Consider the following 72,089-nt stretch of genomic DNA (forward strand, 5'->3'; position numbering starts at 1 on the left):
TTATTTCATCACCTCGTATCATCAAGAAAAATTGGTCTCTCATTGCAATTTTGATCTAGCACCTCTACGCAAATAAAATTCAAAAACGTGAAAAATGTTCTAATGTTTCTGAAAATTTTGTTTTTAAGCGTTCCCATACTAGACATAATACCCGAAAAAACTCTTGTAGTTTTTTAGACAAATGCCCAGTCATTTATAAAACAATTTAAACATTTAAATTTTTTTCTTATTTACATTTGGTATATATTACTTACATTTATTCTTCCTAAAAGCGAAATTGTTTTAAAATTGGGGAAAACAAAGGAAACAGACTGCGAAGAAGGAGCGCAAGGGAAAATAAGTTTAACAAAAGGGAAAAGGAAGCAATTGTTCCTGGACTAGAAGCTAAAATGGGTTTGGTCAACAGAGTTATTGGAATAGGGAAAGCGTTCGAAAGTAACGAAGACGTAGGTAAGGCGTGGGAAGAGATTGCAAAGGAAGTGTCAGCCGTTGGTATGGGGACAATTAGAACTGGTCCAAAAGTTAGAACAAAATGGTCTGATAACAAAAGCATAGAAAAAGGGCCAAGATATCATAAAGATAAGAAAAGTCATTTACGCTGAATTTACACCACTTGAGGTTACGGTGGTGAGACTAATTGGCGAAACTGCGATTCGTGGTATCGCAGTTGTTGACAATCGCAACAATGAAGAAACAGGTACATGCTAATCAAACTGTACTTCATTTACTTAAAATATCTAATTTGAATTGTTAAATATACATATTTTGAAACAATAGAAACAAAACCCCATACCATCTACAAGTGCAAGCATTCACCGCCAGTCAGGACAAATGCGGGGCGTTTTCACGCTACTCCTATGAGTACTCCAACGAGCATGGGTGCTAGTGATCCCCTTATTTGGCATTGAAGAGACTTGGTTAGTATTTATATAATTAAAAGTAGACGGTATAATAATTTAATTGAAATTTAATTTAACTTCCCATATTGATAACAACCTAATGGCAAAAAAAACAAGATTGCCGAAGTAAATAATCCAGAAAGATTGAATGGACTTTTGGAAATGATTCTAAACGAAATGGTAGCCCAAATAGAGCAAAATGCGTAAGTGTATCTCGCCATTTCGATTCATTTGGACAATTCCTATTCTGGTGACCATACACAACTCTCTTGTTCCAGCTGAATAGGAAATTGAAAATTTTATTTCTGTGATCTCGCCTTTATCAACGAATAATTAAAATCCCTGAAAAATAAGAACGTTTACTTCTTTTAAAAAAATGTAATGAATATTACTAAATAACTTTTATCTAGCTTTTAGATGTAAAAACGTCCCACAACAGAGACACTATTTCTTTATTATTGACAGCTGACCAAAGTTTTTGTTATTTTTGAACGGAGCTGTCTCCATCTTCATGCTTGTTTTTCTCTTAATATCAGTTTGGCGGTAGATGTGAATTTAATTTTTATATATTTCTGAGGTGGTTAGCATCTTCCTGTAATGTTTACCCATTAAAGCCGTTTGGGTTTCAATAAACATTTCATTAGGTATATTTGGGAGTTTCTTATCCTTGGGTATCTGGTCAAAAAGAAAATATGTCCGCCTTTTTCTTTTAAATGTAGGTAATACAATAAATAAATACTTGTAATCTAGGAATTGAAATATTTTTTTTTATAGTGGAGCAAATGTAAAAAATTAAGGTGTAACGCGTGTGAAAACACTAGACTTTTTGTATCGTTAAAATGTCTCTGGAATCCGTTTTTGAAAATTAATCCTATTAAGTGAGAAACGCCCCCTTTAGGAGGTTTTTTCGTCTCGATAAAGTTTTTGGAATTCAAAGTCCACTTGTGAAACACGCGTGCCAATAAAGTACTAAAAATCTTAAGCTCGTAAGGCAGATTGTTTTATTTTAAGAAAAAACTATTTTATGGTCGATGGAGGTAAGTGTGATCACCCCTTAATTTTTCCCCAAATGTTACTATAATAAAATATTTGATAAATGGATATTTAAATATTTTAATTATACACATTTTCAATATTTTCATTGCGATTGGTCAAGGGTTTCACGTGATCACAATTACCCCACCCCCTATCACACTTTCCCTGCATTTTGTGGGTAAGTGTGTTCAGTAACAGATTTAAATTAAATAATTAATATTTAAATAACTATTTATTTGATATTAAATTTGATTGCGTAGTTGTGTAGGATAAACTGGCCATATTAATTCTACCAATTCTCAAGAGGGTGCTATTTTTAGTTTAGGAGGAATTTCAAGTAAACTCCCAAAAAAATGGATCACACTTACCTCCTTTGGCCCTACTTACTTGGAATTAACAAATTGAGGTATCGAGGTCACAATTTATAAATGTTCAGTGTGTTTCAAAGACGTTTCATCTCAAAACAATTGTTATAGCGCTTTATGTGTCACAGGAATACTTACAAAAGAACATTTGCTTGTGTTGCAAAAGAGACTGTAAAAGAAACGTTAAAGTCATACCTTGTCTAACCACTCATAATAGTAGAGATTGCATGTCATAAAACGTCTGTACCGTTATTTTTAGTTATCAATAAGCACATGTTTAAGGGCTCCTTTTACCTATGTAAGTTAAGACCTTATTTACACCTAAGGAGCTTAGGGACCATATGAGATTTCATTTGAAAGATAGGTTTCCATAATTATTTAGAAAGGTTGTTAAAGATGCACATAACGTTCTTTAAACACCAAAAGAAAAAATTATCGGCAACAGAAAAAGAAAATAAAACCAGATCTTTTTTCCTTCACGGTTAAATATTTCAAAGATCAAAGCGACAGATTTCTTCATAAGTCCAGTAAGTATAAAGTAAAGTTTTGGTTTTCTGTCATAATGAAAATAAATCCTTAAATGAGATTCAAAACCATTTAATTTTTGCAATTCAGATTCAATTCGTATACCATAAAATAATATATTCTATTGCCAATTTAATAACCTATTTTCAATGTTTCCGACCATCACTTAAGTATGGATTTTGCGCAATAAATGAGGGGTTTGACTTTGATATGGCATACTAAATTTGAATTTTTTAAAGATTTTTTGATAAATTTAAATTTTTATAAAATTTTATAGTTTATCTTACTTAAAGATTAATTGTGTAGTTTGTAATAATTATCTGAAATAGTGACAGCAATTAATATCAGAATAAAACTATTAGTATTTTTCATGTAATTTGAAGCTCTCAATCAGTAAGACAATTTTTGTGGACACTTGTATTTTCTGTGAAGGCTATCGAAACATTCGCTGAAATAGAAGCTACATTGGGATGAACGATACATCCATGCATTGTTGGTTTTGCTGTTTATATTAAGTTGCTTTTATACTTCTTTTGGTTACCACAAGATTTTAGAATTTTTAGTAGCAATCGATGGCAAAGTAGTTATACAATGTGTAACCAGTTTTCTATCTGCCCTGGCCACAATGTTCGGGTCGTATTACGTTTTCAACATTTAATATCTAGAATAACGTCGTAAGTGGCACAACTTTGGCAAATATATACAGAGGCTCAAGATGCTTCCTTAAAGGGACTTTAACCCCTCTTGTTGGTAGGGCGCGCTAAGACTCTACCGAGTAGCTTCCACAGGCCTACCTAGCGAGGGGCGGCAAGGAGTTTGATCTTGTTTTACCCCCAAATTCCAAAATTAGTTATTCACCCTAACTAAACTAACTCCTTGCCGCCCATCGCTAGGAAGGAAAGCTACTTGATATAGTCTAAGCGCACCCTACCGGACAAGAGGGGTTAAACTCCCTTTAATTCACCAAATGTTCTTTAGTCATTGCTGTTTTCCTCCATGATCTAAACACACGGGGCGAAAAAGGTTCAACCCTATTTTGACCTTGCGATATCAATTATTCACATTGCGACGTTTTTGTAAAATATTTTGACAGGTGGCTTATGTTTATTGATCTTGTTAGTGGCTGAAAAGGAAAGAAAAGTGTTATCAGTCACAAATTTTAACCAAGGCTTATGACCCGCATGAAGTTTAAGAAGCTTCTCCAGATATTTCAAGATGAATAAAAATACTACTTCTTATTACATATTTTTCATGTTTATATGTGTAATGATATTGGCATTAAAAAGTTTTTAAGGACACCCAAGTTTGAAAAAATTTAACACTCCCCACGAAAATACATTTTATTTTCACGTGCAAAATCAACGTATTCTGCACAATTTATTGTATTGATTATGAATTGTAAAATCAACCATTTCTTTCTTTTCGCAAGCTCCTAATTTAATGTGTTAATGCCATTTTATATAGGATATTGTCACTGCTATTTAAGCGACAGCAGCATAGTGGAATCTGCTATTACGAGACTAATAATAATAATAATAATAATAAGTTTTACTTATTTTTATTTGACAATTTTATCCAACGAATTTCTACTTCAATTTTATCGTTAGTTTTGCTATTATTTAGCATTAAAATTGACAAATTAATATGAGCGTAAAAATTACGGAGATTTAAAGCTACTGTTGTCTCAGCTTTTCAAAATGAAAACCTTATGTTAGTTTCAGTTTCATTTCAGCCCTCGATAACCTATTAATAGATGACACCCCATAGTGAGCGCCACAAAGTCCGAGAGTTGGTTAAACCAAAACGTAATTAACAAAACAAAATTTGAGAGAGGACCACGCTTGGCGTCTACAGATAAAAACAAATGTGCAAGAGAAATCGCGGCTAGAAAAGGGCATTGCAGTTTTATTAAATAGAATTTTAGATACTAGACAGCTTCACTCCGCGACGCACTACGTTCATCTCTCGGGCTGTAAAAACAATTCTTAATTTTTTTATGCTTGAAGTTCCAAAAATAACAGCGGTAAGAGTTTCGTAATCGCGAGATCGAAGCTCCATTAGTTTTGCTAACATTTTTTTAAAATTAATTCGGTCATCTCTTATGCTGACACCGCCGTATGAAAACGACTAACTACTTCTATACTACTAGATTCCGATCAGAACAATAGTCAACAATAGCGTGTGATTTTTCGTTTTTATCAAAATTTGGGATTTATTTTTAGTTTTGGCTATTCCATAACAGCATATAACTAAATTGTTTTTTTTTTCAAATAGCCTTTTTTCAGAACAATATCTGAAATGAGCAGTAGGTTTTTCATATTTTCTTATGTCAAGTCTCAAAATGAGCCTCAATTTTTAATAAAGCGTATTTTATAGGATAATTTAAAAGGCAAAATAAAACCCACTCAACCTGTCTTTTTTGTTGCCTTTATACTAGGCTTTGATGTATTTGTGGATTTACTTACATTACCGGAGATATTGTTAATCTAAATGTTGATGATTGAAACATGCTTTCCAAGCGTACTGCCGTCAAAGAAAATTAAGTTTATCGTAAATAATCGACACAGCAATCACGAGGTACAAAAGAAGATAATCTTTATGGATTTATCAGCCAGACTTTTCAAAGGACGTGATGCGGCCTTTGAATACCAAAAAAAAATTCAAAAAACACTTCTGCGAAAGTATTATTTAAAACCATTTATTAATATTGGGATATGATATCTTTCAAATTTTTGGTTTCCGTTGCAACATTACACGGTTGAACGATTTTAAATAGAAGCAAAATGTTTAACATTTATCAGATATCAACAGAAATTCTCGCATCACTTTCACAATATTCAAAATTACACTCGGAACCTTTTTCGAATAAATCTTGCAATAAATACTTTTTGATTAAATAAAATTAACAAAGATTTTTAAATATTCAGTAAGTAAATTAATACGACTAATCAACAGTTAAAATTAGGAAAGCTTATATAAATATTGAATAGCTAACTCACTTTCCAGAACAAAATGTTCTCTTTCGGAAATCCGTTAAATTGATTTACCGATATAAATTGAGCAGGTTTTTAATTCTGTTGTTTTAGACGAGAGCATTTTAATAAGGAAACGTAATTAACTTAGAATACAATAGTCAAAATATGTAACATGTATACGGAACATAAAATTATACATTTTGTTTATATCATTCGAAATTAAAGGACTGGTATACTTTGTATGCACTCCAACTCAGTAACAGCTGCTTCTATATTCTGACACGAACTTTAATTATTAAGTTTGTTTTTCAAAATGAACAAATGTCAGGGATACACAAATTACAAAAGAAAAATATTATGTTAACAAAGGTATCAAATGTGCAGAGATTTTCAGGAGATAGCCTAACGTTATAAAGGAACCTAATGTGTACACTACATTTCAGTCTCACAGTGAAACTAGCGCGTATTTACATGAATTATATGTAGAAATTGAACACCGTATCAAACCAACCAGTTTGCTTCTAAGCGCCAAAATTAGGTTTTACCAAAAGAGAAAATTGCAAATGTACGTGCAAGTACTGGTCATTTTAATACCTAATAAAGAAACTTACGCCGCGAATGAGAAGAGCGATGAAAGCGTTCAGAGAAATTTAATATATGTTAAAAAGTTTTTTTAACGTCGTCAACTTCGAACAGAGAAACTTGAAGAACTTTTTATACGTCACAACAATTAATGTCTGAGCCGAACTGAGATTTTTCAAAATGTACCTTCTATCCTTTCCAAAGGCAGTTGGTCTTTAATAGTCTGAAAAGTGGAAAAGACGTGATTTATCTTTAATATTGTACTTTAGTGTCTTGGTCAGTATTATGAATCTTTTACCAGGTACGATAATTCACACGAAATTACTTGTTAGCAGAGAATTTGTGAGCGGGGGTATTGATAATGGAGAAAGCTCTGGGGCGATACTTCAATAAGTTAAACATCTTATTGGATGGGATCATACAATGGTGTTTATCGAAGTGTTTTCCCCTGCTTTAGGAAAATACTACTACTAATAATAGTTTTTATATGAAATACGTTTGAAAGACTAACGTTAAGAACATTTTTATAAGCTTTTTTTAAAACAGTATTATTCCGTTAAAGAAATCGCATGGGGAATCGTGTACCCGAAATCATAATCTGCCAAGACTGTTGGCACCCAACGTTTTGCTTATTTCTATTTGTATCGTAGGCGGAAGCTGAACAATAAAACAATAGAACCGTTCTTGGGCTCCTGGTCAAATTAATTCCGTGAGTAAGATTATAGCAGTTATATTATCTAAAAATACGATGCTTTTTGAATTACAATTAAACTAAGAATATTTGAAAGGTAATGAAATAGACTAATTAAATTTCAATACCTTTGTGAACAGTGTCAACCTTAACGCCATAAAGAAACTAATTATTTAGAGGTCATATTTTTTAACTATCACCATTAAGCAAAATAAGCACGTGGAACAAAGGAAAAATAGAATAGACCATATGGTTCTCAATTTGGTGCCAATAGAAAATGGTACAGCTGCATTATATTTTTAAGAAAAGGCTAGGTGCACTTTTTGCAGTTTGGCACTATACGATTCATTGCAAATCCAACAATGGAAAATTTTCATATAATGAAAATGGAGATACCAAAGGTGCTTATGTGCTTATTGCCACTATAGGTTTGATTATAGGCCCCTAACACAACAACAAACAATGTGAATTACCGTACGGCTTAAAAACTGATATAAAACACCGAAACATAATGAAAAGCAAACCCAAAATGCAATACAATTTTGTTTATGAAAAATAAGTTCGAAATCAAATCCACGTAATATGAAATATATCATTGGTACAGTTATAAATGTGTTTGGAACTTAAAATAGGACTCCAAACTAAGCAACAGTATTATCATTAATTTATGCATTCTAACCATGAATATAGAACCATATCGAACCTGGTACATACATTAGGGCTAAATTTACTAGACATTGACGTTATGATGTAAAACCTATTCCCATATTAGTAAATTGGAAGTTAAAAAAAAATGATATTTAGTGTGATAGCGTTTTTAAAACCTTTCACTTCCGTTACCTCCCATCAGAGACACTTTGGAAGAGTGAGTCATACTGTCGTTTTTATTAAACGCATCCTTTAAACGGATTTAAATTGGGTTTTAAATTTTAGTATTATCTTGGATTAAGAGCCTAAACTATTTTCGTCTAGGATATCTTAAGTGGTTCTATATTCATAAATAAAATCATGTTAGAAAAGCAAAAACAAATTAATGCATTATAGAACTATTTCGACAAACATTAGAGACAGTTTTTAAGGATAAAATAATATTAATATATTCATATATAATAACATAACAATACGTTTGACAAAAGTGAAAAACCAATAAAAATGTAGGGATCTAAAACCGAAACCGCTGTGTTTGTTTAGCACCGAAAAGTAGTTATTATACGCACCTAATATCGGAGTTGTTATTCTTTATCGCCCTAACGGTACTATTCACCACTTTAATTTGTAAGCTCCAAACCAACTTTCGATGGTAAATATTTCGACAACTTTGGATTAACTAGAAGTTGGATTAAAAGTCTATTTACCCCCCAAACTGGGGCGAAATAATAACGGCCCTCGAGGGATTATTAAACATTTATTCAAGATGTAATAGTCGTAATTTTAATTTTTAAACAGTACAAACCATGCTTGCAATTTATTTTACTAACTAGGGAGTGGGGTTGTTGGTTTTATATTTAAACTTCTTACTATAAATCAGCGAAAGTTGCGAATTAATTAAAGCGTGGAGTCCTAAATTAAGGAACAAACCTCGATCAAACGCTGCCTGTACTCTTCTTCGTTCTCGGTGATTTCATATTCCGGAACCGGTTTTTGTCCTCTTTGTAGAACCATTTGCAAATCGTGGACGTCCATAATCGGAAGCGGATCGACCATGTTCGTATTTATCGTTATTACCAAAAACTCGATGTAGTGCAGTCTTGGGTTCGATTTTGGTTTTGGTTTCACAATCACGAACATAAATGCATAAAATAGAGAAAAAAAAGTTAGCCACCTGTAACAGTAATTCTCTGTATTTTTTGGCTGTTGTTCCGTAAGGCCTCCATGGCAGTTTGAGAGTGGCTCTTTTCAAGCACAACTCCAGTTCGTCCTCATTAAACGTGTTAATTGGGTCGAGATTACTCTTTTTTATCAGTCCACTCAAATACTCAATGTAATGAACTCTATTTTATAAACCGCATGGTTTTAAAAATGAGTAAAATAATATGTTTGATAAGTGATATTTATAAGCCTAAGTTAACACTTATAAAACTTAGTAGAATTTTAAATGGTACGTAAGGAATTTTCTTAAAGGAAATAGATTCAAATCTTAAACTTTCTTTATAAGTGTGACACCAAAATCAATAATTAATACAGAAATTCCAACGAAAGACCGCATTTGCCCTTTTACGGTAAAGTAATTCACGCATATCTCAAATTGTTGGGGATTTTAGTAAAGCACAAGACCCCCAGCCCTGTACCTTTGAAGGCAGCTCTTTAGGTACAAAACTTAACCACTACCAAAATAGGTAACTCTTCTAAACGTTTTGACTTAGAAGATCGAACCAAAACTCTAATTGCATTGGAAGGTCATATCGGGCTGAACAGCCAGTTGCGGAACTAGGTGGTAATCTATGTAAGCTTCACCCTACCCGTAATTTTGGGCTGAACCCCAAATTATATACTTGTATGACTTTTTTTGAGAATTGCCTTAATTGAAAAAAAATCATGGTTTCGCCACTGAAATTTTTTTGAACTTGTACAAAAATAACCGTGATAGACGAAAATTTATGTGTGTTTGAAAAAAACCGAAGATACTATAATAGGTTACATTTTCCAATAAGGAAGATTATTTCGGTATAAATAATACAAATTGTTAAATACCATCTTTTTAAAAATTCATGCCTAACCTGCATAGTCCCGCGTATCCTTCCATGACGTTTTTACCACAAATTTCGTCTTTGAGACCCTCTGGAACTTCTTTTTGTTCATTTACTTGACATAAAACTTTCACTTCCATCCCCTCCGGTGGTTCCGTATTGTAGGCTACGCTGAATTGCTGTTAAAAAAAGAAAGAACTTTTTACCTTTTCATATGTTACTAAATTTACATGTTTCATAAGTGTGAGCATTACTGATACTGAGTGCTATGTGTTGACTTAGAACTGACGTTATACTGAAAAACTTAAATGCCTCTAGCGACACAAATTCGCAAGTAAAATTTATCATGCGCTGGTCCTATGCCTCGGCAAATCTCCCTGCAGGCAAAGAGCACGAAATAGGCCTAATAATTAATTCCTTCAAAATGGTTTCTCGTAATTGAAATGACATTCAGTTAGTTTAAAATTCCGAAGATGGAAAACACTCAAATGAAACTTAATTAAATTAAGCTACAACAGCCTATGAATAATTACTTATAAGACTTACGTCTAATAGTTTTTGAAGTTCTGCTGGCTCCTTGTCCCGCAAGTAGAACAAGCAGTTTCTAGGATGATGTGCATGCAAACCGAGTTTGCTGCAAAATTCTGATACTCCGCATTTCTGTAATTCGAAAAAATATATTAATTGTAAAATTCAAATAGGGCTTACCCCGGGTTTTAAGAGTGATAACACATTTTAGTAATAAGGCAGAATAATAGTTTATTTCAAATTGTTGATTTTTTAATATTAGGTATCTATATTTTATTACTTTTTTGTTAGCATTGTTAACTATTAACATTAACATTAGCTTATGGCAAATCTATTGATTGAAAATTGAGAAAAGAGTAAGATATTTCAGTACCCGGATTTTGTTGAAGGCGATAGGTAGAAAATTTAAGTTACATTTTCTCCGCAACATTCTAAAGCTCTGTACAAATAATTCAGAAACTTAATATTTACCTGTCCCATTTTAAAGGGTTTTCCACATCCGCTGCAGAAGTCGAACTGACACTGGACGCATCGAAAGTGCATGCATCCTCCTTTCGCAAGAGAATAGCGAAAGTGGCAGTTTGGACAATCTGCATAAACAAACGCAATAAGTATATTTCACAATATAGGTTATGGCTTGTTTGGACCTACCAATTCCATTTTCTGCAAGATGCTGAGCAAGTCCAGCAGCCTGAACTTCAGGATCATTGGCTTCTTTCCAAGCCAAGTATTTGTCACACGTCAGTCCTTCATGTTGTTTTTCCCACTGAAAATAAATAAAACAGTTTTTTACATAAATGTTTGGCAAAGACAAAATCCACACATTCATTGGCAAAATTAAGTTAAACATTTTACGACTTTTTTAACAATACATTTTTCGACAAAAAAGTTATTCTGGAATATTTTTAAGGAAAAAAAAACAAATTTGTACCCTTTTCCTACATGACGCGCACGTGACGGCTTTACAGTCTGGACAAAGTAGCCTTTTCTGATTAGGATTCGTTATTATGAAACCCGATGAGCACTAAAAAAATAAACCCCACATTAATTTATGTGTTTTTTTGGTTTTTACGAGAGTTGAATCAAAGTACCTGGGAACACCACCTGAAGAGAGGATCTTTCATTAAAACACGATCTCGAAGTTTTCGATGGAATAGTTCGTGAATGTCTTGGTCAAGTAAATTTTTCAGCTAAGCACAGAGTAACAAATTATAAAAAAAGACTTTATTTAGCTATAGCATAAACCGATTCACGCAAAGAATAACTTCGAACCAGCCCAGTTTTCATTTCTATGCGCGTCTACTAATTTTTTTCTTAAACTCAGATGTGTCCATCTAGTGAGCGAAATAGACAGTATTAATAAAGTAAATTTTAAGAAATACGAAATATTTCTGTTTTTAAATACTTTTTAACATAATTTTGAAAAAAAATGTAACGATAAAATCAAATCAATGCTAATAATAAATAATTACTGTAATAAGGTTTAATATTCCGTTAAAGAGATGGCGCTCGAGGTCTTAAATAAACTGGAGTATGAAATTGACCAGGGTGTCGGCATAACAGCGTAACAACGAAGCTATAATCTGCTTTTACATGTTATTTGTTGCGTAAATCAGTTGTTGGTTATTGAAATGTAGAATCTATTACTTACTAGTAAATCCATGTGATTGAAATAATCTGATGCAATATCGTCGTTGGTAAGGTCTGGCTCATTGCAGAAAGGACAAATAAGTTCCATGATGTTTCTATCTCTTATTTGAAGGGTAAAATACGCTTTCAAACAATCTCGACAAGCCCTGTGCGTGCAGTTTACCATTGATACCATCTATGGGGAAATATTTTCAAGATATAAAGTGGGTTTGTGAAAATTATAAACCAGTAGGATGAGCGGTGTCTTAATTAAACTTACGTCTGCAACTGGAAATTTTCCAGCACACAATTCGCAGTCCTGTGATAAATAACTAATAGCTTGGTATAGTGTTCCACATTCTTTGGACGCTTCCAAAGCTTCTTCTTCGTCGAAATTCATTTCAATTAGCCTCGCTGCTGTTTCCGCTTGTTCGTAAGTTCTGCACTTTCCCTCCGACATTAGATCCTTTATTTTGTTCTGACAAATGATGAAACATTCTTTTTTAGGGATTTTGGTTCGGGAGGTTATAAGGGAGTAGCGCATAACGCTTTACGTCTTGAAGACAATGATTCCGTTGAGATCAGTAGTACGAAGTCTGAAGCACCACATTTAATGTCACAATCATACACACCCCTCTTCATCCATTTTACATTTTATATTTTCCAATTTCTTTTTAGCTTATCCCAATTTTAATATCTTGAATACATATCCCTGGTACTGCTGATCTCAGCTCATTTTAAATCTTGTCTCCAGGACATATTTTACGTTATGGCACAGGTACCACACACTTTCGGTTAAACGTATGCGCCTTGAGCAATAATTGCAAGCACCACAATGATCAGCAACGCGATACTTACATCGAGGACCAGTCTTTTTGAACTCATAACAGGCGCCGAGGTGTCGATAGGTTTCAAAGCTTCTTTGACTTTCTTTTCGGATTTAGGACTCGTGTTCAAGGGACTAAGCTGCCTCACTGACACGCTAGGAGTTCTTGATCTTTCTTTGCTATCGGTGCCTTCGACGGTCTTGGGGCTTTTACCGATTGAAGTTGAGGCGAATCGTCCTTTATTTATGTCAAAACTCATCGACCGCCTTCTTTCACGGAGACTGTCCTGTCTACCCAGTGCTTCTGGCTTAGCCTTCTTCAAAATATCACTCGTCGAAGCAATAAGTCCTTCTTTGCCGCTATCAGTTGCAGAAGGTGTTCTGGAAAGTCTGTCTCTCGAGATACTTCTTTGTCTTCTGACACGTGGTGCCGCGAACTTCGAATCCGTTTCGGATTTAATCGCTTCGTTCGAATCTTCATTCGATTTGTCGTCGTTTTTAAGAGCCATCTCTAGTTCGGAATCTAGTAGTAAGTCTATGTCATCTACAGCTATTGACTCGGTTTTTCTTTCCCGAGTTCGGTAAATTGTGTTTGAAGGTCGATCGGTAGACATGCTTCTCCTTCTTCTAGGGAAAGTGGACTGTTGTGGTGCCTGCGATGAGCTTTCCTCCACGTCGGACATTCTGCGACGTCGACGCAGTGGCTTTTGGTCTTCGGCATCTGTGCTACTGCAAGGCTCATTTTCCGGAGGATTATTACCCTTTTCGGGTACTTGTGGGGACACAGTAGCGCCTGAGCTACTTGGCTGAGATTTCGGCCTACTTGATGAAGTATCAATTTCATCAGCCGTGGTGCTTTTAATGGAAGAAGAGGGGTATTTCGATTGAGCGTCGGGCCGCGGAATTGTGTGGTCATTTTTTACACCAGAGTTTAGTTCTGTTATTTCATTATCTTCCTTTGGGGAAATGGACTTCACAAAAGCAGAGGTAGGTTCATTTCTCGAGGCACTTAAAGGAGATGGAGGTTGTTTAATTTTGGAAGACTTATCGTTATCTTCGTTTGTGGGGCTCGATTTTTCGTTGATGTTGATTGGTCTGTCATTTGTTTGCGCGACTAGTTCGTCACCCTTGTAGGAATGTGTTTGGGATATATCGTCTTGTGCGATTTCATTATTGGTATCAGACTCCGTTGTTGGTGCTTCTACTGCCGTATGATCTATTGGTTTCAACTCAGTGACAGATGTCTTCTTTAAAATTGATTTTAATGGTAGTCCCGTCGTTGGGGATGTGGGAGGACTAGAGAAAAATTCTCTTCGTTTTTCTGCTGTAGATTTTTCGATTTCTACAATACTTTCGGTTTGTGAAGAAGGTATTTCAGAAATCTCACTTTCTTTGGCCAATTGAGATTTTTGGTCAGTTTTGAATGAAAACAGAGGGTCTCTGGGTTTAGCGAACCTTGATACTGGGTAAGAAATATCTTCTGACTTCTTTGTGATAGGCGAGGATGTATTGGACACTGATGGCTGGTCACGTGGTGACTCCTTTACCAATTCTTTACTTTCCTTCAAATTTGTGGATTTCGTCAGTTCTTCGGGGTCTTTCTTGACTGCTGAGAATATTTCTTTGGGTGGCGAAACGATTTTGCCAGCTCTGAATTTTCCCTTTTCTTCACGTGGTTTTATTATTTCTACAATGGTTTCTACTATCTCAAGCTTGGTTTGAACGATCTCGGCTTTGGGCTTATGGCCATCGGCAGAAGGCTTCTTGGTCTGACCTTTCGCTCCAACTGTATCATCGTTTGATTTCTCTCTTTCCTCAATAAGCTCCTCTTTTACTTCTCTTCGAATAACACGTTCTTCTTTGGGGCTTCTCTGTCCATCAGAAGAAAGTTTCGGTTTAGCTAACGAAGAAACTACTTTCGACTGAGTCAACGAATCTTGTTTAGATTCTTGTCGTTTTGATTTTGGAGTAGCAACTCCAGCTTTATTCTCCATTTTGCGTTCTTGTAGCTTCGGTGCAAGCTTATCTGATGACGTTTCGGTCGAAGATATTGCTTGAGTTTTTACACCCAACTTCGAAACTTCATCTTCCTTTTTTCCTCTTTGGAGTTCTTTAATAACTTTTTTATCCGATGAACTTTCATTGCTGATACTTGACAAGGTTGTTTTCTCTGGAGAAACTGTATTCGGTTTGATGTCAGGTTTTTTCTCAGGTTCTTTCTCAACTTCTTTCTGCGTTTTTGACGAATCGGTTTCAGTTGTATCGGCCCTAAGTGATTCCATTAGTGTTTCCAATTTAATGTTTTCGAGAGGAACTGAAGACGGTTCATTTTCTTTGGTTAATGACTTTGCAGTTTTGCCTACAGCTTGAGCATTTTCGTTGTTCTCTTCATTTTTCTCATTGTCAGGAGTTATGCCGAAAAACCTGGATTTGGCGGTGGCTATACTCTCAACTTTGGGTGTCTTCTCCGACTGGTTATCGGGGGCTGAACCTGGAGTTAATTCGACAGCCACAGGCTCATTGCTACTTTCTGGCAAATTGTTTAGGGCGTCGTTGCTGATGACAATAGGAGCTGAAATTGTCTTGGACGCTAGCGTGTCTTCTAGAATACTATAAAATGTGGAAGACGCTGCTGTAACTTTTGTTTCAGATGCTACTACTAAAGACTCTTTAGACTCATTTGGCGACAAGTTTTTGTCGGTGCTTGAAATGGGACTGGACGTGGACCCTTCCCTATCCTTCTTTGTTGACTTCAGTCCTAGCCTTTGTAATATACCCATTTTGGGTTCCGGTTTCGGAGCTGTGTCTTCTGGCATTTTTTCGAGAAAGGCTTGCACTTTCTCAATAGAACTCACTTCGTGCTTATCTTGCAGATTATGAGAATTCAGGGTCTGAATACTATTTTCTAAATTTCCCTTGTCATCATTTTGCATTTCGACTTTTCCTTTGTCTACATCTTGGCTACTTTGCTTAGCGTTTGTCACATCAGGTGAGTTTCCTCGCATCATCCTTTGCAGGAAAGAACGCCTTTGGGGTTTCTCTTCCCTGCCGTTTCTGTTAAGTTGTTGTACGCTAGCGCTTTTTCCCTGACGTTTCAAACGAGTTTCCGGTTCACTGTAGTCCGATTCTGGTTCCGTTTTAACTCCACTTTGAGTCTCTATTTGAGGTTTCGGTTTGTTCTTTCTCAAAGAGGCCAACTTATTCAAGAACGTCGTCGACCTACTAACCTTCTTATGGCGGTTACCTCTGCTAGTTTCTCTCGGGGTTCTTTCTTTAACTATGTCTTTCTTAGACGGTGTGTCCATGAATTCTAAATCCTCCGACGTCATGGACATCGAATCGCTAGCGTCGTAGCTGGTTTTCGTTTGATTCATTCTTCCAAAATTTGGAGAAAATCCCGCGAAATCATTCGTCCGTCCTGAAGTGAACGAGAATCGTCGTGTCAGTCTCGGAGACGCTGCAGGGACGTTGAGAGGACGAAAGTCGTCTTCCAAGCCAATCATGTTTAGGTTCAACATAGATCTGTGAATGTTTGAACTATCCCCTAAATGTTGCTTTCGGTGTTGTAGAATTGAGGACCTCGCTGACTCCAACGGGTCGAATCTGTCAATCAATCCTTTTCCTTGAACATCACCCGGAACCATCCTGGCACTTTCGTAATTTTCAACTCCCGACCCAGGACCCCAAACATTCAAAGAGAATGGTTTGTGCAGGGATCTGGTTAATTCCGAATAAGCCAATTCGAGATTTCCTTGATTAGCCGTTAATGCGGCCACAATTTCCCTTCTTGAGAAATTTCCTCGGGCTCTTAATTCATGGTACTAAAATCAGATTGAAGTATTAAATGAAATACATATTCTTAGAACTGTTCTTGAACTATAGCATTGAATACCTTTCTCTGGCGTGACTCTACGCATTCAGTTACAGAAGCCCAGATGTTGCCACGATGAAGTCTCAAAGCTTCCTTAGCTTCACCCGCTGATATGATTCCGACGTCGTTATCAGGCTTATCGTGTCCGTAATTAGTAGCCAGAGTAACAACAGTCTCTATCATGTTGATCCAATTTTCTTCCAGCCAATCTATCGGGTCCTGATCAGGTCCGCAATGGTTGAGGGCGACTTGAAGGTCGTCGGGAAGAAATCCGCTTTGTTCCGCTTTCTGATAATGGAAATAAGAATGAGTCATATAAATTTGGTTCTTTTAACTGGATGAAAAATTATACGTACTCTAATTAGTCGGACCATTTCTAATCCTTGAACTCTCATGGTTTCTTGCCGCCTACGTTCGAGTAAGTCTTCCCTCGAATCTCTGCTGGAAAACGCATTGCGTTCTCTTCCGTACCATGATCCCTTGTTTGGATTTAAAAATTATACATAAATAAATCTTGATTTTTTCCACACCTTCAAATTACATTGATCTTAGGCAAAATCAGCTAAAATATTCACGTACGCTTATAAGAAAAAAATGTCACGTTATCCGAAAAAGCGCAATATTTATTATTTTTTACTTAATAATTACGTTGAAGAATAGCAAGCCTTAACAGAAGAAGAACGGAAATATATTTTTCTTCTAGGAACAATCTAGCGGTTTCGGCTAACCAAAATGTTTTATAGACGGATTAAAAATTTTTATGATATAGCTCTTTGACTGCGGGTGTTAAGCCGGATGCACATTTAAAGCTCGCAAGTGAATTTTGAGCGTGCACGCATGAGTCGTTTCAAAAACCAGTTCACGCACGAGCAAGCGAAGCGTGTGCGAAATAAGGATTTTTTTTAATTTCGCATCGCTTCCCTTCCCTCGCTAAGCGTCTCATGTGTGCAGCCGGATTTACCCCCTCGTTGTCTCGCCCTAACTACGCTCACCGACTATTACGAGTGTCGTAAACTCGTTTCTATTCAAACAAATTTCATTTGCGGTACAGGAAAAATAGAACAAAAAGGCATCTACCTGCATTTGAGGCTGTGGAATATAATCTCGAATGGCCAAGTCGGACGGTCTTCTTCTGTTCCAATCAGAACCCAAATTTTTCCTTTGAATGAACGGACTATCCGGCGCTCTGTTAAGCTGGTCGGCTAATCCGTACATTCCAGGTTCGCTGGCCAACGACGTTCTACTGAGACTTCTGAGTAATTGTCCGCGGTTGAAGTCTTCCCGGCGCTCGTTTGGGAACTGCCGACTGGGATACAGAAGGTCGTCCCTCAAAGAAGACTGCGACATCGAACGTTGTAGGTTCGAAAAGTGACCGGATCTATCGAACATATTCTGTGACAAATCTTCGACTAAATTAGGCGGTGAAGTTCCCATTTCTACTTTGTTGGGTGGACCGTTTAAACTATCTTCGTGGCTAATGTCCGATACATTATCAGTTCCTAACGCTACAGAGTGTACTTGAAGTTGGGAAGTGTCGTTGCTGTTTTCCACGTTCGTTTGACACGAGGAGTCTGTTTTTGTCGCTTTTTCCGTCGGAGATTTGACCTTGTTATTATTGATTTCAGTTTCTTTCTCTACTAATCTATCATTTACTAAAGCGGAAAGCGCGTCTGTCAAGGTGTCTTTAGTTGCTGGCGGTTTTGGCGATGAAGCGGGAATAGGAGAGGTGCCAGTTTCGGCTACTGTTACTGATTTGGAGTTTGGCGGCGGTGATGCGGGTGATTTTGATAATGGTTCTGCTGTAAATGTTGCGGGACTAAAGCTTGCTTCATCGGACTCAGTGTTTTCCGGTTCTGGAGGTAACACTGTTGTTTCCGTAACCGAGTTTCTCCGAGATGTCGGCTCCCCAGGAAATCCTTCGCTTAACCTTCGATTTCTCTCGAGGCGCTTCCTAATTTCCTGATCGAGAAAAGGTTAAGTTTATGCTCTAACATAGACATATGAGCCATGCGTTTGTGCCACAATCGCTTAAAGCCACGTCGTTAAGTGCTTTTATAAATTGGGTTAGATGTTATTAATAAGGTTTTTGCCACAAATTGGGAATAATTACCAATTTTGTTATAAAAAATTAGCAATTTTTTATAAAAAAATTCCAATTTTGTTATAAACAATTACCAATTTTGTTATAAAAAATTTAATAATACCCAAGGCACCACCTTAGGCTTAAGTCATCGAGGGACTTTTGAAGACATTAATTCAGGTGGACGGGTTACAATGCGTAGGAGGGTGGTGGCAAGCCCTGCATGCCACGTGTTCGAGCCAACAGCTCCCTACACTAACTATTACCGTTAACCTCAACAAGTTTTTATGAACACGAACAGAATATTTGAATTATAGTGAAATAATTAAATTAATAATGTTATGTCATTTTCTGAAAGTCTAAATTATGTCTTATCAAAATGTTTAAAACATTACTTCGTTTTTCATATTTGAATTCGTGGCGGACCTTCCTATTTAAAACTCAAAATGTTTTTAAAAATTGAGCGTAGAGATGAATATTGGATAAAAGCAATAACATAGGAATTAAATCAATGATACATTGTGGCAATAAAACATTGATTATGTAACTGTATCTATTCAAAATGTTATTATTAACGTTTAAAAAAATGTCGTTATTTACCCTTTGCATTTAACTTAATGTTTTTCCCCTAATGAATTCAGTAAACAGTGGAATACACATTTAGCACTTGACTCCAATAGCTTATATAACATTTTATGAAGGAGCGAAATGTATCATTTTTTTATTAATTTATCATGCGGCTTAGGAAAAAAATTGTGTTATAGCTTTTTTCAAAGCAATCACCTCTTCTAATTGTTGCTGTTCTTTGATAAAATCTGGACTGAAGTTTAAGAACTGTTCTTTGGCCTTCTTTTTCTTTTCTTTGAGCTCATTGAGGTCATTTCTGCTGCCTTTTGAATCCGGCGTTGCGCTTCCCTTCTCCTCCTCTTTCGCGTCACTTGGTTCCTGTTCCGACGATATGGTCTTGCAGCAGACGTTGCAAACACGACCACCAGGAGGATTGATAAACGTACAAAAGTTGCACTCCCATTGTTCCGTCGGAATGGGTGGGGGCGGAGCTGGTGGCTTATCTGTAATGGATTATAAAACTCAATTTAAAAAAAAATTATAATTATTTTTCAAATAATATCGTAGTAGTATTTTAGAAATCGGTATTTTTAACTACAGTTAATATGAGCTCTAATATATGAAGCAAATTTGAATTAACATTGATAAAAATAATTGATAGTTAAGCATTTTCACTAATTATATTTAGTTTAAAAAACATCTTAGAATATAATTAAATGTAGCGTGCACGATAATGAAGACACCCAGGCGCCCTCTAGCTGGAATTTTTCGCATCTGGAACAAACATTGTAGGGCTTGGCTTTCACTTACAAAAGCAGTTTTTGAAGTGTCGAAATATTGAAACTTATAACGTTTCAACCATTTTCTTCTTAAAAATATTATTACATGCGAAAGTAAAATATTCATTTGTTATTACCAAGAACCCATAGACGTACCAAGAACAGAGGAAAGGAAATTTTTCTGGATCGCCTCCTAATTTTTTTTTAAATAGGCGGAGCTATTGAGTCTTCTTCCACTATTGTTACATATACTGAAAATTACATATTATTTTTAAGTTGGTTTCCAGTTGGCTTTAAGTTGTCGTTATTAAGTTTCAAGTTGGCTCTAAGTTGGCTTTAAGTGTCCTCCATTAAGCGAAATTAGAGTTGGTTTTAAGTGGTTTTAAAGTAGGTTTTTAGTTAGTTTAAGTAGTTTTTAGAACGCTAATTTTTTTGGTTACTTAAATGACTACAGGCGGAAAATATAAAAAGGCGGGGCTTATTTGGAAAATATAGATTAGGAGGCTCCACGACGGGCTAAAGCTATGATTACGTGTTCTTAGTGCGTCTATGGGATCTTGTTATTACCAGTTAACTGTACAAACGTCTTTATAATAAAGACGCGCTTAAGTTTTGAAAACTACTCCTTTTAATGAATGTAAAATATCAATTTTTATTAAACTGACAATTTAAGTCGAATTTCCTGGTAGTGGAATGGGGCTGAACTCGTTACTCTTTTCTTTTACAAAATCTTTTCCAATTGACCAATGAAAAGTTTTCGAAACGACTTAATGGGCGGTTAATGACGATTGGCTAAGCAGAAACGTTACTATTGTTCTAACAGGCACAGCTTTTAGGTAGGAATTTTAAACTCTGTAACTACCGTCTCATTAGGTTGTATTAAAATATTCCTTCCTATTACATACCTCGCTATAGCATATCCATCTAATCCAAGTGTGAAAAGTTATAAGTAGTGCCAGATATAAGTGTTCTGCAGCGGAGGGTCTATTCCGCCTCATGCTCAAGAAGGGGGCCCTCTTGCCCAATATTTTTCAAAACATATTAATTAATTGCGATATTTCTGTACGAGATTTTGAATCACAAAGTTATTTTAGAGTATGATTTTGTTGGTTTTAGGCCTTTTCTAAAATAAGTGTACAGGATTTGGACGATCATTCAAACCCAAAGAAATTCCAACAATATTTTGTGACCCATTTACGCTTATGATAGTTAAAACATTGTCAAACCTTCCAGAATTTCAGGAATAGGAAAATCTTCTTTTGCGTCCTCAGATTTGTTTGGCTCTTCTTCTGCCGTTTGCTTCCTAGTACGCCGTTTGTCCGACAGAGTAGCTTCGCCTTCGTCTTCGGAGCTTTGCGGGAGGTCCGAGGATTCGGATCTATGATGCTGGGCTTTGCTACCTCTTCTGGAACCTCCTCGACTTCGGTCTGAGCTGAATGTCTCGTCGTCTGTGAGGTGTTTCCTACTCTTACCCCTGGTTTTCCTTGTAAGTGACCTAGAGGACGTGGACGGAGAAGGTGGTGTGGACAGTCTTTGACCAGGCTGCTGTTGTGACCAGTATGGTGGAAAACCAGGAGGAAAGAAGCTTCCTGGAGGGTAACCAGGTGGCACCGCGCCGAACGGAAAGAATGCCCCTGCAATTAGATGAAGAGTTGAGCACTCAGTGGGAAAAGTTTCCATCTTTCTTAGATCCCTTTCAATTAATTTCAATGGTAACGATTCTTCCTATATTTTTGGCTTTTATTTACTTTTTCTAACACGAATTTATTTAATACGGGTATAATGGGACGTTTCATTTATATCGGAATAAATGAAATGTAATATCTATTTATATCTTTCACAAATGTCACACCCTTGGAGATCCAGATATACCTTTCTAGAAAGTGAAATCTAAATGGAAATATGGTTATTTTCAAGTTGTTTTAGGAATAGACGCGTAGTCTTGCGTTGAGTTTGGAAGTTCTCTCCCCACTCCCCACTAGTTAGAGGTTTTCGTCCAAGTTCATTGGTTTCCCGGCCATAAAAACTTGTAGACTGACGGTAATAGTAAACGTTTGGCTCGCGTGGCCAGAAGGGCTGGTCACGACTCCTACGCAGCATAACCCGGCAACATAAATTAAAGGCATTATAAGTCTATTAATAAGACTATTATTTTTAAATTTAAACTTTATATTTTGGCCGGGGAAACCTGCAATGGTTTTGGCCAAATATTTTATACAATTTTGGGGCTTATCGTTTTTCCTGGACTTTAATGGAGATTTTATTATGTGTATTTTATATTACAGGCGCGATGCTTAATGACATACTTTATGAATGAAAAAAATTAAGTCTATTCTGAAAATATACCCGAATCTTGAAGGCTGATAATGGGGAGGTCCGACACTTGTAAATTTTGGGATATTAAGATTTGGGAATTTTCAAGTGGATTTCTAAATTTCTAAAATCATTTTTCTCTAACGTTTACGGGATTTTTACGGAAGTCGGACCCCTTGCTGTTATTTCGAGACAGATATATCCAGATTTCTAATGCTGTGTCAAACAATATATGTATACCCGAATCTCGAAGGGTTTCACATTCGACAAAAATACATACGGCTAAACAATATATATAAATTTGATTACCGGCTGGTGCCATCATCGGATCATACATGACGCTTTGACTTCTCTTCATGTGCGACTTATTCGCTTTGGTGAGGGTACCACTGTCGATGTCCTGACCCGATGGATCTTCTTCCTCATCTCCGTCTAGCTCCTCTTCATCCTCTCCCCTGTTTTGAAGGTGACTCCACGATCCTCGGGGGAACTGTCCGACGAAATTGGGATACGGACCAGGGAAGCCTTGTCCAGGTACTGCTCCCTGACCATAGAAATGAGGATATGGGGAGGGATAAAAACCCTGACCGGCCATTTGCTGGTTAGGATATCCCGATTGAAGATTGCCCATACTTGTGCTGTGGGTCATTCTATAAAGGTTGTTAGGAATAAAACATAATAATAAGTTTGAAAAATTAAGTGTTATCCCAAGCAGCTTATATTTGTACAACGAAACTTATGCAATTACTATAGAAATGTAATTCTATATTTTAAATACACTTTAAATGTATTTTTTCGAAAAATATAATTAAATTATTAAATATTTTTTACATTAGGTTTAAATATGTTTGAATATACGGAAAATTATACTTGTCATAATAAAACACGACTCTACTTATACTTAGTCTAGGCCTAGCTTGAGCCCTGTCATAAAAGATCACACATTTTGCTAAACTTCAGACTAATACTTTAGATCTTATACGTGGTAGCCAAAATGCACTACTAGAAAATTTATGTCGCATAACAAACTAAAGTAATTGGTATTACCTCTCTTGTGGTGTTAGTCCGCGTTGCATTTGTCCCCTTCTTAAAGTACCAATCCCTTGCCATTCTTGTATATTTTGATTAGGCATTTCATCGTTGTTATTCCTTAAAGTTGGAGGTGCTCCTGATTTCGGTAAAGGGGTCACGTCCTGACCCCATCCGATATCGTCACCTACGCTGCTTCCTCTGGTGCTGCCGGAAGTGGAAACGGACGGTTCATCTTCCCACTCGTCGGCAGAATTTTGAGCAACTTTTGTCTGAAGGGTTTACAAAGAAATTAAAAATGGTATTGTGGATAATGTGCAATTTTTAAATCTAATTTACCAAATGAGCCAAAATATTTTGATATTCCGGTGAACCCTGTCGCTCTGTTGTTCTTGAATGTTTCACTTGATTATTTAAGATAACTTGATTGTTCGCTAAAAATTAATTTTTTTTAAGAATTGATTGAAGAGCAACAAACGCTTCAATGACACCTCTCATTCTCTCTTAGCTTCCCTTAATTCACTAGACCAAATATTTTTGGTTGCTCGGTGGCAAGACTGAGCCAACTGGCTAAATAAACAAATTATAATTCATACTCAAGCCAACTAGGTTCAACCTTCATTTTATGGACGCACTTTTTTTAATGGGAGTATAACTCTACCAGGGAAAGTAAAGCACTCGTCAATACTAAGTCTTGGCGCGACGGACTAGAAAATTTAGTGAATAAAAGCACTTTCAAATTTGTACCTGCTGTGAAATATTTTGAATAACTCAGAAAAATTGTACCACATTTTAGAAGATGATACTTTATTGGTGACATTGTTCAACTTTTCAATTTGAAAGTAATACTGACATCAATCTACTTTTGTTAAAATAAATAGCAAAGGATTATTATTTCTACTAAGTTTTGAACTGTTGCTTCGCGAGCGGTTTAAGATGGAAGCCTAACCTTTCCTGCTAGAGTGATACTCCCCTGACGGGATTTTTTAATGACCGAGCGTCGACACAAAGATTTTATTTAAATAAACCTTTTGTTAAGTTTTAAATTTTTTTCCATGGTAGTTTATAACAGTAAAAGGTTTAAAAAAAGAACTGCTACTTCATGTAGTTTTAAAAATTGTTTTTATTTCAGAAGCTTTCGGACCGCGGTCTTTCCGCAGCTAGTCATTTGTAAATTTAATATCTATAACATATAAAAATACTACGCAATGTTACCCATGGTGTCAACCAATTTAATTTTTTTAAATGCTAATCCATTTTTTATCCCCTTTCTTAACACTTTATTCAGGTTCGTTTCATCGTAAAAGTAGAAAAATATGCTGAAACAATTAGCAGACGGTAGATCATAATGTTCAAAGGATAATTTATGAAGCGGTAAAAACTGGGCAGTTAGATGGGACAAGAAAATATCATTTTTATCCACTGATATTGAAAGTACGACACATATGTGGTTTAGTAAAAATCCACAAGGAAGAAAACCCACTTAGAGTAATTTTTTTGTGAATAAACAATCCGACTTATATATACAAATGCGAAGATATTAGTAAATATAACTTCTCCATTAGTAGGAAATAAAGAATACTCTTTAAAAATTCGTATGAATTTGGTAGCGTGTTTAAAAAGAGGTAGTCAGTTTATATGGTAATATACCAATCCACCCGGTGTTACACATACTAATATCTGATAAAAATTTAATTGATAGGACAACATTAAGTTTTGAATCTATTTTAAAATTAGCAGAAATTTGATTAATGGAGACTTATTTTGTGTTTAGGGAAGCTTTTATGCGCAACGAAAACGCCTTGCGATGGGAATCATTTATCGGCCCCAATCGCCAACCTGGTCATGGATCACGAAGAAAACTTAAATTATGAATCTTATAAATTTATGGAGAAGATTTATGGACGATGTTTTTATTAATCAAAAGTTAATTATTGGAGGAAAGTTATTTACTAAGTTTAGTAAACAAAACGTTGAAAGACATTCAATTTGCTTTTGAAAGGGAGAAAGGTAAAAGTTTGCCCTTTTTAGACGTATCATTAAAACCCAATAGAACTGTGACGTACGCAATTTATCAAGAGACTCATGCCAAAATATTCTTTAAGTTTCAATATTCCCATAGCAGAAATATAAAAAAGGTATACTTAAATTATTTAAAAATAAAATTGAAACTGTCCGAAGACCCCATAAAATATAAGATTAAATTGAAGGCGCAAATGCATGAATGGTGGCTACCCGGAATCTGTGATATGATTTGTAAATAGTGTTAAAAAGAAAACCCGGACCATGTTGTATCATTACCCTCTATGAAAGGAATTTCTGAAAAATAATGACTCAAATTAAAATAATTAAGGGGACACTAGTCAACCAGAATCTTAAAACATCAACACCAGAGTTAATTAAAGATAAGCCTAATAGTAGGGGTGATACACGAAAAAATGTATATGTGAAGACAAACAAAAGACCCGTTAAAAATCGAAGAAACGAGCATAAATACAGTGTTAAGAAAGGGGATACAAATGGTTAAGCAGTATTTACAAATAATAAAAAAAACGTTAAATAGTTTGGGATTCAACAAAGGTCAGGAGCGGAGTTGGTATAGGAGTTGTTTTAAAGATGCGGTTTATATTAGGGATAGGGGGAAGCTAATTTCTGATAAGGGGTCGATGAACATTGACGGGTGGGACGGTTTTTAAATTGAAATAGTGAAAATAGTTGACACCAGGGGTAACATTGCGTAATCTTGTTAAACATTTTGTAGAAATTAAAAATAAAAATGATTAGCTGAGAAAAGAACGTGGACCAAAATCTTCTGAAATGAAAAAGATTCTAAAACTCCTTGAAGTAGCAGTTCTTTTTAAACACTTTCTACTATTTTAAATTACCGTTGAACAAAATTTAAAAATTTATAATTAAAAGGTTTACTCAAGTAAAATCTACGTAGAGTTGGCAATTTCTCTCCTCACGTGTGAAAGGGTTTTTTTTTTAGTTCTTCGGTTTCCCGTCCATAAAAACTTGTAGAGGCTGACGGCCATAGTGAGTGAGGGAGCTGTTGGCTCGCGTTGCATGAAGGGCTTGTCACCACCCCCCTTCGCGGCCACCCGAATTTAAAAGGCAATACAAGTCGCTAGATGACTTGGGCCTAGCTTATTATTATTAAAGAGTAGCTTTGGCGTGCAGGTCCTGCGAAGAAAATCCTCCTAACGAATAACCGAGTATGTTTAAATGAAGTACTTATTATTTAACCGCTCACTTTGATGATTTTTTGGACTGGCGGCTCTTGGTTTTGGTGGAATTGTGCCCTGTTGCAGCGGTAGTTCATGCTTGGGAATTGGAGGCAGTGGCCGATTGCTCATAAAACGCCGAATGCTGCCGATCTTTTCTGTCAAAGAAAATTCCTTCTTCGGTAATGCTGGAATCTGAAAGATTAAGTGATGTTTAATTTAAAAGATGTCGTATTGGAAGCTTATAAGTGTCAAAAGGAGATTTTAAAAGGATAAATTAGGAATGTCTTAAAGTCTACCTGAACTGTCTCCTATTTTATCGGTGCATCTCCTTATAGCACCCTCTATAGAATTTAATTCCGTTTTTAAAAGTGCGCTTGACTTAATTTATAGCATCAGTGACGTCACAGAAGCTAGTTAATTTTAACATTTAATTCGTGTCGCTAATGTTATCATTTAGACTACAGCAGCGCCAACCGTGAAATAATTATTCCCTGGTAGAAATGTTTCTTTCATACAGATAAGGTAAAGATAGTTTAATCCACTGGTATTTAAAACCATGATACCGTAATCAGATCCCTCTATTTTTTAATGTTTAGTATGTTTTCATTGTACAACGCGACATAACTGGTCCTGGAAATTTGGCTTTTTAATTTCTAGGGTGTAGCCAAACGTTGCCATACGTAATCATGATCTAGCCAATATGGCGGTTTGAGTAAAATATATTTTGTTTGGCTTCTTCTACGTCATACCTTCAAGATTTCATGTTTTCGGTCAATTGAAAGTGGAAGTTTGTCTGCTAAAATTCACATTTTCTATTTGGAATAACTTGTAAAATAATTAATATTTTAATATGAAATTTTTACAGTGTTGACAACTATACATAATCTAATAAAATATTAAATTTTCATTTTTGGGTGCAGGTAGACTTTAAGACTTTTGCCAACGTGCTGTCGAATGCCCGACAAAACACTAAAACCGATTCTATTTAATATTTTGAGACGATCTGCAGACACCATAGTTTGGTTCCTCACCGTCACGCGATTGGGGATAAAATCCGAAGCAGTCTTATTTTGCACATCCATGGCGCAGGATTTAAAGCCCCGGTAGACGTAAGCTTTAGGGAACCTATGAGATACTAGATTGATTAGATTTTATCTAAGAGGAGAAGGTTACTGGCAGACCATGACAACATTTTCATTATAAAAATGGAAATTTTTGTTAAGTACGTTCTAAGTAACACGTTTTTTCAGAAAATGTATATTAGAATTCGCCTCGGAAAATATGGCTGACGCTCAATCGAAGCATATCAAAAATTTATTTGTTCCCTCATTTAAGTTTCGTTAGAATGTAATGTTTTTCGTGAAATTATTTAAGTTTTAAAAATTGACGATATTAAGTTAGTTATCCCAATATACTATTGCTCTATTAAAAAAAAACTATCACAATTAGGGCTATTTCGATCTTGAAAATTATGGTCTTAAAAATAGAAAACTTGGTACAGTCTAGCTGATATTTTTCCCGATGAGTTTTCTTAAAGCAAGGAAGAAACTGTACTTATACGGGGTTCACTAAACCAGTACACATTATCGTTATATTTTGCGCAGCTATTAGTGAAAACTATCCGCCTACCAAAGCTGTCCTAAGTCTCACAACTACCAATTTCGATATTTAGTAACAAAAAAGTACATCTAGAAATTGGCTCAGGAATTTTCAGGTACAGGTCGAGAGTGGTCGCCTAATGTAATTTTATTGTAGGTTCTGATAGACTAATAATAATCAACTAGGCCAATACCCAAGGCACCACGTTAGGCCCAAGTCATCGAGTGACTTTTAATACCTTTAAATCGAACGTGTCCACTTACATCACTTCCGAATCCTGGAAAGAAGGATTTCCCCTTTTTCTTCCTGGGGGGTGGAATGGGCATTTTGGAAGGATCTCCGGGGACGTTGGCTCTCTGTCCCGACGGCTGCCGGATCGCCGTGGCTGGAATCGTGGAGGTGTAGCTGTCGATGGCCTTCCGCAGGTGCTGCTTCCTCTTGGGGTGTCTGTGGTACATGTCGTCACACGACAGGCAGAACGCGTGGCCATTGCACTTGTCACAGCGAACTGCGGGGTTCGACGAACCGCACAAATCACAGTGGATTCCGCCGTCTCGACTTCTGTCTGTCAAATATCAAGACATCCGAGATAAAGGGTTTAACTTCCTCCAAGTGAAACATTTGTATGTGGGTTTTATTTCGCTAAACGTTTCATTGTTAGAAGTGGTAGAGGTAATTTTATATACGTTGAAACTAAATTGGATTTATTTATCCGATACAAGTTTATTTTAAAATATAAATATTGTCGAAACTATAAATTTATCGGTTAAAAGTGTATTGCTTGTTTAAAATTGTTCATCGATATTAAAAAGCAACTGTCTTAAATTTGTAATTTACTAAAACATCATAAGACAATCGATATCTTCATCGCCAACATTCCAAAAACAATTAACTCTGTGAATTTCAGGTACCTCATATTACAATCTCTTTACATCTGTATGTTCAAGATCTTATTCGTGAAGCGTTTCCTTTCTAACACATCCCGTCTACAGCTGTTCAGGTTTTTATTTATGTTAATAAGGCATTTAAGAATAGCTTATAAGCTTTTACCCTAAATTTCAGGGAAATATAACCAGATGATTTGATAGAGGGCGTTATGAACGAAGATAGAGCGAAAATGTTCCATTTGTAATTAGACACAAACGAAGGATTTTTAATCATTTTTCGAAACTATGGGTAACCATGTGGTACTCACGGTCTCTAGCATTGGATTTGGTTTAGTGCAATATCGCATGCAGTAAAAGAAAGGTCTAGCTACCTGATCCTGGGCTTGGAGTGTCTCGTTTCACAAACATTCTTTATCTGGAAAAAATCATACTACTTGATTAACTTGAATTTGCGATTTATTTATAAGGATTAGCGATCTAAAGGATTAAGATTAAGAAATTTTTTATTTAATTAATGACAAAACTCTGATAAAGATGCCACTTTCATTACTGAATTTTCGGCTATATTTATTACAAGTAGTTATTTAATAATAGTTGTTTCTATAAAATAAAATGAGTAAAAAGTAACAAAATATAATATGTTGCTCTAACTTCACGAGACACAGCTTTATTCGTATATTTTTTGCACGCGCTCTAGAAAAAGCTATTCGCTAGCGAAACGGGTATAGGAGGCGCAGCGGTCGCTACCCCTACAGCTTGGATCGTCTGCGAACTTCGGTGATAAAAACAAACGATTAATATGGCGTATTGTAGGCACATAGGTGGCAGAGATTGCGCGGTAGTTTTTGGTAGTAATACTGCCCTTAATACTGTAGTGCGAGCTCGTAGTCTTTTATAAGTAAGAAATTGTGACGTAAGAGCCACATTAATACAAGAAGGACACATTACGTTATGAAAAGAACTATTGACTTTTGAAAGCCAAGTAAATTGATGCAAGACCAAATCTCATGATTTTGAGAAAAACATTTTAATACAATTTATATAATATTTGTTTTTCTTAAAATATATTGAGTTGGACTCAAAAATTGTAAACTAATTTTTAGACTGCATCTTAAGCCACGGTCAGACTAGAGGTAAAAATCCCTTCAAGTCATGGTGTGAACGTCACGAAACATTTCGCTACAACTACGTCAGTTAACGTATATTGCGAATTCAGAGGTATGTTTTTAACCTAAGTAGTTAAATAATGGTAAAAGTAGAAAACTAGTTAGTAAAATTTACAGAAACGCTAATATATTTAGATTTTGATGAAAATAAAAGAAATTAAGACCATAGAACAACACTTATTTTTTAAAAAATAAGTTAGCCTTGATAATAAATAATGTTTAAACATAGTGCGATAATTATATCGTGTAAAAATTGCGTGCGATAATAAATATCGTTAATACATCGCACGTGATAATAAGTGTTGTTAACACATCACGCTCGATAAAATATCGTTGAAATTTCCCGCGTCATAATACTTATCGTTAAAACATCACACGTTAAAAAACCTTTGCTGCTTACGACGGGGAAAATAATATAAAATAAAGCAGATCATAAAAGTGTCGTATAAATATTTTTATAGGTTTTGGTTTCCTAGCAAAGGCCGATTGTTTATTTAATTATTTACCACGACTGCCAATTCTTTATTTATTGAAAGTTTTTCTTTACCATTTACTAAGATTTTGTGAAAAGGAAATAATTTGCATTTATTTCTTATTTTTCAGAATATATTCTTTTAATACTTGGTGTTTTAAATTACCCGATAAATCTTTTTTATTTAAAAACTGTTAACTTCAGGAAATTAAATTTTTTAGTTGATGATTATTGTGGAGGGAACTCCCTAATTTATAAATTTCCGAAAATTTAGGTAATATTTTATTTTTTCATCGGTAGGTGTTGCCAAAAATTTGGAATTATAAAGTTGTCGAACATACCCTACAACTTTCAATTTCTGTGGAAATAGGCTTATTTGTGACTGAATTTTGAGGTCTTGAAAATAACAACAGAAAAAAGCTTAGTTAATTTGAACAAATAACTGTTAATGCAAGGGTCAAAGATTAGTGTTTCGTTAATTACCACTGACCTCTCAATTTGGCAAACAATTAACATTGATCTCTTAGAACGGAAAATGTGTGCCAAATAATTTTACAATACCTCAGAGGGAGTCAATAAAATTTGAACTTTAAAAATTGTGTTTGAATAAAATTTCCCTACTTATCATGTTTTGTTGAATGCACAACAAAACATTTGGGTAAAACCAACTTGTTTTTTATGACCTCAAATATCTCGGCTTATTTCAGCAAAACCGATTTTAATTGTTAGATTTTGAGTATGCTTTACAACTTTCTCATTGAAACATTTTGACTACCACCGATCGTTGAAAGAATTCATAAAACTAAGAAATGTTTTCAGATTTTTCTGAATCGTAATAAATAAATAATTCCCTAACCATTAAAAATACCCCCTAAAAACATACAATTTCTAGAGCAAATTCCAATACGTTGTATATATCATAATATTTATAAGAAAATATACCAACATATATGTGCATATTTATCCATATATATATATATACATATACATTTTACGCTAGCATTCGGAAAAAAAATTCGACCTTAGAAAGAGGCAGTCAGATAATCTAGTCGAATTGTCGCGGCCGTTGGGACGCGGAGGTATCAGTTTTTTCGTGTAAGTACCCGAGCTTAAAGCAGCCAGTAGTCGAGTTTACAGTCACCCGAAGAACCATTCCTCAGACGAGGAATTTCGTACTGTTCCCAGCAGGGTTAGCGATGCAAGGATTATAAAAAGGAGAGCGGGAGCAGAGAGAGAGAGAGAGAGAGCAAAGCGTGAAAAAGGGACGGAGGAAAAGAAAGGGCTCAGTTTTGGAAAACGAGAACGAAGAACAGTGGATTTGAACATTCTCTTGGGAGAGATGAACCGCTTAAAAAATTCCCCTTTCTTGATGACGACCCAAACTATTCCTAGACTCTTGGCAGATAGTCAAATGACGGGTAAACTTAGAATTAAGTACGGGTATATTTTCGCACGCCGACGTGTTTACGTCAAAACGAAAACTGGCTGCTGCGAAAATAATTGAGAAGATAAAACACATTTTGCTTCTTCCGGTTTTGATGACGTTATTAGTATAACGCAATTGACGCGCGAAATTATTGGTTTTTTAACGACTAGCTATTAAGCACCTTTAAAGCGTTTGGGACTAATAAGATCTTTGGAATAAAAAGTTAAAACAGCTGTGGCGAATTAAAGATGACCTAGTAAAAATTGCTAGTTATAAAAATATCTTTTGCTTTTTGTCACAGCAAAAACGTGACCTTTTCTTAACTTTCGATATCTTTCTATTAAATAATTAAACCATTTGGCTATTTTCTTATACATTTTGTTAATCCAAAGCTGCCCTAGATTTAAAAAATCTAATTATTTATTATAATATGTCGAAATCATATTATTTTTTATAATTTTATATATAAAATAATGTGATTGAAATATTTTGTAATCATACAATGTGTAGTAATTATATAATTTGATTATATTATTATATAATATAATTATATAATTTGATTATATAATTATATAATACAATTATATAATTATATAATTTGATTATATAATTATATAATATAATTATATAATTATATAATTTGATTATATAATTATATAATATAATTATATAATTATATAATTTGATTATATTATTATATAATATAATTATATAATTTGATTATATTATTATATAATATAATTATATAATTTGATTATATTATTATATAATTATATAATTTGATTATATTATTATATAATTATATAATTTGATTATATTATTATATTATTATATAATTATATAATTTGATTATATTATTTTATAATTTATTAAAACATTCTTTTATTAATTTATTTTTATAAAATACTATAAATACAAAATTTATTAAAATATTAGATATTTTAATATTATTTATATAAAAATGAAATATATTTTAAGGTAGTTGCATATGACTTTTTATACAAGGCTCTTGGTAGCTTCTATTATTAAATTAGACTCTCGCAAGTGGCAAAATGAATTTGGAATATAACAATTTTTTCATTTAAAGAAGTTGGTCCTAGTTTTTTAAGTAAATTAATCAATGGTTAATTATGTGATTTTGCATCGTATTTGTTCGGCCCGGAATCGTTTCAAAAGTAGGTCAAGGTCATTAAAAAAAGCCATATAAAATGTTTGTTACACGTAGCTAATTTATTTAAGAAAGTTACTTTATAAATATATTGCTGTTAATTATTTAATTGGTAATATAATTATTCATTTTAAGACGGAGTTTTAGAGCAAGTGCCCCCGGAATCATTTGGTTTATACAGGGTCTTTTTTTTTTGCTCGGAAAAGTGTTTTTTTTTCAAAAACTATTTATAGTACCGATTTCAAATTTGGAAGGTCAATTCTCTATACCGGGGGACATCAGTTTGAGAAATTTGAGCGTTTTCGGTAATGTTTTTCACCAATTTTGAAAAATTATTTTTCGACCACTAGGTGCGAGATAAAAAATTTCTATTATAAAGTTGTAGGCCGTCATCGAAAACCCTTAAAAATTGTTCACTCGACGAAAAACATCTTATTTATCAGTGAAAATTCGAGCTTGAAAAATTTACAAGTTGGTGAAGCCAAATTACGATTGTTTGAAACGATAATTGAAAAGGGAACAAGTCTAATACAAACGTAGTAGAGTTTTCACACTTGAAAAAATGTACACGTTTGGTTTTTAAATGCAGATATTTTATTCACATAAATTTTTACAAAACATTTTCAATAATATCACCATTGGCTGCAACACAGGTTTGTGCGCGGACAATTAAGTTCTCAAACGCTTTCTCTACCATTTCTGGTGTGACGTCTCGGCAAGCACTGATTATTCGTCTAATGAGTTCCTCCCTAGTTTCAATGGGCGTGGCGTATACCTTTGCTTTAACGAATCCCCAGAGAAAATAATCCAGCGGTGTTAGGTCAGGTGACCTTGCTGGCCAATGCACTGGACCATTTCTCCCTATCCACCTTTCAGGAAACTCGTTGTTGAGGTGCTCAGTTACTTGCCGGGAAAAATGCGGAGGGGCGCCATCTTGCTGAAACCACAACTGACGTCTTTCAGCCAATGGAAGGTCGTCGATTGCGTCACTCAGTTCGTTCTGTAGAAAATGTAAATACCTTTGGCCGTTGAGGTTCGTCGGCAGGAAAAAGGGACCAATCAAACGGTTTCCAACAAGTCCAACCCAAACATTGACCCGTTCAAATTGAACCTGGTGATGATATTCAAAACCCCAATGTGGGTTGATGTCAGACCAAAGATGGCTGTTTTGATGATTAAAGGGCCCATCTCTAGAAAATGACGCTTCGTCGGAGAACAAAACATGGCGCAAAAATTGTCTATCTTCTTGGACAGCATTTAGTAACCAGTTGCTAAATTCATAACGTCTTTGATGGTCTCCGTCAATTAGTCCTTGGTGGAGCGTAGCTCTGTATGGGTGATAGCGATTCTTACGAAGAATTTTCCACACACGATTTGCAGAACAACCCAAATCAGCAGCGGCGTTAGCGCAACTGTGACGAGGATATGCCACAAAGTACGCGAGTACATTGTTCTCGAAGTCTAAATCCGGTTGACCCAATCCGCGAAACCTAGGTTGCAAGTTACCAAATTGATTGAAATCGTGAATTGCTCGTCTTACTGTATTTACAGATGGTGCTCCATTTGGATGTCTTTCTGCGAAGATTTCAGTCACTCTTCTAAGGTTTTGCGCTGCTTCTCCATTGTAAATGGCAACTATCTCGGTACGCTCAGCTACTGAATAACGAGGCATTGTTCGAAATATTATCAAACACTGATAATAATCTCCCAAAGTTTTCCTTTAAATACCCAATGCATGTTTAGGATTGACCTATAGCCTCGTGTTTTTTAAATCCGGTCGTTTTTTTAACCAAAGTTTCAACTGGATTAGGTAATTCGGTTTCAATTATCGTTTCAAACAATCGTAATTTGGCTTCACCAACTTGTAAATTTTTCAAGCTCGAATTTTCACTGATAAATAAATTGTTTTTCGTCGAGTGAACAATTTTTAAGGGTTTTCGATGACGGCCTACAACTTTATAATAGAAATTTTTTATCTCGCACCTAGTGGTCGAAAAATAATTTTTCAAAATTGGTGAAAAACATTACCGAAAACGCTCAAATTTCTCAAACTGATGTCCCCCGGTATAGAGAATTGACCTTCCAAATTTGAAATCGGTACTATAAATAGTTTTTGAAAAAAAACACTTTTCCGAGCAAAAAAAAAGACCCTGTATACAACTGTTTAAATCTCTCAATTGTCTGCCCCCTCCCCGACGCAAAGTCCTAGCTACGCTACTGTTTCAAAATAAGAATAAGTGAAAAGCTTTTAAGAAGTGATATGTCAAGATTTGACGGAAGTGACTGTCACGCCGATAGCAAGAGCCTGAAACATCTCAACTACAATTGTTAATTTAGTAATTAAACTATTTCGAAAAATCGTCCTTCCACCACTCATTAATTTTTATTTATTTGTCTTAATTTTCAATTTATATCTGATTGCTTTTTACACATAATCCAAGGGATTTGAGTGTATTGGTTTCACGTACATAACTCTTTACCAGTTAGGGTTATAAATTTCAACGATATCTAGTTCGAGTCTACATTTACCGACCTCGGTATCCCAAAATATTTCTTTCAAAACTGAGCCCAAGAAGTTAATCATTTTTCCATTTAAAGTGTTGGTTAAAATCGATGGTAATAAAAACGAATGAATGCGGGCTTGTGTTGAAGCCCAGGACGTTCTCTTTCCAAAAATGTCATTGTCGAAACAAATTTCCAAGCCTAAGTGTATTAACTTTGAGTCCGAAACTGACCTTTTTCGCTCCCCAAAATCCTGAAATTTTCGGCGAATTTTCTCCTCCGTAGCACGAGCAATTTGGGGCAAATCAAAGCTGTAGTTTTATTCCTAAAATAGAAGGAACTAAAGTGGAGGGATTCTGTTTACTTGTAGAAGTTTTCAAACCAGAGGTTTTTAATCATAATATTAGGCTTATTATCGAAATAAAAAATATTTTTTTACGCGCGCGCTAAGCGGCGCGTGCGACCCGACGTTTAACAAAACATTTACGAGGAGCCGTCGGTTTCAAATCGTTTATCTACTACGTAGGCTTGTGTATGCCTATTTCAATTACTACTTCGTAGGACTTTTTCCTGGGTGTTAAATCAACCTGCTTTTAATCCCAGATGTAAAGAAATGTATTACAGACAATTAACCAATGATACGCTTCGCATTTTCTGACGTCATGGGTGCCGAGAAAGTCTGGAAATTCACCGAAAAACTCGATTTCCACCATTTCGACTTCTTTTTATAATAATTCAAAGACCACTTAACCGATTTTGATGAAATTTTCTGTACTTGCTATAAAATGTTTGCTCTTTCTAATGAATCATTAATTAGCCATTGCTAAAATTTCGTGCAACCAACACTTTAAGTGGTTTTTCACGATTTTCTACTTTAAATCTCCATACTTTTTAAATTAAGATCGGCTTGGTTGAAAATTATATTTTTAGTTAGTACTGATCATTTGTAAACTACGTGTTCAGTTTCATTAAGAAATAATAATTTAAAGTGAAATTTCTGGCCAATTCGCGGGACCTCATAACCCGCGTATGCACTATAGTGATATTTGAATTTCGTACTAATTGATACAGGCACCATTTAATTCCAAAAAACCTGACTACCATTTTTCCAAACCAGGTAACTCGAAAAATTAATTTTCTATAAAATTCCTCCTGGTTTTGTTAAGTCGATGTACAAGATGATTGAAAATTTGTTAAAATTTAAATTTAATATTTACCATATATCTATAACATCGGAGGGATTGTGTGTACTAAAATTTCCGTGACATCTTGTTATTTTATTATATATTAAAATATAATAATTTATAGAGACAATGCATTTGTACAGGTAATTCCGAAAAAGATCTCTTATCACATGATATAATTACTTTGCGTTGTACTTCTAAAGATTATAATTACAATTTATAATTTACATATTTAAACATGTATTAGCAAATTTTAAAAGTAATTTAAAATCCGTTTGAAAAGCATTAGAGTTTAAACTAGTTTTGTGTTTAGCTAAGATATTTTCCGCCGGGCTCCTCACTCGAGGAATGTTTGTTACCTCTCCGAGGGGACTTTGTACCCTAGGAGGGGTTATACAACCACCGTGTCTGTGGGTCTGTCTGTGGGTCTGTCTGTGGGTCTGTCTGTCAGGCCTGCGAACGCGTTCGAATTTTCGGGGCAAAGCGTAATCATTGCGTACGCAGTTTCTTAGAATCAGGGAAAAAGTTTTTCCAAAAGTGCCCTCTTTTAGTCATTGGGTGTAGTAAAATTTAATAAACGGCCGGGATTCGAACCCGAGCCCTCTTGCACGACTGGTGAGCGTTCTACCGCAGAACCACGGATACAGTTACGCTTCAGTGAAAATTAAAAACTCTTCCGAGGAGAGGTATATTTTGGCTTGCCAACTTGTTTTCTCTACCATAATTGGTTACATGTTGATTTTAAAAAATATTTATTCGCAGTGTATTTTGATATTGTTTCACTAAAATTTTTTAATGTGTAGAGGTTTTACTCCTTTTGTTTTATCAAATCTAAAATAAAACTAATCTCAAACAAATCAATGAACTTTAATTATTTACTATGACATGAACAAACAAGCCAGAAATATCCGAAGTGAGTCTTAAACCTTTGCTTGTAATTGTTTGTCTAGCTGCTACGAAAGCGACCATCTCTCAAAATATCCGTGAAATCCGATCTGCGTCAGGGCGGAAAACCTATTAATGAACTGAGGGTTCGGAGACTGACTTGGAGGCGGGCCAGCTTCAATTGATAATCAGATTAAAAGACAAATATTATATTTATATCATAGCCATGATGTGAAAAAGAGTCTCGATTATTCGACTACCAACTACCCGAAGTATTTTAATATCTTAGTGAAACGTTTTCATTCCTTTATGCTGTTAATGCTTCAAACTTGTACCTTCTACCTCATTTTCAGAAGTTTCGGAAGAAAACAAACTGCCTATAGCTCGTAAAGCAAGGTAGAAATGTTTAAAGCCCGTAATGCAGTCTGTCTTGTGAATAGCTCTCCCTAAAACTTTTGCATATGAAGAATAGGAAGTGTCACACTTATAAGACAATATTATACACTTATGTTATGATGTATAGTAGAACCAAGATGGTATTTATTTATAATTTAGGAATAATAACTGTGTTGAGGCGATTTTGAGTGTTGTTTTCTAACCTCTCATTCTCGAAAAGTAAGTTCGATTTCAATAAAAAATAAACAAATCAGCGTGGTATATCATTGGTTCTCTAAAACTGTCGACTTCTGAGTCCTGACACTATTAAACCACAGCCAATTGCCAGTTTTTTCCCCCTCTCGTACCTTTTGTTTCATAATGGTCTTAACATTGTCTTCCTTCCGAAGTATCAATTTTATCATTACATAAAAACCATTTTCAATTTAGTTTTCAAATTTAAAAGCTTTCTCTAATTTGTCCCACAGTTTGGAATTACCGAGCAACATGGTACGCATTGTAACCCGGCCACCTGAACTAATGGCTTTAAAAGTCGCTCGATGATTTAGGCCTAAGGTGATGCCAAATGTATTAGCCTAGCTGATTATTATTATTATTATTTCACAATAGAAAATATATTATTAAACTAGTGACTTAATTCAACTTTTTATTTGAGAAGGTAATATTGAAAACAATAAACGAATGTTCAAAACGATGTAGTTAGGGCCTTTATTTACGACACTCAAAACTACTCCCACCGATTTACGCAATTAAAAAATTAAATTAGTACGAAATCACATGACCAGGTACTTAAATTAATTTTTATAAAACTCAATTTAAAAAATAGATAATTTATATTAAATTTTTCTTTGTATCCATTTAAAACTTGACTTTATCTGGTCGTTGGTTTATAGTATTGCGAATTATCAAAAATCCAAACGAAAATATATGTCAATCCAAGTTACTTCAATTTTAGTAAAATTTTCAGTATTAATTTTTGTATTATCATTATTAATTTAATAATGGCCAAAACGTTTCCCTGAAGAGCCTAATAATCTGAGTTTCGCAAAATTTAGACGAATTGATTTTATTGCATTTTAAAGTAATTCTCGAATAATATTATTTTGGAAATAAAATGGCTTTCGGCCAATTTTTCTGAAATTTGGATATGTTCTACTTCCGAACATTCTGAACAAAGGTGTTGCTGGGCTCAACTACCAAAATTTCACATTTCATCCGCTAGAGACCCACAAAGATAGATATATATAAATAAATTTGATGTGGTTGTTCTATGATTTATAACGCGTATTTAAAATCAAATATGGCAATGAAATATTTTCTAGCGTATCCCGTTCCCCAACGTGTGTTCACTTTGCTTTTCCTTGTTCTTATAGCTTTCTCACTACTTTTGTGAATATACCTTACCTTACTACCTGACCGGATTAACAAACGTGATTTGCATGTACGACCGGCCTTCTCGGTTTGTATAATTGACCAATTAACATACCTCATTTACAATTATGAGACTTGCTTACAACACCTAACTAACAAACCGGCGTGCCTTTATTTACGACGTTATTACTTTATTTACTTATTTATTATTAAATACGGATTTGTTTACAAGACCTAATCTATGAACTAAAACAATGGCGAACATAAATTGAAGTTTGTGTCACACATATCCCTTAGCAATGACCTTACATCAAATGGCAAGGTTATATGGTGCTGCTAATGTGAATTAATGTGAAATCGCAACTATGAGGCGAAATTCAGCAGACCTGCGAGCGGCTGTAGTAACGAAGCGAACGCGTCTTTGCGTTACTTGTAATCGATCGATTATGAATTAAATAAGAGTATTTTTGGAAAACCCATCATGTTTAGGACTTAATGTGTGAACTCAAACCTCACGTCAGACCAGTGTGATATGTATTGCAACAAATAATATACCAAGACTACGTTGATAAAAGAGTTCAGGCATACATCTCTGAAAACACTAGATATTGTAAAGATCATCTCGATGACAACGGGAATTATTCGGCAGAATTGCTCTTTGGTTTGCGTTTGGTAAAGCAACCATATATTCTTTACGATATGCAGAATATATTGTTTAATGAAATGGGTGCTGCCGCCAACAGTCATTCTGAGGCCCATTACGACGACGAAAATGCCTTTTCTGATGAAGAGTTTCACACTTTGTTTTATTGACCCAAGGATCAGTTACTAAATATGTTTGAAATGTGTGATTCAGTAGCAGAATGTGATAGGCAGAGACGCGTTACCAAATAGCATGTTTTAGTATTTATCTGTAAGATACGACTACCTGTTAGAGGTTATTTTTAATTATTCTAGTAGACCAAACGTGAGTCTTCCCATTGTCAATGTATGAAAATCCCAAATGCAAAGTTTTGTACAGCATTATGTTAGTTTTCTGGCAATTACGATAGATTAATATATACGGAGGCATATAACACCATTCACAAACGAGCTCTACAATCTAGAGCCTGAAACTCGACGAGCCATTGCTAACGTTGATGATATATATTGCAATATTCCCAAATGCAGTAATTTAGGGTTTATTGCGTTCATAAGAGACGTCATTTAATAGAACCAGTTTAAATTGCTGCTCCTGACGGGTATATTTTAGACAAACAAGGCCCTTACTTTTACGTTTCGCGCAATAATGACGCCCAGGTACTCCGCAAAGAGTTCGAAAAAGATTTTTCCCACATTCTAGTGTGGTTCATTGTAGGCAGCGGTTATCGTGGCGCCATTCCTTTGCTGGAACATCTAGGAATTGATTACAAAATGCCATCTCTTTAGGAGTCTGACTGAAAAGCAGTTAAACACGAATGAAGCTAACGTATAATGTTATATAACAAAAATCATGCGGAAAGTCGAACCGCACAATAGTCATATCAAATCGAAATTCAAGCTCTTCTCTGATGATATACCGATGGCACATGCTCTGAATATTCGATACTGTTATAGAAAAGAAGCCGCGATAATAAATGCCTATTACGCACTTATTGAAGGGCCAGATCCGTATGGTTAGGGGCGAAGAAGGAAATGTCGTTCAAGTCCGAGTAGAGGCTGAAAACTAACAACGAAGCAACGATCAGTGGGTTCAGTTGCGAGCTATTAATGCACCAGGATTTCCTAGACTAACAAAAGAATGCCTAAAGGATCTAACAGTCGGTGTTTATCAACTGCATCTGGCACCATCGTATATACAGGACAAGTTGCATCGATAAAATGAACAACTATTTGAGTACGATGAAATGGTTAGTCAGCCGGGTTTCATATGAACTAGATTATTTTCACGGTTTCTAAATGCAACGAAGCATCGGCTGTTGATAGCCTCCCATGTATACGACGGCGACAAAGCGTGCAGAAGCGGCTGAGGAAGAACCAATTTTAGGGTACTGCTGCACATGTTAATCAGGTGCAAGAACACTTCAGCCCCTCGTATCCAGTGCACTGTGGTATCTGGAATACGCTCGCCATGAAAATAATATCAAGTACCCATGGAAAGATATACTACGATCAACACAAGATGATGGAAATCGCGGTTTTCCTGAGAACAATGGACCTCAAATAGTGGACTATGACAACGGAAGAGGGCGACAATACAATTTTTCAGAACAACGGAACAGAAAAGTAAAACGAGCGCCAAATGTTTTACGAACGACATTGTATAAATCTGGAAGATCAATAAAAGACGCTAGAAAAATCCCATAGCCAATAGTTTTCGGGAGTATATACGTTTTCTATACTCTAGCTGCCGAAATGTGGAGTTTTGGACGTTGAACCCAGCAACACTTTTGTTCAGGATTTCGGAAGTACAACATATCCAAATTTCAGAAAAATTGGCCTAAAGCCATTTTCCATAGAGCCGTGTGCGGGGTTCTTTTTCCAACGTCTTTATAGATCTGTGAAACACCGAATTATCCCAATTGTCAACTTAAAACCATATTTTTTTTTTAAATAACTTAAATTATGTATATATATCCTTTCGCTCATTTTTATCTTTGATTAATCAGCCGCGGGCAACTATTTTGTTTCAAAAGCGTGGAAGATGTACAAATGGAAAAGAAGCTCTTCCTCACAACACTTCCATGTATTGGTAGTTAAGCCTCCGTAATAGTATTTTTTTTTTAAATAACATTGTTGAGAGTTGTTGTTTGTAGACATATTTGGTCAGTTAACCAAATGAAAAATGCGTGTATGGCTTTTCATAGTTTTGAAAATAGATGTTTCTGTGAAGGTATTCATAACAAAATATAATTAACTTTTTAATTTAAAAAGGTGTTATTTTCCCAATCTAAATTAATATAAATAGAAATATATAAATGACAAAATAAATTGTATATCCTCTTTCAAAAATTATATTGTCATATTATTGCTTTTAAGTAATGCCCATATTTATTTATTTATTTATTTACGAAACACCGTCCATTAATACCACGGGACATAAATTAATTTATTTTAATTAATTAAAAGTAAAACTATTAGTAACTGGTTGTATAGAGAAACGATGTTTATCATCTAGCTTCAAGTTGTAGAACAATATGGCGGCACTCACTGTTAATCAAGGCAGTCCCTCTATTAAATTCTAATTTAACGTTAGCTCTTGAAGTGCCATCTACCATGTGGAGAAGAATAAACCAAAGTCGTATATTTCGAACTCTGACGCTCTTCATTTGGAAATTTATTTTAGATATATTCAAGTTATATTTCAATACATAAATTAAAAATTAACTTAATTAAATTAAATTAAACTAACTAAAAATGGTCGAACGGTCAAGAAATATTTTAAACATATCGCTCAATTTAATAAGGATAATATTATAATCAAGATTAAAAAATATAAAATCAATAATAAAGAAATAAAATTAATAAATTAAAATGTAGCAATAAAAAATTATCGGCCGGTAGGGTAATTGGCCATCTAGTGGCTTAAATTCGCGTTTTCAAAATCTTAATACGTCATCATAATATAAATCCCGCATTTCAAATTTAAAAAACAAAACAAATTTTTATGATTCCTAAGTATAGCGATTTTCGCATGAATACACAAGTAAGTAAATGATAAATAAAGTTTGCGACTCTACCTGAAGTTCTTACTTTTGGATCCGTAATTGATTGCTGATTTAATTTAACACAAAAATATCACTAATGGTAATTTACTACAAATTTAATTTAAATATATAGGGTGAAGGCATATTTTTATAGAATGCGATTGGGCTTAACACAGTCATTTCATAGTCGACGAAACCCGTCTTGAATCCGCGCACAGTTCCCCCAAAAGTCTTTTCGCGCGCCGAAACGAACAGCTTAAGAAAAGAGTGGAGAATTAAAGCGGACGTGGTTCCTTCGACCGAAGTGACGCGAGCCAGATATTCGCGATCTTTTTCCAAAAAAGTTGGCATCGCGGATCGTTTCTTAAAATAGCGAAATACCACTTCCTCAAAACGTTCAAGGATTCTTCCTCGCGAAATTAACCAGCCTTTGCCGGCGATGCTTCGAATTCAAGTTTTAAATTTAACGTTGTTGTAAAGATTATAGTGTGTTAATTTAAATTATATATAGTAAATATTAAATACAAAAATGTAAAAAAGTGTTTAATGAAAATTTTATGACATGTTTAATGAAAATTTAATATAATGTTTAATTAAAATTTAATTAAATGTTTAATTAAAATTTATTTAAATGTTTAATTTAAATTTAACGGAAGGTTTAATTAAAATTTATTTAAATGTTTAATTTAAATTTAATGAAACGTGAAATAAGAAATTAATGAAACGTGAAATAAGAAATTAATTAATTATGACAGTTTAAATACCAAATTAATTAATTATGACAGTTAAAATACCAAATTAATTAATTATGACAGTTTAAATACCAAATTAATGAAATGTGAAATTTAAGTTTAATGGAATGTGAAATTTAAGTTTAATGAAATGTGAAATTAAAGTTTATTGAAATGTGAAATTAAAGTTTAATGAAATGTGAAATTTAAGTTTAATGAATTGTGAAAATTAAGTTTATTGAAATGTGAAATTAAAGTTTAATGAAATGTGAAATTAAAGTTTAATGAAATGTGAAATTAAAGTTTAATGAAATGTGAAATTTAAGTTTAATAAAATGTGAAATTAAAGTTTATTGAAATGTGGAGTTAAAGTTTAATGAAATGTGAAATTTAAGTTTAATTAAATGTGAAATTTAAGTTTAATTAAATGTGAAATTTAAGTTTTATGAAATGTGAAATTTAAGTTTAATGAAATGTGAAATTTAAGTTTAATGATATATGTGAAATTTGTTTAATGGAATGTGCAATTTAAGTTTAATAAAATGTGAAATTTAAGTTTAATGTAATGTGTTTAAACCTTTGCTAAAACGTGTATATAAAATATTGAACTAAATTCTCAAAAGTTAATAAATATTTTACTATTTTTAAATTGTATACATTTTTATTTATTAAATATTGAGTTAATCATTAACTAAACATTTAGTTAATCATTTATTACGTATTTAGTAAATCATTAATTTTACATTAATTAAATCATTAAATTTACATTTAATAAATCATTAAATTTATATTTATTAAATCATTAATTGTACATTTAGTAAATAATTAATTTTACGTGCAGTAAATCATTTATTAAACATTTCGTAAATTATTTAATACACATTTAGTAAATCATTTGTTACACAATTAGTAAACATTTTTAAAAGCATTGAGAATGAAGTTTCATAAACATTAAGTTTTATGTATAATAAATATTAAGTTTAATGTTTAATAAACATTGAGTGTAAAGTTTAATAAACATTAAGTGTAAAGTTTAATAAACATTAATTTAATAACAATTTCATAAAATACATTATTAAAACATGAAATTAAAAATAAAAATAATTATATAGCATTTAATAAAAAATAAACTATGTTTTATAAACAATTACTCGGAATATATAAATTGTAGAAATAATGCAACTTTTCAGTTAACGCTTTCCGATTCTCATTTAACAAAAATTACAATATAAGAGGTGTGTAAAATATTATGTAATGTAGTGTAATGTTATGTAATGTGTAACGACCTATGGTTCAATTTAGTTAATTTTCTAATAAATAAAGTTGACTTCTTACCTTAATACTAATAATGAATTATAACTCTGATCTTTAAATATCGTCATTTTATCCATTATTATTTCGTTTCTAATTCGAATTCTGATGAGACAACAGAATTCAGCCGAAGTGCAAAGCTAATTGATCAGTAGCGATAGTCTTTTTTCTGGTATAATCCAACTAAATGATGTACTGTAATTGAATATGAGTTAAATGGTGCAAAAATTCGCATGCGAAAATTCAAAACACTGTTATCGGTGTTTGTACTACAGTGACGTTAAGATGGCTCAGCAGACACTACGTCCACGTAGATGCCCTTAAGGGCTTAGGGATCCTTTTAATTTTGTGTTTCGATTTTTTCTAATTTTGGAATTTTGACAGGTAAGGCAGACCATGGATTAACAATAACTCACAGGGATAGTTCTCTTACATAGAAATATCATTGCCAGCCAAAAATACGTTTGCTACAAAGCCTACAAACTCTTCCCCCCTTACAGTCCTAAACTCCCCACTTTCCGCCCCAAAAACGATTCAAATCCAGAAATAGTAACGCCATCTCGTGTCTGAAATCGACACCATGGTTTCTAAAAATGGCGATTGTCAGTAAATAACTAAAATTAATCCGCGGATTATTTTATTCGGAATTTAATAGGATTTGTCATTGTTTAAGCCGTAATTTTGTTTTATATCGCATAGGTAAATAGTAATTAGCTTTACTTTAATAAAAATTCAATAGTTATTGGATTCTATTATTCTTATTATCAAAATAAAATTTTACCTGATGAAAACATTTTAAGTACTAAATTCATTAGATTTCGCGGCGCCAAAAAAACTGCCCGTCTGCTCGCCGAATTGAATCGTTTCCGCTTGGGCCTAGTTCTGATTTAACCCGCTAGGACCGATGGCGTTTTAATCAAACTTATTTTCGAAGAGAACTATCCCTGTGAGTTATTGTTAATCCATGGGCAGACTGAGCATTGATGTTTAGAGGATCATAATAATTGTTTTTTATAAGAACAATTTACGGTTTTTTCACACTCAATGTTTCTCGAATTTCAATTATTTTAAAGCTACCTCTTTTAAAACAATGATTTGAAAAAATTAAAATATTTTAAAATGTTAAATTTTGAATACCAAGCAAATTAGATGCAAGGTGCTAGGGTGAAGAATTGCCAGAGTTTTAAATTTAGTTTATAATAGTAATATCACCAATATTAATCCAGAATCGCTTTACCAAACATTTACAAGGTTCTGCTACAACAATAATATATTTATTATATTTAAAAGGATGTTAAGAAACAAATAAGATACCAGGATGATTTGAAAATCGTCCTAACATAGTCCATCTTCTTAATTAAAGATACAAAAATCATTAGTTAAAATCTAAAATAATTGTTTCAGTTTTGTGCTTAAAGTGACTCTTTATTGAATTGTCGATAAAGTCCACTGAATTAAATTAATAAATAAAACATTATTTAATCAATATGCAAAACCATTTCTCCTCAAAAATATAGTCAATACTAGAGTTCATTTTTCCCAGGAATTATTAAGGAACTTCCACGTGAATTTCTGTCAATGGTAATGTAAAAATGGTAAGACCATTTCCATTTTTTAACTTAAAGAAGCTTTTCGGGCTTAAGTTTCAGAGGTACCCGGTTAATTTTATTTTTTAAGTGTTTCTCGTATTTTCACAAACAGTAACGGTTGAGATACACACAATTATTTCTAGTTTCATTGAACTTTTTTTTTAAAATGGCATTATTTAAAGTAAAAATCTTACCGTCATATTTTGGAATATTCTTAAAGCTAAGGAAACTATTTCAGTGGTCAATGGTCAAAAATAGTAAACTTTTAACAAGTATTGAATATTGCGACCTAGATAATTACTACTTTATATCAAATCATTCAAAAAATACGGTCGCCGTAAATTGGGTGAAATACGATGACCATTCCAATAAATATCCGCATTAAGATTTGGTTTCAAAATATATATCACGTCGCTATCGTTAATTACGTATACATACTATCCTAACGAACATCATAATTATAAGTATTAAACTGACTGATTTGGAAAGTTTCAGAATATGAATCTCATCATACCTCCCCTCTCCTTTGGAACAAATAATTGTCTGGTTATTGTGATGTCGATAAAAAAACGGGCAAAAACATCTTTAGACAATAAATTTAAATACCGTTCCGACGACATAATTACCGACGTCGTCGTCAGGCGGATATAGAACTAGAGCTAACTAACGTCCGTAGACGCTTTTAATGAAATAAAAAGCTATTATAGACTGTACAATAGTGGTTATTTTATTTGACCTTAAACTAAATCAGGATGGAAATTTTCCGTTTGACAAGAGCCACGATGTTATCAGTGTGATATATCATCTAGAAAGTATTTAGTTCCACGTCGAAATATATTTCTATATCACTACTCTTTCTAAGAGATGACGAGGAAAAATTTATATTTGTATTGATCTGATGATAAGTAATGAACAGCTTACCCCTTGAACAAAAAATATTTTATGACTGCCTCTGATCTTCTAATAGAATTTTTGTTAATTATTAAAAGGATAAGACCAATTAAGTTTATTTTTAGCCCAAATCAAACTAAAAATCAGTATGTTGCTCTTAGGGCAATTGTTGACTCTAGTAAAACTATGGTAATAAAAATGAGGTCAGCAGGTTTCATGATTGTATAAGTAGTTATTCTTATAGTTAGGATAGACTTAAAAGCTTAATTTAGCTTACTTTTACAATTTGGTCTAATTACACACTATCCTTTGAAAATAATAGTGATAAATTATTATATTATATACAAACCCTTATAATACTAGAAACGTTGAAATAGGAAATGTATATGAAAGATTAAATAAAACAATAGGTCAGAAATGTATAACCTATCTGGGCCCGAAATTGTTTAACAAACTGGATAATAGCCTCAAAATATGTCACTCATTAACAATTTTTAAATCATAGATTATTCAATGGTTAATCGATATAGGCATAGATAATTTGTATATTTTGCTGGATACCTAGGTTTAATGTAAATATAAAACCTCAGATATAGTATTATGTTGATGTAACTTGTGTTAATATATAACCTAATAATAAAATGTAAGAGATCTCAACCAAGCACGAACAATATTGTTAATGTGGACTTGAGATGATGCAATATGTAAAAACTAAATTTCTGTAACCAAAATCAATAAATTAAAAAAAATTCTTAATTAAATTTAAATTTTTCCCATTTTAATAGGTCTTTCAATAAAAGTTACGCCCCCTTCCATCCCGCCCGCCGCGTAAAACCGGAACTAGGTGATTTAATTTCTGTTACACGGCTACCAGATTTTATAGGGTAGTTGTACAGCCAACCCTCTTTGAAACAGCCAACTTCAATCCAAGATTTCGCTTTAAACTGTATGCCTCGGCACACGTGTTGGCGGCGTTACCGTTCTCTGTGGTCCTTCGTTAAGATATTTAACGTTGGGTAAGTTAAAATTTTAATTAAATGAGATAAATCTAATGTAAATAACTTAATAATTTCTAGTTTTCAGTTAAATAGAGAAGATATGGAGCCACTAGACGGTAATAAAACCCCAAAACCAGCAAAAGTACAGTTAATGCTCAAATCCCCGAATATATTGAAGGAAAATTCAAAACGAGAAAAGCTGATCCCATAAGAACTCCACGTATTACTTTCACAATCCGGAATGCAACAAGTTATTACCCCTTCGCTCCGCGCGTATCGTTTAATTACGACGTAGCAGTGCGTTGATGATAATAAGTAAAAGAAAGACGATAATATCGGACAGTGATTAGGATATTCAATGAAACTTTGATTGAAATGCTTTTATTGATAGATATAAAATAACACAAAAATGAACACTATAAACGAAAAGTTAAAAATGGGAAATCGGACGTATCCTCGGGATACCTGGCAGCCATGGTGAGGGTTATAACACTTAAATTGGGGCGGTAAAGAAAAATAATAAAGAAAAAGAACTTGCGTTAGGCACTTAAATTTACAATTAATATGATTTTAGAATTTATCGGGGAAGTATAACATAAAATTATGACTGTCGTGGAGAAGGTAGAAATCGGTTAAGATACCGTTATGGGTTGGGGGCTCGGTTTTTATACTGGTTGGGATAAAGGAGTATTGTTTGGGGCTCTCGACACGGGGTGTTTCTCGCTCTCGGCACAGGAAATTAACAAAACACTAACTTGGTATTTGAGGAATCGTTGGGAAGTATCGATTTAACATGGTTTTAGGGGTTCTAGACTCAATATTTAACTTGTCGGGGATTGGCGGGTATGCTTAAACGTAGTTTTCCGTCTCAGGGAATAGTGGGGGGGGGGGTTAAAGGAGATTTTCAACGTTACGGTTTCGTAGTCAGGGGATGTTGTCTTCATTTTGCTGGCTCTTTCTCTTGGTGTCTCGAATACCGGATTGCTGCATAAGCGACTTGGACGACTTTATTTCTCGATAAAGAAGGGGACGGTACCCAGGAACGAGGGGTAAGACACTCTGCGAACTCGGTGTACACTGCCGTACCTTTGACAGTGCTAAATGGAAATCTTGTACTCTTGAAAATACGTACCTTTAACCGTGCTAAATGCACGAACTCGGTGTACAGATTATCTGAGACTGTCTTACCCCTCGCCCAGGAATGTCCTTTGCCAGTGGGATGATACTTCGACGACAGGTGGGTTTGGAGGGGTGCCTTTAGTTGACTCGATCTGCTGATAGTTTTTCCATCACGGGGAAAACGTTCTTGGATTTCGGGATTCATTTGAAAATTAAACGCGATGGGCATTTCGCCTCTTTTGGGTTGACCGTTAAATTTGTGCATTATGCATCTTTTATTTGACTACATTCTTGGGACATCGCGGCCTAAGCCCGGACTGAGTTGGGGATCTCTTCTAGTTCCGCCGCATGTAGGGATTGCAATCCAGCAGGGTTTTCAATCCAGCTGGATTTTTGCTGGACCGACATCAATTCAGCTGGATCCAACGCGGATCCAGCAATTTATATATTTTTCAAAAAACAAAAGAATTTTATCAAAAATGCACGCCAAAATATACCTCTCCTCGGAAGTTTTCCATGGATAACTAACAGGAGTTTTTTTGAAAGGCGATACTAGCGTCACCTGGCGGTCGTACTGTACTAAATAGCGTGACAAATTTAAACTTATCCTGTTATTCCTCCATGGTATGCCTACGATATTATTTATTTGCAATTAGTAGACGTGGCAGTCATTGGCTCAGCTGTAAAAGATCGGTTTTGCCCTGATGAACCTTTTCCAAAGTTCATGAAACTGCCAACGCGGTGAATACATTTTGTTAACAGACACTCCAAAAAATTTAAATCCCGCCTAGGGAACTCTCTTATGGTAAAGTCTTGTTAGAAGGAGGGATTATATATAATAATAGTCTTGAAGTATTTTAAAGGATTAAATCGATCATGTTGTATAATTTGTAACGCACGTGGGTTGGGGGTATCTATCTACACCTATTAGTTAAGGAGATTCTTGTTGACATCTTGGAAGAATAAGGCAGTCAATTACAATTGTAAATACTGACAACTAGCTACATTTTATTAAATATTAAACCACATACATTAATATAAGAGCCTTTTTTTACTTTTCTTGAAATACAATCTTAAGAAACAAATGGTATTGATGGTCTTGTCTCACGCAGGGCCGTAGCGCACATAGCAAAGCGGCAACGTTAATTACTTGCGAATCCGCATCGCTGAATCCAGCACGTGGTGCTGGATCCTGCAGACCGAAAAATGCGCGGGATCCAGCTGGATTGCTGGATGAGGGATCCAGCAATTGCAATCCCTAGCCACATGGTATTTTGGTGCAAACGGCTAGCGCTACAAGTATTTATAGTTTAAAAAACCGGAAAAATAATAAGTTATTTTAATGAAATAATTACGAATTTATAGTTTTTGTTCCATATATATTGTGTTTTTATATATGAAAGTAGAACTATACATTGGGTAATGAGCCGCTAGTAATAGCACGCACTGCACTCTGTAGAAGAGATCTTAAGGACACGTAGGATCGTCGATAAGAAGCCAACGATCAATAATAACTACCATCACATAAAATATTTAAAGGTTCGGAGATAAGGTAGAGTTATCCATCAGATAATGAACCGGTACATGTATAAGTAATAACACGCATTGGCGATAGTGCATCGTGAAGCCCAATTAATACAATTGTAAGACTATTTTGACTCCCCCTCCATTTCTGAGATCACTGGTGCCGCCAGAAAGTATAAATATTCATTGAGTAATGCCATGGACCAATACTCCTACAACGCATCGTAAAATCCATCTCAAGAACACAACTAGAAAAGAAACAATTACATACAACGAACAGGAAAGTTTCCAGGACTATTACAATACGTCGCAGTAGCCATTTCAAGGACACGTACTTTTAAGCGTCATCTGTCGATCACGGAAAAATTTAAAAATATTTTAGGAAAGTCGTCGGGGGCTTTCATGTCATGGAAAATATAATTCGGAATAAACGAGGAAAATCTCTTTAACTAGATAAATGAAGAATCTCGTTCTGAATAAATAAATAATCTCGTTTTGAATAAATAAATAATCTCGTTCTGTAAAAATAAATAATCTCGTTCTGGATAGATGAAAAACCTCGTTCTTAACACGCGAGTTTTGGTTATAAAAGTGTATATTAAGAGAACGCGGCTGGACGTATTTTGTAATTGCCTCTGGACATAAGCGGACTGACCACCTCAGTTTTTGCAATGAAATAGTTTCATTTTCTGAAAAAACCACACTTTTTAAAAAATCCTTCCAAAACATCTTATATCGTGGTTTAAATTTTATTCTTACGAGTTATTTTAGGGGCAGGACTTTAGGCTCCAAAATAAGGCTATCAGTTAGTGGAAATTAATTTAAATTGCGGTAAAATTTACAATACAATAGTGTCGCGTTTGTCCGAATACTCATTTGTCCGAACTCGAAAACCGAAATTTTTCCATTTGTACGAATTTAATGACCTTGAGTGTCATTTGTCTGAACGAGTAGTATAGCATTTCTTCGAATTTCCATCGCAAAAATAGTGTTTCGTATTTGCATTATGTCCGAATTTTTCGTTTTATAATAATTATAGGTCGAATTTTAATAATGTTGTATAAAAATTAGATTAATTGGTTTTTAAAATGGAATGCTTTTCGTTAGATATTTTTTATGGCGCTATATAAAGTGAACAAAAATTTAATTTTCTTTATTTCCGTATGGAATTTCATGGCGTTTAATAATAAACTAGCTGGTAGATGTTTGTGCTTCGAAAATTACCTTCACGTAAAAGACAAATCGAAGATTGGTCTTGACTATTACAAGTAAGTATAATTCCATTTGGGTTTCCTGTCGGCTGTAAATTTTTCCTGGTCATTAATGTCAATTAAATATGTTTTTCAACTCTCTTGCTTCTTAGGTGTAGGAAATTTCGATTTTGTTGCAAAAGTAGAATAATTTAGCACGACGATTCAATTGTTAAATCTGGCCAAGATCATAACCACGAACCGGATATTATTTATGTTATTAAAAGAACCGTTTCTGTGGAACTAAAATATAGAGTGGCATCCAACCCAAGGGAATCTGTTAAGCGAACGTATGACCAAGTGATATCAGATTGCCGTTTAGAAATGAGTGCATCATATGATACTTCGACATTAGCACAAGGACTTAAACCGTTTTCTTCTTAGAAGTCCCCAATGCTGAGGGAGAAAGCAAAACTTAGACCGGCTCTTCCTAAAAGTAGAGAAGACATTTCACGATCTGCCGTTTCTTCTTGAAAATGACGGTGCTGAAGACAAAATCTTGATATTTGGGACTCAAAGATTTTTCACCAGGATGTGCTCTACAAAGGAATTATTCATGGATGGAACGTTCTTTTCAGTACCAAAACAATTTTCGCAAATGTACACAATTCATGGAATTTGCAACGGAAGGATGACTGCTTTTGTGTATGCTTTGTTACCCAACAAAGGTTTCAATGTCTACCGTCGATTTCTAAGATTACTTCAAGATCTCGCTACGGAAAACCGTCTGTCATTCAGTCCTGAAATAATTCAATTTGATTTTGAATTGGCAATGAAATCGGCCAAAGAACAGGTTTTGCCCAATAGTAGCGTCCGAGGCTGCCTTTTTCATTATCACCAGACGATTTGGCGTAAGATTAGAGCTTTGAATCTAGAAAACCTATATAAAAAAAACGCTGAAACCCGAAAAGTATTGGTAAATTGAAATTTTACATATGGCAATAAGCTAATTAATTTTTTTAAGTTCTTTAAAAGGTTCCTAGGATTACCATTTGTAAAGCTAGAGGACTTTGATGACCTACATCTCGAAATAGTAAGCGTCGCACCAGAAGATCGTCCAGAAGTTTCAGAATTTTTCAATTTCATGGTGAAAACTTGGATAGAAGACGCCGATGGCAACGGAACTGAGGCTATATTTGCAAGAAATATGTGGAACCACCACGGGCACTTCGCCTAACGAACCAACAACCACCTTGAAGGGTGGCAATCTGGACTTAATAAAGCTACAGGCCCGCATCCCAACATCTATGATTTCGTGACGGCAATTAAGGTAATTTGAAAAAATAAATATTGGAAAAAAATGGCAAACCCATATAATTTTATTCTAGGAACAGCAAGAAAAATGTGAAAACCAAGTCCTTATTCCCGATGGTCCTGGCGTAGACGACGACGGAAATCCTATTTCAGCAAATGCTGCGTACAGAAGGTTCAACAAAAATATCGAAAGGCTCACAAGTCTCTACAGGAGTGGACAAAAAACAGCTTTAGAATTTCTGGACGAGGTCAAACATAATTTAAGCTTAAGCATTGGACTATTACCAATATCCCATGAAACTGACACCGCAATTGGTGAAAAGTAATTAATGTAATTTTTCAATATTAAAAATATATTTGCATCACGAAATTGTTTTATTTTAACTGGGTTTGGTGTTAATTTAAAGTTGGCTTTGATTCCGTTAGGTTAGGTTAAATAGGTTAGGTTAGGGGTCTGTTTTCATTGGAATTTAGGTTAGATTGAAGTTCCACAATTATTCATGTTAAGATAAAAAAACGAACGTTTGGGACTCTATTTTTTACGGATTCGGTTAAGTGTGATTCTTTCGAATTTTAATAAAGCCAATGTATAACTTTGGGACAAATGACATTTCGGACATTTGACAAACGGATAGAACGGTTAAAATGCCAACAAATTATACAAAATAATTTTCGGACAAATGAAACCGTAATTCGGCCATCTAAGCCATATTTTTACAGTTCTGACAAATGAGTATTCGGACATATGCGCCTCGATTCGGACAAATGAAATTCGGACAAATGCTACCAAATCATTAAAATAATACTTAGCAAATAAGTATTTAAAATACAAAGACTTTTTTTACTGTGCAAAATTACTTTTCAGTCAGTATTGGTATTTTCAAATATTTATGTGCAATAAATTAATAATAAATCTTAAAAATAACGTGTGATTTTATCAAAAGTTTTCTTTTGGACATTTCAGAAAAATTTCGGAGTGGAGGCGATAATATATTGTTTTAACTGTGTTAACGTATTGGAAATTTAAAACACTCACTTTTGAAATAATCGACGTGAAAATTTAGTAGTAATATTTTCGGAATTTGCGCACTTCGTGATATCACCTCTGGACGATCATATTCTTGCATTTTTTAGGAAGCTTGTTAAAGTTAGGAGCAACAAACACAAGGAGAACGCCGCTAGCCTTAAACACGCTAACGAAGGGTTGTGTACGAATTTCATTGGACGAGCGTCACGAGCCTTTACGCTGAACGTTTTACGGGCGGGGGGAAGACAATTTCCATATTTTCCCCTTCCGACGGCAGCAGGCGCTAAAGCGTCTAGCCAATGAAAAACGTACACAAGAAAATCCACGACTTTTGACGGGTTGCGTTCTCCTTGTGTGGGGTGTTGTGTTTGTTGCTCCTAGGTGAAAGAAACTAGTAAATTTTAATGGCGTGTGGCCCTTCAACTTCTAAAACTTCATTTTAATATGATTGAGAATTTCGTTATTTAATAATGGGCATAAAACAAAGGACGAAGATGACGGAAAAGACGAAGAACCTGCCTGCAAAATCTGTGCTACTATCAGAAAAATATTGAGGAAGAAGGTGGCCCTGGTATTATTTTCATAATTAATTAATAACTTATTAGTATTGAAATAAAAACATTTCTTTAGAATGTGAAAGTGAAGTCATAAGTAGAAATCTTTCAAAGTCACCTACCCTGCCAACATTACAAAGAAACGATTCATTTAGTAAGTATAGCGTTCTACTATATAGGGTGTTTGAAAATTCAGAACAAAAAATTTAATGAGTTAACGGTTTGAGTAAATATGTGTAACTGTATTCGTCGCGATCCTCTGACGAAATGGACAAGCGCTATATATAGAGAGTTTAAAGTTTGGCCTCATTACGCCTAAACGTAGCTACCACTCGAAAAAGGGAATTTGCTTTAAAAAATTATATTCCGCTTACGAAAATGCTTTTCTTCGTTCTTTTGTAATGTCCCATTTTCCTTCTTCCCCTAAAATCGGCTTTCCTTTCCGTGTTCTTGTGTTTCGGCGTCTTTAGGCCAAACATTAAGATAATTTAGCGCTTATCCAATTCATCGCGGAGGATCGCCAGTCGCGGCGCCAGCAACAGGCCGGGGTAGGCCTGGGCCTACTTGAAAATTTGGTAGGGGCCTCCAAAATTTAATATATGGGCCTCCAAATTATTTAATATCAGAAAATTTTGTAATTTGTTGGCGAAATAATATATTTATTTATTAATTTTTCAATATTCAACGCGAGTGATTCGCTTAACGACACTGCTGTTTTTCTTGCTTTCAAAGGTACGAGTAACTTTTCTTAGACAGTAGTTTATTTTTAGTTTAAGTTTTTGTCGAGCGCTGCTATATCCAAATTGTATATTTAATTTAATCTTTACAAATAAATGGTTCTTAAACTTATTTTACTTAGTGTAGTACCTATGTACATTCATTTTCGTAAAGTTGTAAAATCTGATGTAAGCGATGTACATGGGAAGTACCGAAGGAATGAATGTAAATTGATAGAATTGAATTCAGTCGTAGAAATAAGTAAATAACCCTCATTTGTTAAGTGTTATTAGTTCTAATTTTTTCGTCGCGTACCCATTTTACCAAAAATTCCACCACTTGCTTAAATAAAATTAAATAATCCCCGTCGACGGATTGGAAGAAATTGTGGTGCGGGGCCTACATAATTTTATTTGGGGGGGGGGGGGGCTTCAAATGGTTGGCCTACCTCACCAAAAATCCTGGCGCCGCTACTGAGGATCGCGACGAAGACAGTTATTCATCTTTACTCAACCCCTCAAACACCTTGAGTTTTCTGTACTGAATGTTCAATCACCATGTATACGGAAATTGATCATTAAGATTATAATTAAAGGTTAAGATCGAAATCATATATGCTTCCAAATAGAGAACTGCAACGGAACGCAATTAATTCCATTTACGAGAAATTCATTCCGTGAAGCTGGAACGGAATCGGTGTTGAAAATAGTTAGATGAAGGAACGGAATAAAATCGGAACGTATATTAAAAAAAAAAAAACCGGAACGTAATTTTAACAAATAAAACTTTGAAAATTGAGGAATCTACACTGAATCACAAACTGAATTGTACGAAAATATTTGGTTATATTCTATTTTAACGACCCTGCAGCTCTCTACGAGTCCCTTTTTACACACAATCCTAAAGGATTTGTGTGTATTATTACACACAATCCTAAGGATTTGTGTGTATTAGTTTCACGTACAGTCAATGATATGTCCTTCGAATGTACATACATCGCCATTGATAGCCTTCTTAAAGTTTTCAAATCGGATCCCTAAAAGTTGGGCATTTGCCCAATTTACTATTTTCGGTGATTTCCTTTATGTGGTAGATATTTTCTTTAAAATTAAGTCCGATAAAGTTAAATAAAATATTATTGGATAGGTAAAATTCAGTGGACATTCAACTTCGGTTATATCAGTAAATATTAAATTCAAGTATAGTTTTAAGGGTAATTTAAGGTACCCCAATTTTCGTGTGTTTATATTTTCGCCTAAAAATCTACATAACGTTCCTTAATTTAAGTCCGATTTTCATGAAAGTTATATTTTAGAATAGCTGTGGTTTCCATATAACCTAGAATCGTAATTAGGTTGCTTAAGTTTAATTCTAACGAAGTAAGGTTTTTTGGACAGCGTATACGTACCCCCCTCAACTTCTAACATTGGAAATTCGCGTGGTTATAGAGACTATACGCGAAGGCCGTTCTAATATGACCCAAATTAACAAATAAGTGTGACACTTATCGGAGAAATACGCGATGTTTACAACGTATGACCTGAAGGAACAAATAAGTGTGACACTTATAGGAGTAATACGCTACGCTTACAACGTATGACCTAAAGTAACAAATAAGTATGACACTTATCGGAGTAATAAGCTATGGCCGCGGTCAGTAACAGCAAACGGTTTGCCCGTTGAATGTGCATTCGCTACTGTACGACTTTTTTCACTTCCGGGATTGACGTCACGTTTGCAAACGGAGAGTCAACGAAATAACCGGCTGGAAGAGCCGGTTATTTTGTTGATAAACGCAATCGTGACGTCACAGCACGCGGGAAGGCTAGTTCCAGACGACACGACAGATATTTTATAAAATTTACAACAATCGTAAACAAGTCGGCCCAGGCCGTAATATTAGTTCCACATCAGCGTATTCGGGTGGGCAAACCCATACACCCTTAGTAGACACAGGTAGGCAAACTAATACTAAAGCTGCTGAGGCCATGTGATTTCCAATCGTTTGATATAAAAATGGCCATCCTAAGTTAAAGAGTGGTTGCCGCCCACCCTCAGGATACACGGGTGGGCATACCAATATAAAATCTGTTGAGGCCATGTGATTTCCTATCGTTTGATATATAATTTACCATCCTATGTTAAAGAGTGGCCACCGCCCACCCTCAGGATACGCGGGTGGGCAAACCAATACAAAAGCTGTTGAGGCCATGTGATTTCCTAGCGTTTGATATATAATTTACCATCCTATGTTAAAGAGTGGCCACCGCCCACCCTCAGGATACCCGGGTGGGCAAACCAATACAAAAGCTGTTCAGGCCATGTGATTTTATATTGTCTCGGTGATTAAATTAGTATTTTCTTAGAGGAGATATTTAATATGGATTATTAACAACTGCATAAATCATATTATTGCAAGAATGTATTTCTGTACTAAGAATATGGCAAGACGGAGATTCTGTCCCCATGGTCGCCTTATTATCAGCTTAAGGGCCTGTTGCCAAATCCCCTAGCCAAAGTGCTAGCCCATTGAATTTATCATGTTTGATTCTAGCAAAGCAGACTTTTGCAACACGCCCTAAGTTCGACTAGTAGAAGGAAAGTGAGGGCGAGGCTCCGAACCCGGGTTCGGGTTTGGGTTCGGGATCGAAATCCGGGATTTAAGGGATGAAATGGGGGTAAAATCATCGAAAAGACAATGTATTTAGGGTATTTCTCGCGACGATTTGTTTTCCCGTATATCAACATATTGTGTCCAGGCCAACTTGTTCATTTATCTACGCTTATCTCGAAAGATACTTGAACGTATATCTTATCAAGTTTTATCGTACGGAATAAGTTGAAATGATGTAAAAATTGATAACCTAGGCGACGCGTGCGCAGATTACCCCGGGGGACGCGGTTAATTTGAATTTAAGAGTGTTTTGACGTCATGGAATATTCGTTGTTAAAGTAGAATGGAAATATTTTTAAACTTCATTTTAATATCATTGTAGTACTTCAATAAGCTTGACACTTGAACCAATCTCACGAGTATTTCTTAGAACGAATATCTCGATCGCGTTTTATCGTACGAAATAAGTGGAAATTATGTAAGTTGTATGATACTTGATAACCTAGGCAGGAAGATAGCGCGCGCGTGCGTGGATTACCTGGGAGGCGCGGATTGCCCGGGCGCGCGGTTAATTTGAATTTAAAACATGGATTACCTCCGAAATAATTCATGTACCCAAAATTGGACCGCAAGTTTTTTTTCTTTTTAGGGGAATCTCTATGGGAGTTTAACATTACAATAAAGCTAATAGGTCCAGTTTGGGGTACTTTTGGTCCGAAATGGGGTACATAGGGCCGAAAATGGTGACTTTGGTCGTTTTAAGGGTACTTTTGGTCTATTTTGATCCATTTTTGGGTACATCAGAAAAGCAGTTGGAAAAACGAAGAGCCTTATTTTTCCACCCATCTCCAAACTCCAAAAATTTATTGCTTTAATTTATTTATCGCTTCCGTAGGTATAAAATAAGATAAAAACCACTTACCTATATTTTAATTACGGTAAATTAAAAATAATTAGTGTACTAAGTTACGTTTAAAAGAACCTTTTGTAACAATTCCAATATGTATATATAGGTAAAAGGATTGAAAAAATACTTAAAGTGGTTTTACTGATAAACTCTAAAGGAATTTAACTTTAAAGGGTATCTTAGATTATTGTTTTTAATTTTATTCAAGTTGAAAACGTATTAAGAGTCCTTCAATAAAAGGATTTTATTTACGAACCTTATTCATATTTTCTTCAAACTTTCAATTCGCTTTTATTACTATTTAAATACGGTAAAATATAATTCTTATACACAAATATAGTCAGAAAGATACTATAAAACACTAAAATTAAAATTAAATTAAATTTGTGTGGATAAGATTTGTAAATATCATTTTGAAACTAATAACTTTCACGCTTTATTTAAGTCAAGCCAATAAAAACAATTACCTATATTTTAAATACGGTAAAATATAAATACATTTCCGATATGTAAATAGGTAGAATAACACTATGAAAAGTTCCTTTTTCTTTAGTAGAAATTATGTTTAATTCAGAGAAAACGGCATGGTATTAGAAGATAAAACTTATTTTATACAAGACGTTTCGAGCCGAGGCTCTTCTTCAGTCGTTCGTTAGTTTTAATTTGATTTAAAATTTTACCACGCGCCATATTCAAGTTCTAATATCACGCGAGCAGAAGGTCAGCGTGTTAAAAAATAAACAAAAGTTTTACTGATTTTAACAATTTACGTGTGTAATAGAATCAATGTAACCGATAAATCCAAAGTATATGTAAGTCAGTGTGAATTATTAAAATATAAATATAAAATAAAATAAAATTTTAAATCACAATATTACCCCAATTAGTTACTTCTTGACATCCTTTATCTAAATTTAAATTACCTAGTTTACGAATATACAATCCTTCATAGAATTTTCTTTTGTACCAATTGGTTTCCCGTTTTAAAATTTTGTAATCATCCCATTTAATAGAGTGGTTTAACGTAGACCAAATATGTTTTGAAATTCCGTTATTCATATCGCCCTTAGCCACGCAGGATTTATGTTCACGTATCCTGTCTAAAATGGAACGTTTTGTTTCACCAATATACGTTTTTCCACATGAGCAAGGGATTTCATAAATAACGCCTCGAATGGCGGAATCTTCTATTTTAGGTTTTAAATGAGAAATTTGATTTTTTAGTATATTAGTGGTTTTTGATACTAAGTTTATTTTATAATTTTTCAAAATACGTTTAAGTTTCTCTGTGGTTTTAGGTATATAGGGTAAAACTAAAACCTCCTCTTTAGGTTTACTTTTCATATCAGAAGGCATGCTGATTAAGTTTCTGTCAAATATGGTTTCTATAAGTGTTTTTGGATAATCTGATTCAATTAACTGATTTTTAATTTTTAATTTATCCGCAATTGGGTTATCAGATATGGATTCAATATGGTGTTTTAAACCTTTTACGACTGATGTTTTTACATGGTTGGGGTGGTTTGAATTAAAGTTTAAAAAGGTTTTTGAATGAGTAGGCTTTTGGAATAATGAAAAGGTTAGTTTACCATTAACATTTTTAATAAATAGGTCTAAAAAAGGAATTTCGTGGTTAACTTCTAGTTCAAGAGTGAAGTGAATAGAGTTATGTAAATTATTTAAATCATTGTGAAAAGTCGTTAATGAATCCAAGTCTCCCTTCCATACAAAAAATATATCATCCATAAAACGAAGCCAGCAAGCCAAATGATTTTTGTCCATGTCCGACCCAAAAATGGTATCCTCTAGATTTTCCACGAAGAGATTTGCTATAACCGGTGATAATGGATTCCCCATTGCTAGGCCGTCTTTTTGTTTATAAATTTGGGAATTAAAGTCAAAATAAGTACTATTTAAACATAATTCCGAAAGCTTAAGAATTGTATTGATTTTAAGAGGAGATCTTTGTAATAAATTAGGGTCATTTCTCAATTTAGATTCCAATAATTTAAGGGCTTCATTTATAGGGATACTACCATACATATCGGTTATATCAAAACTCCCTAAGACGTCATTCTGGGATAAGACAGGGCAATGGGATTTTAGTTTTTTAATACAATCTTCAGAGTTTTTTAAACAAGAAATATTGTTTCCAATTAAAGGGGAAATTATATTACATAAAATTTTTCCCGTGTTGTACGTTGGGTTTCCATATGAAGCTACTATAGTAAAATAAGTTTTATCTTCTAATACCATGCCATTTTCTCTGAATTAAACATAATTTCTACTAATATTCCTTTTTCTTCTTTTAATACGACAACACACAACTCTGATACGCAAATATATAAAGAAAATATAAAAAAAATTTACTCTACGTTCGATACGTTAAAATACATTTCCGATACACAAATATAGATAAAGAAATACTATAAAATGTAAAAAGGTAGAAAAATACTACACATTAACCATTATGAATTTAAGCTTACAACATCCTTCACGTATAGAGCATAACATATATGTTCAGAGTTAACTTGTTTCCTCGTTATCTTTTTCGCATGTGTTTTAAATAGCGTATGGAATAAGTTAAGAATGTACTGAAATGGTGTATGTTTAAACCTCGTAGAATAAAGAGTAAAACATATGTTCAGAGTCGGCTTGATTACTAAAGCGAATAACACAGAGACGTTTCCGGTGTAGTCACGTAGGAAGAAAAATACTACAACACTCTCTATACTCTACATTCAACACGTTAAAATATACTTCCGAAATGCCAATATAGGTAGTAAAATACTACAAAATCTCTATACTTTACCTTCAATACGTTAAATTACATTCCAATATGTAAATATAGGAGGAAAAATACTACAAAAGCCTCTTTTCTTGGCGTTCAATATGTTAAAATAGATTTCTGAAATGCAAATGTAGGTAGTAAATACTACAAAATCTCTATACTCTACCTTCAATACGTTAAATTACATTCCAATATGTAAATATAGGTAGTAAATACTACAAAAGCCTCTTTTCTTGGCGTTCAATATGTTAAAATAGATTTCTGAAATGCAAATATAGGTAGTAAATACTACAAAAGCCTCTTTCCTTGGCGTTCAATATGTTAAAATAGATTTCTGAAATGCAAATATAGGTAGTAATTACTACAAAAGCCTCTTACTCTACGTTCAATACGTTAAATTAATGATATGCCTCCGATCGAATCGTTCACATTTTCCTATTTAAATATACGCATTTAAATTAGAATTGCTTCTAGTGTTCGGCAGTCGATTAATTTTTATCCACAAATTTTCCGATTTATTTAAAAAACGTTGGTAAAAAGAATATCATTTTAACTTATTTAATTGTGTTTTTTACCCAACCAAGCATTTATTTGAATAAAAGTGATATTTATTTAAATAACCAATAGTTAAATAAAAATTGTTAAATGTTTAAATAATCGAAAGTGAACAAGCCTAATTTTTAAATAAAACAAACAGACTTTAGAGTTGATAAGATTTGTAAATATCATTTGAAACTAATAATTTTCACGCTTTAGTTAAGTCAAGCAATTACATTTTTAAAAATGAAAGAAGTTAAACAATATAAAAATTTGTAAATATTGTAAATATTTTTAGGTAATAAAGAAATTAAGAAATGTTTTAATTAAAATATCTTTCATTTTCTACTACATTTTTAAAAATGAAAGAAGTTTAACAATATAATTATTCTAATATAATTTCAAAATCAGGTATTATTTAAAGTACAAATGCATGATTTAGTGAAGCAATTCTTATTTAAATACTTTTATTTAATTAATTTGTGTATCTGAAATGTATTTATTGAAAAATAAGTGGGTTTTACTATTTATCACGGTTTTATATATATATATATATATATATATATATATATATATATATATATATATATATATATATATATATATTGGAATTGTTACAAAAGGTTCTTTTAAACGTAACTTAGTACATTAGTTTATTTTGGAAGTTCAAAACGTATTAAGAGCCCTTCAGAGTACTATAAAAGGATTTCATTTACAAACTAAATTAATATTTTCTTCAAACTTTCAATTCGTTATAATTTGAATTTAAATGAAAACATCATGGATTATAGGTACGTAATCTACTATTAGACCGAACGGATGAAAAAATACTTAAAGTAAGTGGTTTTACTGATAAACTAAAGGAATTTAACTTTAAAGGGTATCTTAGATTATTGTTTTTAATATTATTCAAGTTCAAAACGTATAAAGAGTCCTTCAAAGTAATTTAAAAGAATTTTATTTACGAACTAAATCCATATTTTAGAAGTTAGTTTGTATGAAATACTTACTAATACCTGAAAAATGGACTTTAGAGTTGATAAGATTTGTAAATATCATTTGAAACTAATAATTTTCACGCTTTATTTAAGTCAAGCAATTACATTTTTAAAAATGAAAGAAGTTAAACAATATAAAAATTTGTAAATATTGTAAATATTTTTAGGTAATAAAGAAATTAAGAAATGTTTTAATTAAAATATCTTTCATTTTCTACTACATTTTTAAAAATGAAAGAAGTTTAACAATATAATTATTCTAATATAATTTCAAAATCAGGTATTATTTAAAGTACAAATGCATAATTTAGTGAAGCAATTCTTATTTAAATACTTTTATTTAATTAATTTGTGTATCTGAAATGTATTAATTGAAAAATAAGTGGGTTTTACTATTTATCACGTTTTTATATATATATATATATATATATATATATTGGAATTGTTACAAAAGGTTCTTTTAAACGTAACTTAGTACATTAATTTATTTTGGAAGTTCAAAACGTATTAAGAGCCCTTCAGAGTACTATAAAAGGATTTCATTTACAAACTAAATTAATATTTTATTCAAACTTTCAATTCGTTATAATTTGAATTTAAATGAAAACATCATGGATTATAGGTGCGTAATATACTATTAGACCGAACTAATTTAAAAAAAATACTTAAAGTAAGTGGTTTTACTGATAAACTCTAAAGGAATTTTATAATTTTCTAGAAATAAAACTAAAACGTAAACCAAGTTTAAAACGAAACTAATAACTGGGAGAAAGGTTGAAGTAAGTAATTTTTTTGATTTTTCGTTTTTTAATTTATTGAGTTCCCTATATTATTATAAACTAAATTAAATATAATTTTTGAAAATTTGTGATAAAAGATCTGCTCCTTCGTGTTTTACATATATTTAAAAACTCGAGATTTTAATGAATTGTTTTCAAAGCATGAAAAATATAGCAGATCCTTTGATTTTAATTGTAGTTAGTAGTTACTTAAAAAAAAAAGTCGCTAGCTGACTTGGAGCTGGTGTAGTTAAATTTTAAAAATGTGTATTTTAAATTTTGTTTGTAAAAGTTTTTTTTGAAAAAGTTTAGTATTATAGTTTAAATTTATTAAATAAAATAAAATATAAATTATACATTTGCTTTAGTATTTTACTATTGCAAGTAAAATTAATAGTAATTTCAATTACTTTTTTAGTTTTTTTTTGACAAATATGTAAACTATTTAGTTATTTCAAAAACAAATACGTCGAATTATTTGGTATTCGAAATACTATTGGTTAGTTTTTATATATTTAATTTTATTTTTCAGAACAATTTCCCCAGCGTCCGCGCCCTCGCCCTGATGGTGCCCCGAGCCTCCGTCGACGTCTGAAATGTGAAATGGGGCACCGACGGGGCTGGCGCGGACGCTGGGGCACGGGCGCCACCCGCGTCTCAATGTCTGACTATCATCTCGCAGTTCCATACTGGGCTATTTGACCATCAAAATGACCAAATACACGTATATTTGAACATTTCCTTGAATACATGACTGAAAAATTGCTTAAAGCTCCATCTACTTGGTTACAAAATTTGTTAAATACTTGGCTTTAAGGCCATCTAAATTAAAGTTAGAAGAAGCTAGACAAAGAGAAATTGTTCTGAAAAATAAAATTAAATATATAAAAACTAACCAATAGTATTTCGAATACCAAATAATTCGACGTATTTGTTTTTGAAATAACTAAATAGTTTGCATATTTGTCAAAAAAAAAACTAAAAAAGTAATTGAAATTACTATTAATTTTACTTGCAATAGTAAAATACTAAACCAAATGTATAATTTATATTTTATTTTATTTAATAAATTTAAACTATAATACTAAACTTTTTCAAAAAAAACTTTTACAAACAAAATTTAAAATACACATTTTTAAAATTTAACTACACCAGCTCCAAGTCAGCTAGCGACTTTTTTTTTTAAGTAACTACTAACTACAATTAAAATCAAAGGATCTGCTATATTTTTCATGCTTTGAAAACAATTCATTAAAATCTCGAGTTTTTAAATATATGTAAAACACGAAGGAGCAGATCTTTTATCACAAATTTTCAAAAATTATATTTAATTTAGTTTATAATAATATAGGGAATTAAAAAATTAAAAAACGAAAAATCAAAAAAAAAATTACTTACTTCAACCTTTCTCCCAGTTATTAGTTTCGTTTTAAACTTGGTTTACGTTTTAGTTTTATTTCTAGAAAATTCTAAAATTCCTTTAGAGTTTATCAGTAAAACCACTTACTTTAGGGTCATTCCATGACAAAACGACCTAGTTTTTTTTAATTTTAACACCCGACCCCTTTCGATTTCGCCAAAATTTTGTATACAAGGTTTTTTGGGCCTAGGAAAACGATTTTGACAGTTTCATAACGATCGGTTCAGCCGTTTACGAGATACAGCATACGCGTTTTTTCAAAAGTTCGCCTTGACCCCCTAAATGTTTTCTAGTATATCTTATGACATAATTATCGCAAAATCACATGTAATACCTCATTTTAAAGACAATGCGCACCCTAATATGAATATTTAATCAGAGTTGTCATTTGACGTAAATGTCATTAAAATCTGGGCCTTTAAATAATTTGACCTTTGACCTTGCCCAGACACCTCAGTCGTAGGTCAACGATTTTAGCATTTTTAAAATTCCCACTATCGAATACATAATAATCACTCAAAATCTCAAAGTAATATTTGTAGTTTTCGAGATATTAATTTTTGAAATTTACCCCACCACACACAAAATGAAATACCAAAACCATTTATTTTTATAGTTTACACACCAATTAATTTTTTATTTACACAAAACAGCTTAAACTTCTTTATACATGGAAAAGGCTTTGGTAATTTTATTTTTATCGTGTTCTTTGATTTGATAGCCTTTCGAATTTGGTAAACCTACAAGAATTTCAATTGCACATAGAACATTTTCACTTGACACCCAACTGCTATCGATCCTTCTGGGCCATGTGTATTTGTCCGAAATACCAGGGGGACGCAAAAAGTTTACAAAGAAGTCTCCAAACTCTTCTGATACTTCCTCAATTAATCCAACGTAAAGTTGGCCTTTGTAGACGCTGGCTACCAAATTTCCCACTTTAAAGTTTTCAGCCTCTTGATTTCGAGTATCTGACAATTCTAAAGTCGAAACCTTAACTGTGGTTAGCGAATCGTCATTAGATAACGGAGAAACCATGATTTCATTTAACGATTTCGGAACGAATTTATGAAACCCTCGAGTTCCTTTTACTGTTATGGCTTTGGAAAACCTTTCTTTTAAAAGTTCCTTTTGTCGCTCAATTTCTTCGTTTTTAACATAGATGAACTTGATATTTTCGAAGTTTGATAGGCAGAAATTAAACATATCTGTTGGAGTCAAAATCTGTCCAGTCACTGGTCGCTGAAGACTGACTCTTGCTGTTTTACGCTTCACTGTTCCGCCAATTCCGTCACAAGGTCCCTTGCCATGAGATGTGGCAAAAAATGCCATTCAGCGTCCAAACCAAAATCTTGTTTGTGGCAACAGAGATTAGAAAAGTTGTATTTGTTTTTATACTGTCCAGCACATCCATCCGTAAAATAAATTAGCTTTCTAACATTAGGAACATGTGTTTTTATATTTGGAATTAGATAAGTTAAAAAACTGTGAACAGTATTGGTTGTATGTGTTCTGGTATCACTGATAATACAAAAATTTAAGTGGTTAAGTTCTCCGTTTTCGACTACCCTGAAGTAGATTACGAAGGGATGCACTGTCGCTTGAGAATTGTCCCAATGGAACCCTTGTGCTTCGTCTTGAATTACGAAGGAATAGTTCTCCGCAAAATCACCGAGAACAATTACGTCACCAGGTTTTAGAGTTTTTTTGAGGTTTTTAAGATAATTAGATTGCGACTTAGATGTGTAATGATGACGCGTTAGTTCAAGTAGTTTAATGGCCAAAGAGTCGAAAAAGTTTTCAACACTCTCGCTCAAGGTCATGAGCTTTGTGCTGTCAGTTGTCACCCATTGCATTAACTTTATATTTTCAAAATCTTCTAAAAGGTTCGTTAAATATTCATTTTCAAGTAGACCATTTTTCCCAGGACAGTCCTTGCACACCCTCATCATACAATTCCTGTTTTGAGTGTCACACACGGTGAGCGCCATGAAATCGATATCACATTTTAAAGGACAAGGAGACGGTAGAGCTGATATCATTAGCTTGACATTTTGGTGATAGGTGCAGACACACACTGAATGTGTACCTGACGAACCTGCTAATACACACCAAGGTGGTCGTAGATAACATATTGACGAAAATCCTAACGTCAAATCATGCTCTTCCTTGAATTCAGCAGTACAAGCCTCTTTTGATGATGTTCTTTTTGACCTGTCTCGTGGTTTCTAACTGACACAAACTCCTTTTGTCCAGGTGTCATACGACTGTTATCGTCATTTTCGTAAAATTCAACGACCTTTGATTTAACGTCTTCGGTCAATATTAATCCCTTCGATTGTTTCTCTGGTAGCGAAAGAATTCCTTGACTAGATTTAAGATTCCTGCTTCGTTTGACCATGTATTCTGGTGCTCCAAATTCCTCCATTGTGCGTTGTATTCCAAATGGTGACAAGGTCAGGATCTGAAGCTTTTCGCCGTATGATGTCTTGGAGTTATTGAATTTCTCTCTCAGTTCGTTCAAAATATTCTCATATAATCGATGTTCTTCGAGCTTTCTAAAAACATCGTCCGTAACCATATTATCGTCTGTTTCATCAAGAGAAATTTCCATTGACTCTTCTAATTTGCGTTTCAATGAATTGTTCACAGCGTTTAACTTAGTCCTGCTTAGAATTGTTTTTTTGCGAGATGACAAACCTTCTGTACAAAAGTTAAAAAATATATGTATTTATATATGTATACATATATAAATTCTTTCAAATTGAATATATTTCTTACTTCTTTTAACAGGAGATTCTCCCAAGTTTATTAGAGTTTCGTTAACTGCCACTAAAGCTATAGCTTTGTCGTCTTGCGTCGCATCTCCCGATGAACAAGGTTGACTAAATGAAAAAGAATCGCTTTCTTGTGATTCTTGTGCAGTGTGAACTTCTGAAACGTCCAACTGTATTTGGAGTTCATCCTTTACTTTTTTTCCAGCAGACATAAAACACTGGATGCACAACTTATTTCCAGCGATAACTTCAATTCCTCGTAACTTTAATTTTTTGAACAAATCCAATGAAATAGTTTTTAGTCCACTCTTTCTTTCAGCGTCGTGAGTCCCAAAAGGATTCATACACTTCTTTTGACTCGTTGAATACCTTTTCATAAAAAGTTCTTTATGGTGACGACATATGTTTCTTATTTTGGACATAGGTATAGCTGTTCGGCTGCTAAGAACTAATTTGTCATCCTCGGACAGATGGTTGTTGATACCAACTGTTTTCGAAAGTGTTTGCAAATGACATTTACTACTGTCTCTCCAAAACGAACAATTTCGATCCATTTCAGGGCTTTGTTCGAGAATATACAGTTAAATAAATTCTATTTCGCTACTCAATTATCGCTGTTAATATATGTAACTACTCAATTATAACTATTATATATTAAAAAGATATTAAAACATTTTTACGTTATTAAAAACGTAATCGATATGACTAAGAGCAATATTGGGTTTTCTTGAGATATCTAGCACATTTCCATTTTAGGGTGCAGTAAGATACGCTACAATAATATTGAACGCCAGACTATACTAAGGACAAGCAATTTAGTGATGTCTTCTGTCTACAGATAACATGCAAAACTAAAAATAATATGTAAATAACTCAACTTAATTTAAGAATTAGTGTATTTGATATTCTAAACTCAAAATTACCAAAATAATAATATTTTTAATTTATTTAGTAGGTCAACTAGTTTCGTGTATAAAATAGCATTTTCATTAATTTGAGGGGTAAATTTCAAAAATTAATATCTCGAAAACTACAAATATTACTTTGAGATTTTGAGTGATTATTATGTATTCGATAGTGGGAATTTTAAAAATGCTAAAATCGTTGACCTACGACTGAGGTGTCTGGGCAAGGTCAAAGGTCAAATTATTTAAAGGCCCAGATTTTAACGACATTTACGTCAAATGACAACTCTGATTAAATATTCATATTAGGGTGCGCATTGTCTTTAAAATGAGGTATTACATGTGATTTTGCGATAATTATGTCTTAAGATATAGTAGAAAACATTTAGGGGGTCAAGGCGTACTTTTGAAAAAACGCGTATGCTGTATCTCGTAAACGGCTGAACCGATCGTTATGAAACTGTCAAAATCGTTTTCCTAGGCCCAAAAAACCCTGTATACAAAATTTGGGCAAAATCGAAAGGGGTCGGGTGTTCTGTGGCAGGCGTTTTGTCATGGAATGACCCTTTAAGTATTTTTTTTTAATTAGTTCGGTCTAATAGTAGATTACGCACCTATAATCCATGATGTTTTCATTTAAATTCAAATTATAACGAATTGAAAGTTTGAAGAAAATATTAATTTAGTTTGTAAATGAAATCCTTTTATAGTACTCTGAAGGGCTCTTAATACGTTTTGAACTTCCAAAATAAATTAATGTACTAAGTTACTTTTTACCAACGTTTTTTAAATAAATCGGAAAATTTGTGGATAAAAATTAATCGACTGCCGAACACTAGAAGCAATTCTAATTTAAGTGCGTATATTTAAATAGGAAAATGTGAACGATTCGATCGGAGGCATATCATTAATTTAACGTTTGAACGTAGAGTAAGAGGCTTTTGTAGTATTTACTACCTATATTTGCATTTCAGAAATCTATTTTAACATATTGAACGCCAAGAAAAGAGGCTTTTGTAGTATTTACTACCTATATTTACATATTGGAATGTAATTTAACGTATTGAAGGTAGAGTATAGAGATTTTGTAGTATTTACTACCTACATTTGCATTTCAGAAATCTATTTTAACATATTGAACGCCAAGAAAAGAGGCTTTTGTAGTATTTTTCCTCCTATATTTACATATTGGAATGTAATTTAACGTATTGAAGGTAAAGTATAGAGATTTTGTAGTATTTTACTACCTATATTGGCATTTCGGAAGTATATTTTAACGTGTTGAATGTAGAGTATAGAGAGTGTTGTAGTATTTTTCTTCCTACGTGACTACACCGGAAACGTCTCTGTGTTATTCGCTTTAGTAATCAAGCCGACTCTGAACATATGTTTTACTCTTTATTCTACGAGGTTTAAACATACACCATTTCAGTACATTCTTAACTTATTCCATACGCTATTTAAAACACATGCGATAAAGATAACGAGGAAACAAGTTAACTCTGAACATATATGTTATGCTCTATACGTGAAGGATGTTGTAAGCTTAAATTCATAATGGTTAATGTGTAGTATTTTTCTACCTTTTTACATTTTATAGTATTTCTTTATCTATATTTGTGTATCGGAAATGTATTTTAACGTATCGAACGTAGAGTAAATTTTTTTATATTTTCTTTATATATTTGCGTATCAGAGTTGTGTGTTGTCGTATTAAAAGAAGAAAAAGGAACTTTTCATAGTGTTATTCTACCTATTTACATATCGGAAATGTATTTATATTTTACCGTATTTAAAATATAGGTAATTGTTTTTATTGGCTTGACTTAAATAAAGCGTGAAAGTTATTATTTTCAAAATGATATTTACAAATCTTATCCACACAAATTTAATTTTAATTTTAGTGTTTTATAGTATCTTTCTGACTATATTTGTGTATAAGAATTATATTTTACCGTATTTAAATAGTAATAAAAGCGAATTGAAAGTTTGAAGAAAATATGAATTAAGTTCGTAAATAAAATCCTTTTATTGAAGGACTCTTAA

General features: G+C 33.7%; 1 protein-coding gene across 5 annotated transcripts; it reads right to left on the reverse strand.

Annotated features, from left to right (window-relative positions):
• Positions 1-5,413: 5,413 nt before the first annotated feature.
• Positions 5,414-43,640, reverse strand: LOC149949729 (uncharacterized). 5 transcript variants are annotated; one of them, XM_090167897.1, is made up of 24 exons: positions 43,384-43,637; positions 36,062-36,153; positions 29,466-29,509; positions 28,471-28,772; positions 26,635-26,800; positions 23,721-23,815; positions 23,400-23,653; positions 22,662-23,002; positions 21,266-21,673; positions 19,477-19,763; positions 17,691-18,572; positions 16,970-17,092; positions 16,635-16,901; positions 12,775-16,563; positions 12,197-12,394; positions 11,939-12,112; positions 11,379-11,477; positions 11,219-11,311; positions 10,939-11,053; positions 10,759-10,877; positions 10,306-10,419; positions 9,790-9,938; positions 8,651-8,819; positions 5,414-6,604 (listed from the first exon to the last, which is right to left on the reverse strand). In XM_090167897.1, exons 3-24 carry the CDS (start codon positions 29,500-29,502, stop codon positions 6,557-6,559), a joined length of 8,229 nt encoding a protein of 2,742 aa, XP_090024023.1. In that variant the 5' UTR covers positions 29,503-29,509; positions 36,062-36,153; positions 43,384-43,637; the 3' UTR covers positions 5,414-6,556. The 5 variants fall into 5 exon arrangements, with proteins under 5 accessions (XP_090024023.1, XP_090024024.1, XP_090024021.1 ...); XM_090167898.1 differs by lacking the exon at positions 36,062-36,153 and having other exon boundaries at positions 43,397-43,637; XM_090167895.1 differs by lacking the exon at positions 36,062-36,153.
• Between the last annotated feature and the right edge of the window lie 28,449 nt (positions 43,641-72,089).

The sequence above is a fragment of the Leiobunum rupestre genome, chromosome 3 (assembly GCF_980474605.1).
Source record: "Leiobunum rupestre chromosome 3, qqLeiRupe1.1.hap1, whole genome shotgun sequence".
In the NCBI taxonomy this organism is placed as follows: Eukaryota; Metazoa; Arthropoda; class Arachnida; order Opiliones; family Sclerosomatidae; genus Leiobunum; species Leiobunum rupestre.

Coding starts and splice junctions, on each gene's coding strand:
- LOC149949729 (XM_090167898.1), bottom strand. CDS start 29,502: ATGTTTGTGAAACGAGACACTCCAAGCCCAGGATCAG. Junction 23,816..26,634: donor CAGTCCAAAAAATCATCAAA/GTGAGCGGTTAA, acceptor ATTAATTTTTAG/CGAACAATCAAGTTATCTTA. Junction 6,605..8,650: donor ACAGGCAGCGTTTGATCGAG/GTTTGTTCCTTA, acceptor TCCACTTTTCAG/ACTATTAAAGACCAACTGCC.